This window comes from Aethalodelphis obliquidens, unplaced genomic scaffold (genome assembly GCF_003676395.1).
Source record: "Aethalodelphis obliquidens isolate GAN/ISIS:26980383/991018 unplaced genomic scaffold, ASM367639v1 scaffold39, whole genome shotgun sequence".
NCBI lineage: Eukaryota > Metazoa > Chordata > Mammalia > Artiodactyla > Delphinidae > Aethalodelphis > Aethalodelphis obliquidens.
The window spans coordinates 5,629,304-5,684,538 of record NW_020837983.1 but is presented as its reverse complement, the minus strand read 5'-3'; the positions used below and the strand labels follow the sequence as shown (position 1 = coordinate 5,684,538).

General features: G+C 40.7%; 1 protein-coding gene and 1 non-coding gene across 3 annotated transcripts; one reads left to right on the top strand and one right to left on the bottom strand.

The window, feature by feature from the left end:
* Positions 1 to 28,067: 28,067 nt before the first annotated feature.
* Positions 28,068 to 49,131, bottom strand: PLEKHF2 (pleckstrin homology and FYVE domain containing 2). 2 transcript variants are annotated; one of them, XM_027131442.1, is made up of 2 exons: positions 48,910 to 49,131; positions 28,068 to 30,686 (listed from the first exon to the last, which is right to left on the bottom strand). In XM_027131442.1, the coding sequence occupies exon 2, from the start codon at positions 30,670 to 30,672 to the stop codon at positions 29,923 to 29,925; it is 750 nt and encodes a 249-aa protein (XP_026987243.1). In that variant the 5' UTR covers positions 30,673 to 30,686; positions 48,910 to 49,131; the 3' UTR covers positions 28,068 to 29,922. The 2 variants fall into 2 exon arrangements, with proteins under 2 accessions (XP_026987243.1, XP_026987244.1); XM_027131443.1 differs by lacking the exon at positions 48,910 to 49,131 and adding an exon at positions 39,987 to 40,117.
* A 5,351-nt stretch (positions 49,132 to 54,482) lies between these two features.
* Positions 54,483 to 54,589, top strand: LOC113633447 (U6 spliceosomal RNA). The gene has a single exon (XR_003438205.1). It is a non-coding gene; the product is annotated as a U6 spliceosomal RNA (small nuclear RNA).
* Positions 54,590 to 55,235: the final 646 nt, after the last annotated feature.

Here is a 55,235-nt window from a genome sequence, read left to right as displayed (position 1 = left end):
CCGGACCGGGGCACGAACCCGTGTCCGGGAAGATCCCACATGCCGCGGAGCGGCTGGGCCCGTGAGCCATGGCCGCTGAGCCTGCGCGTCCGGAGCCTGTGCTCCGCGACGGGAGAGGCCACAACAGTGAGAGGCCCGCGTACCGCAAAAAAAAAAAAAAAAAAAAATTGCACTGTGAAAAAGACACTGTCAAGAGAATGAAAAGACAAGCCACAGGGTGGAAGAAAATATTTGCAAAAGACATATCTGATGAAGGATTGGTATCCAAAATATACAAAGAACTCTTAAAACTCAACAATAAGAAAATGAGCAACTTGATTTAAATATGGGCTAAAGATGTGAACAGACACTTCATCACAGAAGATAGAAGATATACAGATGGCGAGTAAGCATATTAAAAGATGCTCAACATCATATGTCATTAGGGAAATGAAAATTAAAACAGTAATGAGATATCACTATACACCTATCAGAACAGCCAAAATCCAGAACACTGATAGCACCAAATGCTCGCAAGGATGTAGAGCAATGAGAATTCTCTTCACTTTTGGTGGGACTGCAAATTAATACAGTCATTTCGGAAGACGGTGCTTTCTTACAAAACTAGACATACTCTTACCTTAAGATCCAGCAATTGCGCTCCTTGGTACTTAACCAATGAAATGAAAACTTATGTCGATACAAAAACCTGCACATGAATATTTATAGCAGCCTTATTTGTAATTGCCAAAACTTGGAAGCAACCAAGATTTCCTGCAGTAGGTGAATAGATAGATAAACTGGTATGTCAATACAATGAAATATTATTCAACACTAGAAAGAAATAAGCTATCAAGCCATGAAAAAAATATGGAGAAAAGTTAAATGCATATTACTAACTGAAAGAAGCCAATATGAAAAGACTACAAACTGTATGATTCCAGCTATAGTATAGGATTCCAACTGTATGATGACATCTTGGAAAAGGCAAAACTAAGGAGATCAGTGATTGCCAGGGGTTGGGGATGGGGAGGGATGAGTAGGTGGAGCACAGAGGATTTCAGGGCAGTGAAACTATTCTGTAGGATACTATAATGGCAGACACATGTCATTAGGATACTATAATGGTGGACACATGTCATTAGGATACTATAATGGTGGACATATGTCATTATACATTTGTCAAACCCATAGAATGTACAACACCAAAAATGAACCCTCAGATAAACTATGGACTTTGGGTGATAATGTTGTATCAATGTAGGTTCATCGATTGTAACAAATGTACCACTCTGGGGGTAGCAGGGTGGGGGGACAGGGGGAAATATGGGAACTCTCTGTACTTTCTGCTCAATTTTGCTGTGAACCCAAAACTGCTCTAAAAAATAAAGTCAATTAAAATTTTTTTTTAAGTTAAGGTTATGAGGAAATGAAAACTTGGAAAAATATTTAGCACACCATGTCGTTCACACTCCAAAAACTTTTAAGTCAAAATGTACAAAAAAAATTAAGACACAAAGTATTAAAAAATATAGATATTTTATCTTATATCTGGGTAGGGAAAGGCTACATAAGCATAACAGCAACAAAAGAAATTACAAAGGAAATGATCAATTAATTTAACCACTAAACAACTTAAAACTCATGGCAGAAATCTTAACATTAACTCAAATTTTTAAAATATTACTATTAATATGACAAAATGTTAAAGGATAAGCAGCAAGACCTCAATAGAAAAATGCATATGACATGACTAAAGAATTATAAAAGTAGTATCTTCTTTAGTAACTAATAAACCTGTTATAAATGAAATTCAAATAAAAACAGCAATGGAATATCATTTCCTCCCATTAATTTAGCCAGTATTGTCCAGAGTGATAACACTCAATATTGATAAGGATGTGATGATCAAAGCCATGTAAATTGATATGGTCTTTCTCAGAAATGATATGACACTATGTATCTAGAGCCTTAAAAATGTTCATATCTTTGATCTAGTAATTCCACTCCAAGAAAAGAAATAATCTGAAATATGAACAAATATTTGCACACAAATATGTTCATCACAGCGCTATTTGTAATACTGAAACTTTAGAAAAATGTAAATGCCTAACAATAGGGGACACATTATTATTTTACAATCATTAAAAATATCTATGAATAGTTTTCCCCAAAGGAAAACAGCTTTATTCATCTGTTCTGATGATAAAAATAGTCTGTGTTCATTGTAATTCCAAACACATTAAGAAGTATAAAGAAAAATATGACAGTTACCCCAAATTCCATCATCAACAGGCAATCGCTATCAATAATCCAACAAATTATCTTCCAGACATCTTTCTGGGCATATAATTTTACAAAACGGAATCATGATATCCATTTTTTTCAAATTGCTTATTCCACTGAGTGCCTAATAGACATTTTTACAGAATAATAATACAGACATTTTGGGGCCATTATTTTTAATGGCCATATTGTATTTCAGAATATGGCTTGCCCGTTATTTGGATAACTGATTTCCTGCTAATGAACATTTCCTACATTTTTGCTGTTACAAGTAGCACACTCATGCAATCACCTTTGTACACGTGTCCAATTATCTCCTTAGGATACAATCAGAAACCGGGTCAAAAAGTATGCCTGGGGCTTCCCTGGTGGCGCAGTGGTTGAGAGTCCGCCTGCCGATGCAGGGGACGTGGGTTCGTGCCCCGGTCCGGGAGGATCCCACATGCCGCTGAGCGGCTGGGCCCGTGAGACATGGACGCTGAGCCTGCGTGTCCGGAGCCTGTGCTCCACACGGGAGAGGCCACAACAGTGAGAGGCCCGCATACCACAAAAAAAAAAAAAAAAAAAAAAAGTATGCCTGTTCTAATGGTAACACATAATGTCAAGTTGACTTCAGAAAGTCTGAACCAGTACACCCCGAGCAAGAGTTTCTGAAAGCCCATTGCCCCGCCACCTGATACTGTCCATCTTTATAATCACTACCGCTGCCACCAAACATGGGCTATCTTTATTGTTTTAACTGGTATTCTTTTAATTATGAGTGAGAATGAACACATTTTCATATATTTATTTCTCATTTGCTTTTCATCTTTTGTGAACTGCTGTTTATGCCATTTGCTCATTTTTAAAAGACCTTGCCTTATTAAAATTAATTTGTAAATGTCCTTTGTATATTAGAGATGTTAACTCAGTGTCATATATGTTGCAAACATATTTCGTTAGTTTGTCATTTGTATTTCAACTTTATTACTCTTAATCTTCAAAGTGTTTTATTTTAATTGTACGTACCTGAATCTATAAAATATTCCTTTATCGTTTCCCTTTGGTATCTTACGTTCTGCACTTCAGGACTATAAAAATAGTTACCCATATTTTGGTATTATATGGTTCATTTCTAATCTTTGAATTTTTTATTATTTACAATTTATTTTGGTGTAAAAAATGAAGTAAGGGGCTTCCCTGGTAGCACAGTGGTTGAGGGTCCGCCTGCCAATGCAGGGGACACGGGTTCGTGCCCCGGTCCGGGAAGATCCCACATGCCACGGAGCAGCTGGGCCCGTGAGCCATGGCCGCTGAGCCTGCGCATCCGGAGCCTGTGCTCCGCAATGGGAGAGGCCACTACAGTGAGAGGCCCACGTATCGGGAAAAAAAAAAAAAAAATGAAGTAAGGCTCAAGCTTTATGGTTTTCCTGCTAGATAGCTGTCAGAGATTTAAAATGCCAGCTTCATCATATACATATAAACACTGCATTAGTTTGCTAGGGCTGCTGTAACAAAATGGCAGATGGAATGGCTTAAACAACAGAAATTTATTTTCTCACAGTTCTGAAGCTATAAGTCTGAGATCAAGGGGTCAGCAGCACTGCTTTCTTCTGAGGCCTCTCTCCTTGGCTTTAGATGGCTGTCTCCCTGTACCTTCACATGGTGTTCCCTCTGTGCATAATGTCTGTGTCCTAATCTGCTCTTCTTACATTGACACCAGTCATATTGGAGTAAAGCCAACCTGATGGCCGCATATTAACTTAATCACCTCTTTAAAGACCCTCTGATATCTCAAATACAGTCACATTCTGAGGTACTGGGGGTTAATACTTCAACATATGAATGTTGGAGAGACATAATTCAGCCCATATCACACACACACACACACACACACACACAGACTCACTCAGTTGGGTCTGTACTGTCTTGTTTCATTGATCTGTCTGTTGCTGCATTGGTATCATACACAGTTGATATAGCTTTGTAATACCTCTTAATACTTAGTGGGCAAGTACTTCCTTGCGACTTGCCTTTTTCAGAATTGTCCTGGCTATTTTCATATTGCTCCCCTCCCCCCTGTGAGTTTCAGAATTCATTTGGAATCACTTTGGGGTTTTTATTGAGATTTTGTAGGATTTCTGATTGGTTTGAGAATGTGAATCTTTTTCACATTGTGTCTTCTCATGTGTTATGGGTTGAATTGTGTCCCCTTAAAAAGATATGCTGAAGTCCTAACCCCTGGAAACCGTGAATATGACACTATTTGGAAACAGGGTCTTTTCAGATACAGTCAAGTTAAAGTCATTAGAATGGGCCCTAATTCAATGTGACGAGTGTCCTTAAAAGGAGAGAAGCAGAGACACAGAGACAGAAACACATGGAGAATGCTATTAATGCCACAGGCAGAGATTGGATGTGTCTACAAGCCAAGGAATGCCAAGAATTCCAGCAACATCTGATCCTAAGAGACAAGCATTAAGTAGATTCTCTTCTAGAGCCTTCAGAGAGTCTGCTGACACTTTGAATTCAGAATTCTAATCTCCAGAGCTGTGACAGTAAAGTTCTTGGTCACTCAGTTTGTGGTAATTTGTTATGGTGGCCCTAGAAAACTAATACACCATCCAATAACATGATTTGTCTTTTCGCGTATTCAAATGCTATTTCTCTCAGGAGAGTTTCATAAAGATTCTATTCTATTTTGGTTTGGTTTGGTTTTTGGTTACATGTACTCCTAGGTATTTAATTTTCTTTATACTCTTGTAAGTGGAATATCTTTTCCATTATATTTTCTAACTGGTTGTTGCTGAGATCTAAGAAACCATTAATTTTATATATATTTACTTTGTACTTGTACACTACAGGGAACTCTATTACTTCCAAAAGCTTTTTTTTTTTTTTGCGGTACGCGGGTCTCTCACTGTTGTGGCCTCTCCCATTGTGGAACACAGGCTCCGGATGCGCAGGCTCAGCGGCCATGGCTCACGGGCCCAGCCGCTCTGCGGTATGTGGGATCTTCCCGGACCGGGGCATGAACCCGCGTCCCCTGCATTGGCAGGCAGACTCTCAACGACTGCGCCACCAGGGAAGCCCCCAAAAGCTTTTTAATGATTCTCTTGGTGAACAATCATATCATCTTCAAATGAAGACAATTTTTCCTTCTTCTCTCCAATATTTAGACATCTTGCTTCACAATCCTGCTCACTGTACTGACAAGCACTTTTAAACAAGGAGAAAAGGGTGACACTTGTTTTTCTCTGACTCTAACAGGACTGTGTCTAATCAAGCGTATTATTATTAGTTTGAGATTTTTCAAAATCACATGATGGATATGGCTTTTCAGTATCAAAATAATCACATGAAGTTTTCACATAAGATTGATTATACTAACAGATTTCCTAATATTTTGTTATCTCTGCATTCCTGAAATGAAATTCACTTGGTCACGGTACATTCCTTAAAGTAGATTGATGGATCTCATGCCAAATATTTTATTTGATATTTTCATCAGTGTTTATAAAGAAGGTTGAAATGCAAGATATGTGTGTGTCCTGTGTGCTATCATTTTCGTCTTGTGCATTTAAAGTTTGTGCTGTTTTTTTTGTTTAGGAAAATGCTTATGCTGTAATGCATATTCAGTGTTTAACTGTATATGCAGGGCAGAAAACAAAGGACATCATAATGGTAACACTGGTTCTCTAAATGGGGGCATTATAAGGTTTTTCCCTTTAATATTCTATAATAATTGAGCATCATTTTTATAACAAAATGGTTTAAATATATGCCACTAAAAGAGAGTGGGTGGAACTATATTAGCAGTTATCTCTGTGAGAGGGAATGAGACATAATTTTTATCTTCTCTATCCTGCTCTGAATCTGTCTATCCCTCTCCGTCCATGCCCCCGACCCTGCTGACCAAAATATACAAATATACATATTTACATAATTACTTTAACTGCTACGAACTCAGGACTTCTCCAATTATTATAAACCAGTGCAAACAGATCTAAACTCTTCTCAGGATAAAATGAATAGGAAATTCTGTGGTTATTAACTAGGGTCTAATGAGAGAAGTCTGTCAGCTGTGCACATCCAGTTTTGGTCACTGGAGTCAGGTATGAGTTATGCCTCTACTTCTATGAAAGCAAACGATCTGTCCAGGGATCTCAGCAAAACGAGGAAGCCTTTCTCCTTTAGGAAGTTAGCGTCTTAGTTTCAGTGGGACAAGAAGGATTTTAAACAGCCTGCAGCCTCAGAAACTGCACTTGTAGTCTCACACGAGGCACCAGTGCGTGCATATTGGTATCTTTCTTCCAAAGATTCCTAAGCACTGCACCCACTTTGACTAACTTTCTTGAGCTGTTTTAAAAAAAAAAATGCGGGAATTTCTGAGGGAAGATGCCTCACCTCACCCACCGTGAAGCCACCTCTGGCCGTTGCATCTTCCCAGATGAGGCCCTGCAGAACAGACAAGGCTACACAAGCAAGCAGAACACAGTCAGCTCTCTGAGTCACGGAGTGGGGGACAGTTGATTACATGGCAATAGATAACTGGATGCTTACTCTAGGTTTATTGCAAAACAGGCTATCTTGCAACTGCTCAGGAAAAACGATTCCACAAAGCACTGCAGAACTTCCACAGGAAACATGCGAGCAGATACGCCACGTTGTCATGCTAAACAGCCTCGCCCTGGGAAGCGGAGGTTCGGCTCTTACTTCTTACATAAAAGCCGAACGTTGGAGACCCATTAATCATCAGGCTGCTCAAAGATTAGTGGTGAAGGGACAAATGGTGAGGGTTTTCAAAAAAGAAAAGAAAATATTTACATCATCTTGCAAAAAAAAAAAAAACAGTTGCCGGAGTTGTGAATCTTAAAAAGTGAAAGTTGCGTAGTGCCTTCACGCGGTTGATCAGGTTAGCCCACGACTGAAGGCAAAAAAGCAAGGCCTGGACCAGCAGATCCTCTGGCTCCTGAGGACGTTTCTTTTCATAATCTTTTTAAAATTTATTTATTTCATTTTTTCATTTTTTGGCTGTATTGGGTCTTCGTTGCTGCATGCGGGCTTCCTCCAGTTGTGGCGAGCGGGGGCTACTCTTCGTTGCAGTGCACGGGTTTCTCGTTGCGGTGGCTTCTCTTGTTGCAGATCACAGGTTCTAGGCGTGCAGGCTTCAGTAGTTGTGGTGCACAGGCTCAGTAGTTGTGGCTCACGGGCTCTAGAGCGTAGGCTTCAGTAGTTGTGGCACACGGGCTTAGTTTTTCCGCAGCACGTGGGATCTTCCCAGACCAGGGTTCAAACCCATGTCCCCTGCATTGGCAGGTGGATTCTTAACCACTGTGCCACCAGGGAAGCCCCTGAGGACGTTTCATCAGCCACAAATCAGTCAGCTACACTGACAGTTAAAGGAGAAAAATGAATCATTCAGTCAGCAGAGGAAGTCAGTTTCCAAACAATTATCTTGTATTTGTGTCCATCTCCAGTTTCCCAACTGCTTTTGAAAACCTTGCTTCATTTGATCCAAAGAACTGCTTACAATGGAATCAAGGCAGGTACTATCATTCCTAATAAAAACAGCTTCGGGCTTCCCTGGTGGCGCAGTGGTTGAGAGTCCGCCTGCCAATGCAGGGGACACGGGTTCATGCCCCGGTCCAGGAAGATCCCACATGCCGCGGAGCGGCTGGGCCCGTGGGCGGTGGCCGCTGGGCCTGCGCGTCCAGAGCCTGTGCTCCGCAACGGTAGAGGCCACAACAGTGAGAGGTCCACGTACCGCAAAAAAACAAACAAACAAAAAAAAACAGCTTCAATTTTGTGAGTGACTACTGTATGCCCACGACTGGCCTTTAAGAGCTTCAAAAACCTTATATAATTTATCCTCACAACAACCCTCTGAGTTTAGGAAAAATTGTTATCCCCAGTTTACAGCTAAGGGAACCAGGGACTTGAGGAAGTTAAGTAAATGCAAATTCATGCAAATTATTATGTCCCCAATTTATGAATGAAGGAACCGAGGCTTTAACAAGGTCAAGTTACTCTGCAAGTTCATAGACTGTTCGAACCAAGTCTTAATACCAGATCAGTCTGACTTCAAAGCCCATGCTCTTAACCATCAGGCTGCCTGCCCTCCCTGGGTCACAGGTAAGTTAACACAGGGACAGAGAGCCCCAGATCAGCAGTCAGTGTGGGACCAGGAGCCTCACTACTCCAGTTTATGACACCACGTCACTTCCCAGTGAAAACCTCCATGCCAATTCTGAGATTTTTAGGGAGGGTTTTCAAACTTTTTCCTGTGAAAAGTTTCCCTTGGGAAAGTCAGATGATATCGCCTTTCTCCACCAAAACTGTGTCATTCTAAGGGAATCATTGCTACTTCCTCTGTTGATGCAGCCCGACTTCGTGAATGGATTTAAGAACGTCCCCAAGAGGCCAAACCAGCAGAGGGAAGTGCCAGGGGTGCTGGCATGTACCTGAGCGAATCCGTGGGAGCAGCCCAGGCTATGCTGTGGCCAGTAAGTCCCGAATAAGGCTGCAGCACGGGGAGCCGTGCCCTGGCTTCACCCTCAAAGGATGATGCTTTGCTTGCTGTCCCTCCAGCTGGCTGGTGGGGGCAGACAGCCTGAGTCATACGGAGGGGTCTCCGCAGCCTGGGGTTACCATGTCCTCCTCCCCACAACAGATGTGCCGGAAATCCTCCACCTCCAACTTACAAGGATCCTGGGCCGCACGTTCTGGAATGACTCCCAAAGCCAGAGTGGGCATTTCTTCCTCAGGCTCCAGCAGATGATGGAGGGCGGTGGCACCAACATGGAACACACTAAGTCAGGATGAAAGAGAGGAAGCAGTTTGACAGTGACAGATCTCGTGATAACTGCAACGCAAAGATAAAACAAGCCTCACTCCCAAGTGTCTGCCGCTCCCGTTCCGGTCCCGCTCCTGCTGTGACCGCTGTGCAAAGGGAGCTTGGCCGGAGCTCCTGAAAGAGCACGTGCAACCTCGGTTGGCAAGGCTTTGCGACTGGGTACCAGAGATGCGACTTCACCACTTGGGGGCGCGAGGATCTGTATCTGAAGGACTTCTATCATCCTTTTTTCTCTCCAGGCAGGGACTGAGGGGAGAGGGACCTTAGCGGGGTCACCAGGGCAGCCACAGCAGAAGAAGAAGCAACACAAGTATGAACAAGGTCCAGCCCCAAACCTTTCTGGTGTTTCACTTCCTCCTTTGAGTGCCGAGTAGGTCAATATATTTGTTCCAGCAACCAGCCTAAAACTGCATTTGGGTAAATAAAGTAGGACTAAGCTACTGCAGGAAAATAAACAAACAAAAAACATATCTCAAGCTTTTAGAGAAAAAACAAGCAGCCTGAACTTGTTTCTGGCACTAAACCTACAGGAGAGAAACACTCCACATGTAGCCTTCCTACCCTTAATGACCAAGTGTGATGGTGGGGCTTGGCCAGGTTAAGGTCCCAAAGCAGATCCACTGAACCTTGGCCAGCTTAACCAGGGTAGCTGCTAATAAATTCTGATATCCAACTTCACCAGACAAATCACAGTCTCAGGGGTAAGACCTGAGCCTTGGTTATTTTTACAGAAGCTTCCCTTTCCCATCCCCACCCCTTCATCTACAGCCAGGTTAAGAACCGTTGTCTTAAAGGCTAAGAAGGGAGAGGCCTCAGCAGACCGGAGGGCTCACAGCAGCCACTATAACGTTCAACACAAAATAGGTATCAGCAACCCTGAACTACAGACCCCAACTTATGACTTCCTGCCCCAGGGGTATGGTTAGTTTCACATTGCTTTCTCTCCATCCGCCGCTCTAGGCTACTCCAAGAGTGGCCGTGCAGTGCGTGGCGGACATCTGCTGCTTTTGGAAACAAACATCTCCGTGTTTCTTTGTGGGCAGTGCTACTGGGACTGTCCATCGAAGTCCCCAGTTCCTGGCTAAGGGAGGGGCAGATGACCAAAATTAAGACAACCCAGCCCTCTCTCCCAGAAATCTGACTCTTAGGTGGAGTAACACAAGAGCAGAAAATGGTTGGAGCTGAGTTATGCTGGTATGGGCCCAGGAATAACTAAGAGTCCTGGAGTTGTCCTGCCACCTAAGACCCGGACATTTCTTCGAGTCTGTGAGCTGCTCCAGGATCCAACAAGTGCCTCTTTGCTTAAATTAGCCAGAATTGGCATCTACTGGTTGCAATCAAAGAACCCTGATTGATGACTTCATTGATCAGAGTTGGTGAGGTTCTGCTCTGGTAACGCTCCATGCCACCCCGGTCCAATGGGGCTCTGCTCTGTGTCACACCCTCCCTGGTACCCAGGCTGATGGAGCAGCCATCCCTGGAATACTGCCAGTCACTATGGCAGAGTTTGTCTCGGCGGGTCTCACACTGTCTACCAGATGCTCTTGCCCTGAGTGGCACATGCCAGTGCTCACAGCTCATTGGCCAGAACCAGTCAGAATTCCCACGGCCCCGCTCAGCTGTTCCGTGCAACCCCACAGTGCAAACAGCACTAATGGTCTTCAGCGACGCTAATGCAATGCTTCAAATATAATGAAGATAATCTGCCGAAGTATTGTTTCAATATGTTTTTGAGGGCTAGCTTGGAAAACTGACCACCGTTCCAAACAACGTTCCTGTGAGAAATGACGTGCCAAGTTCCAAGTAGTTGACTTGCAAAAGGAGGGGTGGAACTCAATCTGCTGAGACGTTGGGCTTCCTACACTTACATAATTATTTGAGAAACATGGCCCCAGAATCCGACAGGCTGAACTGGATTATTCAACCACAGCCATGACAAACAGGGCCGTTTACATAATTTGTAGGGCCCAATTGTGGGATCCCTTGTTCAAAAAGCGAGAAAAAAAAATATAATTAAAGTTACTAAAATATAAAGCTTTTTCCTTTCTTCCATCATGGGTGTTTCTTATTTGCTATTAAATGTTCTCGGGAGAGAAAAAGTAAAACTTTAAAGTATTAGCATGAATTTTACTGTTTAACTTTATATCGTGCAAATGATCTTATGTTTATTTAAATGCAAACATAAGAGCATTTCACAAAACTCCTATTCCAGAGTTGGTACATGTGTATGTATTTTGTGCTGGACAGAACAGTGGAAATGCTGCACGAAACTAACTCAACTACTTTCACTTCGATTCTTCACTGCAAAGCAAAGTACCAGCCGTCCACCGTCATCTTACTGACAAGTAAGGAGGGGCAGGAGGGGAGATCTCTCTCTCTCCCTTTGCTTCCACAGCATCGTTTTCAGAGCAAGTGGTCGGCTCATCCAGGAGAGGAACAGGACTGAGGAAGGATACCAGCATGTTTCTTGCCTTCTTTCTGTTTTCAAAGCAAGTTCTGATTCAAACAAAAAGCCCGTCTTCTCAAGCTGTGGGAGCCCCTGCTGACCCAGGCGGAGACGCAACGCGCTCACCTCGCACCTGCTCTGAGCTCACCGAAAGCGAACGTGTGGCCGTCACTGGAGCCGTGTGCTCTGGGGGGCACCAGGAGCCATGCAGAAATGGATGCCAGGCACTCGCAGTGCACGTCCCTCTCTCCCACGTGCGTGATCCGTGGTCCCACTGGACTTCCCTTACAAGGCACAAGTTCAAAGAAAAAATTATTAAGAATTTTGAGACAGTGACGGCAGAGCCTTAAAGCACAGGCTCCTTCTGAGCACAGGTCCCTGTGATGGCGCAGAGCACAGCCACGGAGACTGCCCTGATGAGACCTTTCCCTTCACCTTTAACTCTGCCACAAAACCAAGGAAGCCTGTAGTTGGCAATTCTGAGGAAGTGTACTAAGAGGTATGAAGTGGGCTTGGCTTGAGCTGTAGGGCCTGCTGTTATTCTTTCATGCCACAGATGTTTGTTGAACAGCTACTATGTGCCAGGCACTGTTTTAGGTGATGGAGATAAAACAGTAAAAATAAACAAAACGCCCTGACCTCAAGAAGCTGACTTCCAGCAGGAGAGACAATAAACAAAGTGTGTAAACAAAGGAGAGTGTTTGTTGGTAGTTAAGTGCTAAGGAAGGAAAACTAAACCAGGGAAGGGGCAGGAAGGATTGGATTGAGGGTGCCACTCTAGGTGTTAATGTTTAACATTTTACAGCCATTTACTGCAATAGTGAAGAACAGAGAAAATATCACAGGAGAAAGCTGAGAGAGCTGATGGGGAGATGGCAGGCGCTGGCAGTGGGAGGGTGGAAAGCTTTTCTGAGGAGGGACTGGTTCTGCTCATGCGGGACCCCTCTCCCCCAACCTGAGGCAGGACACCTGCACAGCGAGCTTCCTGTCTCTTCCAGCCAAGCTGGTCTAGTCTGTGCAACTGTGAAATGAGGTTCATTAAAAGAGAGTTTCCCTGAATGTAAGGGCTGGACAAATGATGAGTTCCCGTAACCTCAGGAAAGTTCAGTAGTCCACATTTAAACTGGGTTTTCAGTCAAAGCTTTCACATTTATGGTTAAATAAGCCAGTTGATTAGGCGCCGTAACTTAAGCCAAAAGTGGTGGGGATCCCCCAACCCACCAGACTGCAAATCAGACGTCCAATTTGCCTAAGTGAAAGCCAGAGGGGGAAGTGTATTCCCCCAGGGTTTTACTATGCCGGCTGAACACAGACCAACACCAAACCTTCCAGAACACTGTACTTCCCAGTCTAGCTTTTTAAACATCTCCAGAAACCATTCAGTTTACTCTCCAAGAGAACTGCTTACTAACTTCTGATCACTTTTTAAAAATGATTTATAATGCATTTCTTGACAACTATGGTTCCGACAATAGACATTAAGATGGAAAGGTTTAGAAAAAAGTGAAGATTTTCTCTTTATCCCTTGCTTGTATGATGTTTGTACATCAATAGATAAAGATTATCAGGAGGCTCTAGGGACCTTTTTCTTGAGTCATTGTCACATCCCAGGTTCAAATTCCACTTCTATTAATTTTTAAAACGTCTGCTGGTTTGGGAAGAAGAAATTATATCATCACTTCTGTAACTAAGCCGTGGTGACCTTGCAAAGAAGAAGTCAGCATCAAATATGCTAACCATCCAGACACAGGGCCACGTGTCCCCTCTTTAATTTGGATCGAGCTTAATCTGAAAGTTAACGTTTAGCCAGGTCTTCCTGCTTGGTTCTCCAAGTGTGTGTCCGCGGGTTGGCAAGAGTAGTGGGACGGGGTAGCCTGGATGAGGAAACAGTAACTGGAGGCTGGGATGCTCGCCACCCCAGCCCGGCTTCTTCTGTGCTCTCATGCAGAGCGAAGAGGGCTGGTGGGGACGCCTGTTCCCCATTCACCTCTCCCACTCGGAACTCGGTATGAATGGACTCTGGTGTTGTTATTTATTGGCGGATTCTGTCCACGTCTCTTCAGCGTTAAACACTGGCATCTCTGAAGCTGGCTTTGTCTCCCACCCATTGTTGGGTTGGGGCATTTTGAGGCCCTTAAAGAACTTCACAAAGTAGAAGAGAAAAGAAAAGGGGCAGCCAGACAGGATACACTAGTTGTACTATTCTTACCAGTCCATCCAATTCCAAGGAGCTCCTGCATCTTGAATAGTCAATAAAAGGTTAATGTGCAGCTGGGCCCCATGGACCCGCTACCTTTCCCTTAAATGCCTGGTAAAGGGAGTCTTTAGGATGGCTCACAGAACCAGAAATGACTGCCTTAAGAAACAATTTACATAGTTAAAAAAATAAAAGGCAAATGTGGGTTCATCAACTGTAACAAACGTACCTCTCTGGAGCCAGACGTTGATGGTGAGAGAGGGTGTGTATGGTGGGGAGAATGGGGCACATAGGAACTCACCGTACTTTCCCTCAGTTTTTCTGTGAACCCAAAACATTCCAAAAAATAAAGTCCATTAAAAACTAAAAAAATAAAAAGCTATGAGGAGATCTCCCTATTCAAAATAGTTTTCATAGCCCAAACTTATTCACATATGCTGGGGGGATGAAACAAAGTGAAATTAAAATGAACAATAAAAATATTCTTTATCCTTAGGCAGCAGGTATTTGCATGTTATTTAAAATACAAGTATTAAAAAACTGATAATCTTAGTGGTTACTATTAATTAAACATTTGCTGTACCCTGAACTAAGCACTTTATCTCATGAACTTAAAAACAACTCTGTCTGGAAAGTGCTATTATTATCCTTACTTCACAGAAGAGGAGACAGGCTTAAGCAGGTGAAGAAAATTGTGTCCAGTCACACAGCCAATAAATGACCAGCTAGGAAATTAGCATTAACTGAAGAGTAAAAAGTAAAGGAGAGGGAAGTCACGCAATATTTTTTTTGCCTAAAAAGGAACAAATTAAACACATAAAAAATTTTTAATTAAAAAAACCTTACATCTAAAAGATAAACAAGCTGTAATTAACAAGTTTGGAGGAGAGAAGAGATAAGAGGAAAAAGAGAGATGTAAAAAGTGGGTACCGTTTTGGGGGTAGAGAGGAGTAAAAGAATTCTGCCTGGGGGTTAAGTTTGGAGAAAAAAAGTGAAGGGGGGAAAGGGAGAACATAAGAAAAGAGAGGAAGAAATATATTAAAGACTGGGACAATTTAATTTATGTGACTTTCATTTTGGAATGAATTGATTTCAACAAAATGATAGTCTATCGTGGCATCAAATGTGCAAACATACTTTTAAATTACTTAAATTCAATTGTATGGTTACGTAAAAAACCTTTAGTTCTTCGTCTTTGTTTAGTGTAGATGCTGCTGTGTGTCCTCCCTCCCCAGGACCTAAAGCTGCTGTACTTTATCCCTCAGGCTCGGACCCCCGGGCCTCTTGTGTGGGAGCATCTCACTGCTCAACGTCTAAAGATATGTGTTTGGGGTACACCATGGCCCCAAGTGCAAGCCAGTGGCTTCATCTGGTGCTTAAATGAAGAAACAGCCAATGCTGGAGGAAGCTCTAGCTGTGTTTGTCTTACTGAGCGCGTGTGTACCAGTCTCTTCCTAAAGGATTTTCAGAAGCCTTAACTTTGCTGGATGTTTACTTCCTGTGCTAGTGTAGAAAGTAACCCCCATGTACGGACAAACTTGATAGGCCACTGTACTTCTGCTCACCACCCAACCGCATCCAAACCCTAGAACCATCCAGAACTGTGAGATGAGCCATTAAGAGAGGCCACTGGGCCTCCCTGGTGGCGCAGTGGTTGAGAGTCCGCCTGCCGATGCAGGGGACACGGGTTCGTGCCCCGGTCCGGGAAGAGCCCACATGCCGTGGAGTGGCTGGGCCCGTGAGCCGTGGCTGCTGAGCCTGCGCGTCCGGAGCCTGTGCTCCACAACGGGAGAGGCCACAACAGTGAGAGGCCCGCGTACGGCAAAAAAAAAAAAGAGAGGCCACCACAATGTCAACAATGAGCTCTCCTGCTCTCTGTTCACTTCATTAAAACATCATTTTAAATGAATGACACATCTCCATTTCAGCATTTTTGAAATCAAAATTACACGGGTGCCTCAATCATCCCAACTAGCAAATGGCCACCACGGAATTAGGAAATTGGGTTCTCCACAGGCCTCTGTCTCACTGCTCTACATGACCTCGGGCAAGTCACCACCCTAGGGCCCAGCTTCTTCAGCTGGACAGATAGAGTCAGATGACCTGAACTCCTCCAGCTACAAACTTCCATTGTCCTGCTTACCTACCGTTTCACAGCAGGTAGAAACTGGAGTTAAAAAGAATAAATCTCAAATTCTGACCAACGTATGAACCCACCCAAGACTGACCAGTTCACTCTCACGCATAGGAACACACACACTTGCACACACATGTACACAGCCTCTATCCCATACACCATATGCAGGCTAAGGAAGTCAGATCTCACAAAAGAGAGCAAGAGAAACACTCTCTATCACTGCATGGGACTCCCAGGGAACATCTTAGGACAAGCTGATGATAAGTTCAGACAACCATCTGTCCTTTACCTAAACTATGACTGAACTTCCCAATCTCTGCAGACTCTCTGTTGTTATTCAAAAGAGCAGAAAGAATAAAGTAGTGAGGAGTTAATGTTTAATTGTTGAGCAGTCATAAAGAAACCCAGAGGAAATTCAGAAAGTTTAAACATCCAAATGGCGAACAACTCTGAGACCCACATCTAATAATCAGCGCATAATGCATCTATCTCTGTAGCACTTCAGAGCCCCAGATCTTACCTTGGGTCCCTACTTAGATTTTTGTTTCAGTTACCTTTTATCTCTCTAGTCTGTCCTTGTGTTTCTGAATTCCTTATCACCAGGATTTTTTTTTATATTTATAAGTTTATTTGTATTTATTTATATATTTTTGGCTGTGTTGGGTCTTCGTTGCTGCGCGCGGGCTTTCTTTAGCTGCGGTAAGCAGGGGCTACTCCTCATCGCGGTGAACAGGCTTCTCATTGCGGGGGCTTCTCTTGTTGCAGAGCACGGGCTCTAGGCGTGCGGGCTTCAGTAGTTGTGGCTCGCGGGCTCCAGAGCACAGGCTCAGTAGTTGTGGTGCACGGGCTTAGTTGCTCCGCGGCATGTGGGATCTTCCTGGACCAGGGCCCGAACCCGTATCCCCTGCACTGGCAGGCAGATTCTAAACCTCTGTGCCACCAGGGAAGCCCATCACCAGGATGATTTTTTTTTTTTTTTTTTTTTTTTTTTTTTTCGGTATGCGGGCCTCTCACTGCTGTGGCCTCTCCCGTTGCGGAGCACAGGCTCCGGACGTGCAGGCTCAGCGGCCATGGCTCACGGGCCCAGCCGCTCCGCGGCACGTGGGATCCTCCCGAACCGGGGCACGAACCCGTGTACCCTGTATCGGCAGGAGGACTCTCAACCACTGCGCCACCAGGAAAGCCCTGAAGTTTTCTTTTAAGGAATCCTATTAAAAAGTCAGTTCTCAACTTTCTTAAACGAGAGTGATACCAAGTTTTAAAGCTCTTATTTTTCAAACTCTGATCCCTCAGCGTTTTGTGAAAAATGTCTAAGATCTTGAGTTTTTCTTCAGCCATAGAGTATACAATGAAACACTGACTAAAATTTTAGTTATCCCTGGAAGAAGATGGCATTTCTCACCATACATCCCTATAACGTGCATATTTTTTGAAGTTACCAGTTGATCACAGTCTTGGCCTCTGCTGACCTAGATCCAGCCATAGGCTTCAATAAAGAGGGAGCTTTTGGCCTCTCATGTCACAGGAAAATACAGCAGTGAATCCTCTAAATTTAAATAAACAGATTCAAATTGTTCCCAAAGAAAAGTTACTAGAAAGGCTTTTCCTCCTGAGAGGCAGTGGAAGTCCATTGGAAGTCTGCCTGAAGCTTAGTATTTATTCTTAGACTGGTCTGAGAAAGGATTTGAGTAACCTAAATAAGAGATTAGGAAAGAGGTGATGATGAGTAGAAGAAACATCCTTCACCTTTGCCACAGCAGATTCCATTTCCGAAGCTCACTTGCAAAAGGAAAAACCTATGGAACCTTCTTTTGCAGAAATGTGAAAATCAGGAAAAGGCCCTTGCTCAGCAAAGGCGGAGCACAGACTGTGAAGTGGCACAGACGCCTTTCCAAGGGCAGTACCACGTGTGCTTGTCCTTCTGACATTGGGAACACAAGCTGGGCCAGCCGCCTCTGCTGTCATGCCCATAGAGCCAGCCTGTTGGGCAGGAACAGCCTGGTGTTCCCTGGCACACTCAGGAGACATTTACCTTTCTCCTAAGAGAGGATGCTCCAGTGGACACTGGATGAATTACATGGTCAACAGGCAGCAGTGCTTCCAACACTTGCCTAAAGAAAACGATGTCTGTGTGCAGCCTCAGGAGACATTTACTTTCTCTTTAGAGAGGATGCTCCAGGGGAGACTTGTAACACATTGAATTCAACAAGCAGTTATTGCGCGCTTACTGTATATCAGGCATGGTGTGAGACACTGGGGACAAAAGGATGAACAAGGTGCCCTCCTGCCCTGAACGGTCCCCAAACAAGGCCAAGAAACAGGCACAAATAAAGCAACTCTAAGACAACAGGAGCAGAATAGACCAGCGGATGAAAACGGTTCTGATGGGAGGTGTGGAGAAGGTGAAGGGTGAAGCGGACAGTGCTGGGAGAGTGCCTCAGAAGTGGTCACACTTGAGCTGGGTTTCCTCCAAACTTCCAGCACCAGGAAGCAAATCCCAATCTTTTCTTCCAAAGCTCGCTGTTCTAAGAACTGGCAAAGGCTTGGAAAGAGCTGCATTCTTTAGATACATAATGTCCTAATTAGTGGCTATCCTCCAAAGCCAAACAAAGAGGACAGCAGACTTCAAAGCCACTCATCTGATGACAGACTAGGACACAGAATGGCTTGAAATGAGAATAAGCCCTGACTGAGCTACATTTTGCTAGCATTCCAATTATCACCGCTGCTGGCATGCCTAATTTATTCACTCAGAAGAGCCTTTTTCTCTTTGTCATCCCACAGCAAGATAAATCTTTCTTCAGTAGTCCCCAAAGGGGAATATTAACAAATTCAATAATTAAAAGATGCTTGTAAACTTGGCCCTGAAAACTGTCATTCTGTTTAAATTCAGTTAAGAGGGCAAGTGCTTGCAACCAGGTCAAATATTTCCTAGCAGGGCCTAGCTTCCTCTAGGTCTAGAGGCCAGCTTTATTTTTTAGCATGAGTTACTTAAACAAATGTTCATCCTTCAGAATGGAGTTATAACCTAATAGTTGATTCTAGTCTAGGACAGTAAACTAAATTTCTATCCTGAGCTTTAATTTTCATTCATTCCAGCACTTAGGAAGCAACCATTACGTACACAGTAGAGATTCAAAAAGCTCCTTCCACCACTTTCAAGGCCGCTCATTTATCCCCATTTTCAGCACAGTACTTACCCTACCTGCCATTGTATTACACACTAGAACATAAGCTTCATGAGGACAGGAGCTTCAGACTGCTTTGATCACTGCTATAAATCCAGAGCCTAAAACTGCCTGGTGGAAAGTGTATTTGCTCAGTGAGACACGTGGTAGTTGACTCAGGTGAATGAATGAGCCAGGCATTGTGCAGTGCAGGGTAGTCAACTAAAGTTACAGAATGTAGTGGTAGCTCCGTCATTTCTATATGGAAGGAGTTGATAGGGCTCAGTCTAGGGCTGGAAGGAATGGTTGTGCCTTAAAGCTGGTCTACACAGCAAGCACACTGTTTCTACTTAGATCATGTTGACTTGGAGTGATTTGGTGTGGAAAATAATGGAGATTTTGGAGGAGTAGCTAAATTCCTGCCACTAAATGAATAAAAGAATAAATGTGGTTGTTTTTTTTGCAGTACGTGGGCCTCTCACTGTTGTGGCCTCTCCCATTGCAGAGCATAGGCTCAGCGAGCCTGCTCCGCGGCATGTGGGATCTTCCCTAACCGGGGCACGAACCCATGTCCCCTGCATCGGCAGGCAGACTCTCAACCACTGCGCCACCAGGGAAGCCCAAGAATAAACGTGCTTGACTGAATGAATATCACAGTTTCTAAAATAACAATATGAGACCCTTTCCCTCAGAAAGTCACATTTAGTAGGGTAAACATGGTGTATGCAAAAGTGTTAGAGAAGCCCCAGAAAATCAACAATGAAATGAGGAAGACAGATGAGGACGACTGAACTGAGGCTTATATAAGAGTGGGAATTTTTGCAGTGTTGCCCATGTGCAAAATTCATCAGTAGTTCCCTCAAGTGCACACAGAGACCTCCTCAACTTTGGGTAGCCTCTTTAGGTGAGACACAGGAACGTTAACTCGGAGGCAGGCCACCTGGGTTCACATCCTGGGCCTGCCACTTATTAAATGTGTGACCGACCTCGCTACTACCCCTCTAGATTAAGGCTAATAATACTCTTCCTACTTCAGAGGATTGATGTGAGAATTAACTGACTTAATAGATGTACTTAGAACAGGGCCTGTCATAGAGTAAATCAAATGATAGTTGTTTATTATTATTAATGGGATAACTATTATTATTGTTGGTGTTATGAATAGAATAGTACGCCTAAGGATGAAATAAATTACCAGTTATGATTTAAAGGCAGTTCTAGTTTCCACCCTAGGCAATGACGTCAACTGGGCCTCCAAATGAGGGCCCACAACCAGAGAGGGCCAATTTTAACAGTCCAGGTAAACCTTGCCTAAAACACACGTAGCACAGCTTTTTATTTTTATTTTTTAATTTTATTCTATTTTTTTCATTGAGATACAGTTGATTTAACATAGCTTTTAATGTAAAGGGAAATCAAATTGAATTATTCATACATATACCTCATGAGCTTAGAAAAAAAGAGACATTACATAGAAGGGAGGCTCCCAATGAAAATAAGGAATTATATTAATTTATACCTTTCAGCCTAGACTCTACAACATGCTTTGGTTGGAATTAAGGTAATTTGGCACCTAAGCAACTGGCCAAGCAAAAGCTACTTTTAACATTTTGTCATTCTTTCTGCATTTAAGACCTTAAACGCTACTGTGAAATATTTGAAAATCACAGAAACTATTTTCTAAACCACTAGATGTAAAACGTCAAATTATCACCGTAAGCTTAACAGTGTTACCATGAACAATTTCCCTTTATGGAAAATAAATTTTAGGAAATCAGTAAAACTTTATAAGGCATTTATTTGTGTTTATACATCAAACATGCTTTTCACTCTTTTATTCACACAAAGCAACAAGTAAAAACTTGACCTTATCAGTGCAGGTTTCAGTTTCTATGCTCAGAGATTTAGTTAAAATATCCCCAAGAAACGCTTTTAAAAGATAGAAGCCTATGAAATTGGGAGTCATTACACACCAAAATATGCTTTACTATACCAAGTTAAAAGTAAATTGGTTTCAGCCTTCCCTGGTGGCGCAGTGGTTGAGAGTCCGCCTGCCGATGCAGGGGACACGGGTTCGTGCCCCGGTCCGGGAGGATCCCACAAGCCGCGGAGCGGCTGGGCCCGTGAGCCATGGCCGCTGAGCCTGCGCATCTGGAGCCTGTGCTCCGCAACGGGAGAGGCCACAACACTGAGAGGCCTCTGTACCACAAAAAAAAAAAAAAAAGTATCAAAAAATACAATCTCTTTTAAACTCATTAACCTTGCTCTGGCAGTTTGCTCTGCTTTTTCTATTTCTCGATGATATATTACTCTGTAGAATTATTTTCATTTAATTAGTAACATTACGTTTGTTCATGTGAATCTTACACTTTTCTGAAATATATCATGGTTTACCATGCTGGCTCACATATAAATGTAGAATTGTATATAATAGTGGCCACTTTTTATATCACAGAAATACATTTTCAAATAATTTCTGGAGAATTGTGCACTTCAAATCCATCCCTCTGGTTCCTTTCACTAAAACTCTCTTAAAATTCAATAAATTCAGGACTTCCCCGGTGGTGCCAATGAAAGGGACATGGATTCGAGCCCTGGTCCGGGAAGATCTCACATGCTGCAGGGCAGCTAAGCCCATGCGCCACAACTACTGAGCCTGCGCTCTAGAGCCCGCGAGCCACAACTACTGAGCCCGTGAGCCGCAACTACTGAAGCCCATGCGCCTAAAGTACGTGCTCTGCAACGAGAAGCCACCACAATGAGAAGCCCGTGCACCGCAACGAAGAGTAGCCCCCTCTCGCCACAACTAGAGAGCCCGTGCACAGCAACGAAGACCCAACGCAGCCAAAAATAAATAAATTTATATTAAAAAAAAATTCAATAAATTCCATTCATGGATTTCTCATTGAAATTGAGTTCCTAGGCCTCCTCCCTCAAGCATACTCTATGCTAGGGTCACACCACTGTTAAAACAGGTTGATTTGTGATTTATTTATAAGTTAAACTAAAGCCCTAAAAATAACTTTACACCTTTACTTTTCAATCATCATTACATAAAAACAACTGGAAACCACTTGGGTTATCTTGGGCAACCTGCAAATGTCAGCTGACTTGGTTTAAAGCTGTGGTTTTCAAATCCCCTGAGGTCTTAGGAAGGTGGAGGGAGGACAAGCCAGGGTCTGTCCTGGTTCTTGGCTCTCCAAACCTCCCTTCAGCCAGAGCAGCTCAGAGCTCCAGTTTTCTCTCTTATTTGTACATGCCATCAGGTGAGTTTGTTTTAAAGATATTCCCCTGCTCGCTTGCTTGCTTTCTCTTTCTCTGTTTCTCCACCACCCCACCTTTCTTCTTTTTCTAGTTTTCTCATGCGAATAAGCCCGTGTCTTCTCCTGAGCAACTCAGTCCTGAGTCATCAGGTGCACCAGAGCAAGGGAGGGGTCCGTTCAGAGGGGAAGCCTGGTGGGGGGTGGAGCCGGAGAAGAGAGGGGTCAGAGCCGGAGAAGAGAGTGTGTTGGGGAGGGTGGTGATGGGGTGAGGAGGGTAGGCAGCCTGGTGCAGTGAGTCAGAGCCCAAAGACAGCAAGGTGTCCACATGAGGGGAGCAGCTTGGCATGGGTGGTCCGTCAGAGCCCAAGCAGAGAAGAAAGGTGCATAGTTCATGTCCCAAACACAGTGAGGAGGGAGGACATTCACACAGGGGTAAGGCTTGGGGCCTGGTGTCAAAGCAGGAGAAGAGCGCTCAGGTCAGAAATGGGAGTGACCCAGTGAGGAGAGTCAAGAGACCACACAGGGTAAAGTGTCCTTGTCTGTGGGTGGTTCAGAGTGGGATGTCAGCAGTAGGCAGGGTGAGGAGGCACCCCCGCAGAGAAGTGGTCCACTGTTGAATGCTGGAGCCCAGGTGTAGAGGGTATCCATATGTGAGGGCAGCCCAGAACGAGTTGTGAGAGACCAAACAGGGTGGGAAGGATGTCCACACATGGGGTAAGGCTCAGCACTGGCTGTTGGAGTGGGATAAGGGGGTCATCGATGATAAAAGCAGCCTGATATGAAGTATCAGAGCCTGAGTGGGGTTACAGGGTACCCAGGTGGGAGAGAGGCAGCTGTGATGATGAGATAGGTGACATACTGGGAGACTGATCAAACAATCTAAATATACTAATGAGATCCAGTCTTTCACTGTCCGAGAAGAGAGGAAACTCATAGTGTTAGAATTGGAGGTATCAATTCAGTATGAAGTCGGGGATTTCCACATAGAGACAGATGTGGAAGTTTAGATATGAGTGTGTGTGTACCAGTCAGAACGGCCATCATCAAAAAATCTACAAACAATAAATGCTGGAGAGGGTGTGGAGAAAAGGGAACACTCCTGCACTGCTGGTGGGAATGTGAATTGGTACAGCCACTATGGAGAACAGTATGGAGGTTCCTTAAAAAACTACAAATAGAACTACCATATGACCCAGCAATCCCACTACTGGGCATATACTCTGAGAAAACCATAATTCAAAGAGTCATGTACCAAAATGTTCATTGCAGCTCTATTTACAATAGCCTGGAGATGGAAACAACCTAAGTGCCCATCATCGGATGAATGGATAAAGAAGATGTGGCACATATATACAATGGAATATTACTCAGCCATAAAAAGAAACGAAATTGAGCTATTTGTAATGAGGTGGATAGACCTAGAGTCTGTCATACAGACTGAAGTCAGAAAGAGAAAGACAAATACTGTATCTAACACACATATATGGAATTTAAGAAAAAAAAATGTCATGAAGAACCTAGGGGTAAGACAGGAATAAAGACACAGACCTACTGGAGAACGGACTTGAGGATATGGGGAGGGGGAAGGGTGAGCTGTGACAAAGCGAGAGAGAGGCATGGACATATATACACTACCAAACGTAAGGTAGATAACTAGGGGGAAGCAGCCGCATAGCACAGGGAGATCAGCTCGGTGCTTTGTGACCAGCTAGAGGGGTGGGATAGGGAGGGTGGGAGGGAGGGAGATGCAAGAGGGAAGAGATATGGGAACATATGTATATGTATAACTGATTCACTTTGTTATAAAGCAGAAACTAACACACCATTGTAAAGCAATTATACCCCAATAAAGATGTTAAAAAAAATTTAAAACAAAAAATTAAAAAAAGTGTGTGTGTGTATACACACACTAGATTTGTCCACTGAAAGGGCCTGGGACTGATACATTCCCCAAAGCAACAAGTACAACTCATGCCCAAATCTTGGCTTCTAAGTATCACTCTCCACTAAAAGGGCTCTTTGGAGAAATGGCCAATTCCTGGGTTGGGGAAGGGAAAGTTCAAGATGAGTCTAGAACATCCTGTAGCAAAAAAGTAAAAAGGGCTCAAATAGTGAAGATTTGTCAATAGGCCACAGAAGCCAGCTTGCCACTGGCCAAATTAGGGACTATTTGAGCATCAGAATAAATTATGATAATAATGGGTAATAAAGTATGGTCCCTGGGCCGGTAACAGCAGCATCGCCTGGAAACTTGTTAGAAATGCAAATTCTTGAGTCCCACTCCAGACCTACAGAATCAGGAACTCTGGAGACAGGGCCCAGCAGTCGATGTTTTAATAAGCCCTCCATAGGATTCTCATGCACACTCAAGTTTGAGAACCGCTTAAGTAGGAAACCATGAGTCCATAAAAGAAATAAATGAAAGTTTGACGAGGAATACAGTATCTATATGATAGATCTTCAAGTACCCTAATGTGACATATTGAAATTGAGCACCACCTGATAAGATGTGATGATGTTCATGGAGTAAAAAGTTTGCCAAAGTAACTCTGGAATTTTCGTTTCTTCAAGTCATTAGGATATTCCTATAAGAAAGCATGATCTAGGGACTTCCCTGTTGGTCCAATGGGGTAGGATGCTGCACTCCCAATGCAGGGGGCCCGGGTTCGATCCCTGGTCAGGGAACTAGATCCCACATGCATGCCGCAACTAAAAAGGATCCCACATGCTGCAATGAAGATCCCGCGTGCCACAACTAAGACCCGGCGCAGCCTAAATAAATAAATAAAGCATGATCTATATACAAAAATCTAGACTTTACAATTTTACCCTATTACTTTTGTAACAGTTTGTCTTAAGTCAGAATAGTTTGAGTCATTCTTTCTGACAGTAACTTGGACTTCAAAGCAAAATTATATGAAGTCAGCTGCCAGCAACAATAAACCATGTCTTCAGCATATGAAAGAATGTTTTCTGAGCCTGCCTGCAGTATATCCAATAGTTTTACCCTACTGACTTGAAAGAAAAGGCTAATGCAAACATATTGCCGTTTTACTTGACTGGAAATTCGCTAAAGAATTCTAATGAATTATCTAATTCATTAGGAAATAGCTCCCAACTCTAATTCTGGAGGAAATATTAAGGATATGTTCTGTGTATCAATAACCAAGAGTCCTCATCACACTCAAGAGTTAGAAGGAAACATAGGAGTAAATCTTCATGATCTTGAGTTAGGCATTATCTACTGTCTTAGATATGACACTACAAGCACAATCAACAAAAGAAAAAACTGATAAACTGGACTTCATCAAAATTAAACTTTTGTGCTTCAAACAATACCATCAAGAAAGTGAAAAGACGATTCACAGAACGAGGAAAAATATTTGCAAATCAATTACCTGATAAAGTCTTATATCCAGATTATATAAAGAACTCTTACAACTCAACGACAAAAAAGAAAAACCACCTAATTTAAAAGTCAGCAAAGGATCATTAACAGACACATCGCCAAAAAAGACATGCAAATGATCAATAAGCACATGAAAAGGCCGTCAACATCATTAGCCATTAGGAAAATACAAATCAAAACCATGGGATACTTCACAAGCTATAATCAAAGGCAATAAGTGTTGGGGAAGATGTGGAGAAATTGGCTACATTGATGATGGAAAGTAAAATGGTACAGCCACTTTGGAAAACAGTTTGGCAGCTCCTCAAAAGGTTAAACATTGAGGTAACATATAAGCCACTGCTCCACTTCTAGGTACGTACTCAAAAGAAATAAAAACATGTCTACACAAAAACCTGTACACAAATGTCTGTCACAAGATTATTCACAATAGCCCAAAAGTGGAAACAACCCAAATGTCAACTGATAAATCAATAAAAGGTAGGTCATCCATACAATATTAATTGGCAACAAAAAGGAGTAAGTACTCATGCACGATAACATGAATCTTAAAAACATACTAAGTGAAAAAAAGTAGGTCACCAAAGACCACATAATGTATGACTTCATTTGTCAAATGTCCAGATAAGGCAAATCTATAGACAGAAAGTAGATTAGTGGTTGCCTAGGGCTAGGGGATTGGGGAGTGATTGCTAATGAGTGCAGGGCTACTTTTGAAGTGATGAAAATGTTTTGGAAACAGTGGTGATGGTTTCAAGAATATACCAAAGCCACTGTATAACTTTATCCTATTTTCTTAATTGTATACCTTAAATGGGTGAACTGTATGGTAAGTGAATTATATCTCAATAAAGCTAAAAATAAAGAAGAGTAAAGCATGTTATTTCTTCTAAACATTAAGCTGACAGGAGCAAAATCTGTTTAAAGTGATACTGACTACTCCTTTTTTCTTGATAAACTGTTAGATAATACCATCAAGGCTTTACAGCAATAACGTAATTAAATATAACAATGGTTCGGATGGTGAAGATAATGTTAGCAATATTATCAACCAACTTCCTCAACCTTTTAGTACTGATCAATTAAAAAGATAGGATTATCAAGCCAAGCAATTCTACCTTTGCCGATTTCTGTTTTTGCCAAATACTACATTTAGAGTGGATGCAAAGAGTGATACAGCGATACTGTTAGTTAAATGGCTTAAAATTCTACTTTCTAGAGTTGAAATTTGGTATACTAAGTGTACTGTTGCAAAAAAAATTTTCAATTACTTCAGATGCCAAATACAAAGTAATTTTTAAGAAATTTACTTTAAGAGAATGCCACTGATAATAACCTTTATAGAAATGACGCTTAAAAAGTTTAAAACAACCAACACCAATATTATGAAGCCTAACATAACAGATACTTAATAAATGTTGAATGAACTGAAAATAATTTAGCTTTTAAATTAAAACTTTAAAGTTACTATCAATAAAATAAAGTTTCATGTATTTTCATCCTAGACTTTACTATTCAATTTTATCTTCTAAAATGTATAGCAATCATGTGGATTTGTAGATAATTGCTACTACACTGTATAAAGCTACAACATGTATTTGAGAACAAGTTAGCACATCCAAGAGAAAGATTACAGCTCAAGTACATTTTTGAATGTTTCAAAAATCAGAGGTATACAATTCAATACTACCCATTCATAAGAATTTCAGGGACTTCCCAGTACAGTGGTTAAGACTCTGTGCTTCCACTGCAGGGGGCACAGGTTCGATCCCTGGTTGGGGAACTAAGATCTCACATGCTACATGCAGTGCGGCCAAAAAAAGAAAAAAATTTCAGCATAAAAGTGACAAAGATATATAAACAAATGACTTTATATAAAACGGCCATTGTATGCACTTGACCCAAAGGCATGAATTCCTGTGTTAAGGTGTATGCATTCAATTTAATATTTTTCCTTGGCATCTACAAATTTTTGCTTCCTTTATGCCAATAGTTATCAATTTGGTTAATGTACTGGGGATCCAGTACAGTCCAAGTAAATTTCATTCAAGAGAACAGCATGAGAAACTGGCACCAAAATCATTTCAGGTTTATATATAAGTAAGATTTATAAAAGCTCTAAAAATTACAGAAAAAAATTCTGGAAGAAAACACAGCTTGGACTCTATTTGCAGGTAAACTCCATGAAAAGGAGGCAATTTCTGTTCACTGCTCTACTCTAGTGCCTAGAACAATGCCTGGCACGTAGAAGGCACTCCCAGCTGCTGAAATGAGGTAGAATACGCATAACATCTCCATTAACCTTAGCAAGGGGTAAAAAATCGTCAAGTCACAATATGCACAGAAGGTAAGTTGTAAAATATTTTTTATTGTAAAAACAGAGTCAATAGAGGTTGACAACATAAATGTTATCTCAGAACATTTCCCCCTGGTTCCTGAATTTGCTAGGTTCCTATGTATGAGCAAGTCTCCATTAGCACTTCTCAGATTTCACGGTCCTTTTTGGATATGTTTATTGATTATATGTAAATATTGCTTAGAAACAAAAGTCCACATGATATTAAAACAAAACAAAACAAAACCTGTTGTGCCTTTCTTTCACATTTCCTACAGGGAGATCTATATATCTCAGGTGCTTTCACAACTTAAAAGTAAAGTTAGTGCCTTAACCAAACCAAAGAATCCTCCATCACAAGTTATTAAATCAAACCTCTCATGACATTTGAAATATATCCAGATTTAAAGATTTTAAAACAAAAGAATTTAGAATTTAAAACAAACTTCAGACTGATTTTTCATATTTGAAAGACTACAGTTATTTGCAGCATACAAATGGAGAGAGTAGTGCAAAATGCATCAAGTTTTATATGATAAATATACTTTCAACCTAATGGCTGCCTCAAAAGCAAAGAGTGAAAAGTTACCTCTTCTTAAAAGCAATCTAGACTGACTCAATAAAGTTCACAATTTAGAAAGATCAATTGCTACTCTATTTCCATAGATTGCAAAATGATTTCAGAAACAGATTAAACATACAACTGTTTTACAAAAATAGAAATATTGTTTGGGACTTTACAAAACTTTATAAAATATAACACTATATTTGTAAATTCAAGATAGTTTCACACTGAAAGAGAAAATACTTCCACAGATATGAAGTCTAGTCAAACTTAACTGGTCTCTCTTGACCATTCTCATACATTATTTCTTCCAAATCTTCAACCTAAGGAGATCTGTGCTCTAGCATGAGGTTTTTTTAAGAGATTGTTTCATTTCAAGAAGTTGTATAAGATGTTTCATTCTAGAAACAATGTTAAAGCAGATGAATTTATACCTAAAAATATGTCTTACTAAAAGTAGCAATAATGCAATGACAATTTGTATTTGATAAATTTCAAACCAAATTCCCCAGAATGACAATTATAATTTGATACCTACAAAAAGTAAAAATATAGAATAATCACAACTATTTTATGGAAAAATATTCATATAGAATAAAGAACCTCTAAATTTAGTTATTTGTAGCTGTCAAATGAGAAGTATTTTCTAATTACACCCATTTATAACATTCATTTTACACCTCAAAGAGCACCAGTGTATTTTTAAAACAAACTAAAAAGTGAGAAGGTAGGGGCTTATTACATGCAACAGTGCTATTATGATAAGGCACCACCTGGTATATGAAAAAGCCAAACAAAGTATTTCCAAAGCATGTATTTCTGTTACTGGTGTCTTAACCTTTAGATAGGATGGTTAGAAAAAAGCTAATAACATTATTAACTGACCACATCACACTCCTTTTTCCATCATTCTTTGCTTTTAGTTTTTCCATATAACAGAACATATAATAAACAACAGTGTAGTACATGTTAAATAAACATCTTTTCCCAACCATTCAAGAAAATAGTCTAGAATTAAAACAAGAATAAGAAACCAAAACTTTATCTGATATATTCGCAACAGTCTATCCCTGTAGAAGAATAGGGAGCTGGGGGAGGTGAGGAGAGAGTGGCAGCAGCAGTTGGGGCTGGGGGATGGTAACAGGACCTATTTTCTATAGAATATATTGAGGCACATAGGTTATAAGTTTCTCAGGCAAATTCATGGCTAGAGCAAAACTGACAGAAAGCTCAGGATTTTACATTCCCCCCAGAGCTGATTTCTCAGATAGTCACATCTGATTAAATATTTCAAAATACGCCTTTAGTCACTGCTATCATCATCGTCATCATCGTCAGATACATCATTTAAAGTAGACTTCAATGACTGACTATAAGAGTCCGATCTAGTAGGCTGGCACGTGGCCATGTCCCCAGTAGAAAGCAAGTCATAGCAGAAGTCACAAATCCTCACAGGCTTAGAGGACTGGCTGGGAAGAAGAAATCTCTTTTCAGAGCAGGGCCCACAGACAACAAAACCACATTTGCGGCAGTGGTGACGACGATTAACAGGTGTGAATTTTGCTTTCTGACAACGCATACATACAGTTGCCTCAGAGTCAGGAACCCAGACAGCAGCATGTTCATTACTGGGTGTCTTCCCACTTTTGGAGAGTAAATCAGTAACACATTTATTTATGTGATTCATCCATTCTGATTTCTCAGTGGCAGTGGCAGCATAAACTGCAAACGATTTAGTTGGTGTCTTGATCAGCCATCCATTCCTCAAGTCTCCCTCATCTTTGATAGAATCAATTGTGACATTTTCCAGGGGAATAATATGTTGTTTGTTATATTTTTTCTTCTGGATGACAATATTGCCATATACAAGAATATCATTAAATAAGAAAAACTGCCTTGCTTTAGGCTTTTTTCTGCACAACTTAGTCAATACTCCTTCTCCAATAAGAACCCGTCCAGGTATAGTTAATGGTTGACCAGCTGTTCCAAAACAGTTTTCTACTATATTTATACGTCTAGTATTTGCTTCACTGTTTGCCAAGCGATCCACCATCTTTTGCTAATAGCCTTAAAAAAGAGAGAGAGAGAAATCAGCACACAGAAATTATAAATTCATATAAGTTAAAAAAATTATACAATCTAAATTTAATCTAACGAATCATTACTTCTACCCAAAGGCAAAATTCCCCAATTGTTTCCCTCTAAGATAATCACTAAGTATACCAAAAGAGCTAACATCTCCCAATTTTTATAATCATCAAAAACATTTATTAACCATCTCCATATAGTATCATTAGCAGGTATTTATAAAAGTATAAACTTCTTACAGACATAAAACAACAAATAATTAGAAAATGAATATAAGCCATCAGCTACATGAAATTTAATCTCAGAGGGATTCTGAACAAGAAGGCCAAATATTATATAAGAGAAACAACTATGATTTTTCCAGTAGGCTCTATTACCATTGAGCTAAAGCCTCAATCCTCTCACCTGGATTACCAGAATCGTTTCCCAACACACCTTACTGCCTTAGCTCTTGCCCCTTAATCAATCTTCAGGCAGTGATCTCTCAAATGCAAATCTGACCACACCATTACTCAAGATTATTCCCCTTAACCTAAAAAATGCAGAATCTTTAACATGGCATTTAAGGCCCTTCATTATCTGGTTCTTGCTTATCTTCCCAGACTCATCATAAGTCACTCTTTACCTCCAATGTTATGTTCTAAGAAAACCCTACCACTTGTAGTCCATTTCAATCATACATATCTTCTCTCATACTCTTGTATCCTTTACTATTTACTACCCTCAGCTAACTCTTATCATCCTTCAAGACTCAGTTTATCACACCTACTCCAAGAAGTCTTCCTTAAACTCTGTTAGACTAAACACCTTCCTCTGTGCTCTTCATATTCCCTGTACCTTCTGGACTCACTCTCACCAAAGGATTGAAATCTGTCTTCTCCATAGGCTGCAATGGAACCTAAAAGGCAGAGACCATCTGATATCTATCTTTGAAACACACATTGTCTGGCATAGTAAAAGTGCTCAAAAAGGTTGACAAGAACATCTTGGCAATGTGCAAAAACCCCACATTAATCTAGTCTTAAATGATCAAAGATTTAATCTCTAGATCCAATATTGACTTCACTCAAGTCCCAGAGTTGTGCCTATTTCAGACCACTAACCCAACAATACCATACTATAACCAAATCATATCAGAAAGGAGAGGAGCATTTAAAGAGTAAGAGCATCGTTTAAGTTCCAGTATTCAGCTCACGAACTGATGAGACTGTAACCCTTCTTGGCCTCCATTATAAAGGATACAACAATTCTGATTATTCCTGAATTCTGTCTCTCCCCTAATCCTGGGTCCTTATAAAGCCCTCTTGCCTTCCACAAGGGTGGACTCTGCCCTGAAAGTTGTTCCCAAAAATTAATATGACAACACATGGCTCCGAAGTGTGATGGCCTCTCTTTCTAATTAGGGCAAATCTGCCAGCCAATTAAAAGTCTACTGCCCTATGCACAAGTGCATCACAGAAGAGAAAATTTAAAAAGTAAACATGAAAAGAGGCTCAACCTCATTCATAAATAAATGAATAAGACATTAGGATATGTTTTCATTCATCAGATTAACAAAAATTTTAATAATTTCTTAAGATGCAGTAATACTGAGGATATAGGGAAACAGGTACCCTCATACACTACAGAAAATATGTGTACCCACTGATCCAGGCACTCAAAAGATATGTACAAGTATATTCAACACAACACTGTCTGTAACAGAAAAAAACACTGGAAAAGCTCCAACTGTTCATCAAGAGGAACTGGTTGAACAATTTATGATACACCCTTAACAATATGCTAGATATCTGTTAAGAATGTGACAGATCTAAATACAATGATATAGGAAAATGCTCAAAATATTGATATCTAGGTGGGGGAGTTGAACCTAATGATCTCATTTTTGTTTCAAATACATACCAAATTTCATCAAATCTAAGATGCTATTAAGACACAGCCTCATTTTATGTGCTATTGAGAAAGAAAAATGCTGCCAATTAAATCATGGCAAACTCTTGATTATACGACATCCCAATTTTGGAGACATAAAATACAGTAAAACATGTTCATCTTTAGACTCAACGAAATATGGTATAAGAGCATAATATTAGACACTAGTAAGTATGTAAAATTAGAAAACTATATACCATAATATCAAGAATGGTTATTTATCTCTGGGAAGTACAATTATGGATAACTTTTCATACTTTACATGATAGTCAAACATTCAACAAGTGTTTGTTAGGCACTGATCTGGGTACAGGACAAAATAATAAACAACACAGGCAAGGTCCCTGCTCTTCAAGGCTTACATCCTAGTTGGGGAGGAGGCAAACAGAAAACAATCGAGACCCAAGTAATAATTAACATTGTAAGTTTTTAAAGTGATTTTTAAAAAAATCCACTGGGACTACTCAGTCTACTCAGACTGGATGGTCAGGGTATCTAAAGTGGTATCTTTTCAGCTGATAGGGCAGAACTAGATATGCATACATGAGGGACGAGGATGAGGGAGAATATTCCAGACAAAAGGAAAAACTACAAAGGTCCTAAGGCAAGAAATACGTTGGCACCTGTAGAAAACTGAAAGTATCTATTTATTCCCACCTGAATCAACTACTGATTCTACTCATTATACAGTTATTAATCAGCTCATTTGCAATGCAAACAGGTTTCCTATTATTGCTACTACTGGAATTAATACCACCACAAATTTGTGCAGTGCTTTTCACATTTATTATCTTCTGATTTTAACTGTCTCAAACTGCTGTGAAGTTTTTATCTCCCAAAGAATCATCTAGTAATATTAGCTGAAATGCGAGCTGAAGGAGAAACTAAGGCACAAATAAAGATTCAGGCAGAACAGTCTGGAATTTACTCACTGGGAGCCCAAGCAAGAGCTGAGCACTTCACATGTATTACTGTATTTCCTACCCAGAGCAACCTTATGATAGATATGCACTATTAGCTCCAGTTTATAGATGAGCAAACTGACATAAAGGAGTTAAGTACCATGCCCAAGGCTGTCACAGAACTGAGGCTCAAAGCTGATTCCTCCGTGCTGTTACCAGTGTATTATGGCACACTGATTATTCCTTAAGGCTCCACTGGCTCTATATATAAGAACTAAGAAAGCTATTGCTAACCTCTGGACCTTCACCGCAAACCTTAAAAATACTGAAGATAAAAGAATACTAATTTGAGCAAATAACCTGAAAGGGTAAGTCATCATGATTTATTTAGCCAGTCTTCTGATAATGTTTCACTGTTCAAATTCTGCAATACATTAAGCCTGAATCCCTGTTCATAAATCTTTCCCCCTGTTTAAATATGATGCAACAAAAGTGAAGTTTGGGGCATTTTTTGTGTGTGCGTGTGCGGTATGCGGGCCTCTCACTGTTGTGGCCTCTCCCGTTGCGGAGCACAGGCTCCGGATGCGCAGGCTCAGTGACCATGGCTCATGGGCCCAGCCCGCACCAGGGCACGAACCCGTGTCCCCTGCATCGGCAGGCGGACTCTCAACCACTGCGCCACCAGGGAAGCCCAAGTTTGGGGCATTAACTGGTATTTGGCTGGAGCAAATAGCTTTCAAAGTTTGACAGTGACGCTGATAAGAAATATATTTCATAGTGCAATGTTACAAACAATATACAATTCTATGAATGATGTATTCTAGCATCTTCATTTATTTTAATGATAGTTGCAGCCCACTTGACTTCAGCAATGGATTGTGACCTGTATTTGAACATCAGTGAGCACAAAGAACTTAAGGCCTTTGGCCTTAAGCAATCCTTTCCATTATCCCTGCTGGTCCTAAAATGTTTTCAGTATGTGTCTGACAAGAAAAAGAAAGGAAGCACTGATTTTGAAACCCCAGGAATACACAAATGCCCCCCCCCACACACACACACATGAGAAAGAGGTGGTGGGGGCACAAAAGGGAGGGGCTGAGAGAAGGGAGATAAATCAAAAATGAAATCAAAGTACCACCATTAGCTGGATTACTTCCAGACACCCCAAAGCAAGGCTCTTAATAAACTGGATTTAAGGCATTACCCTTTAGCCCAGGGCCTAAACAGGACCCTTTACTTTCCTCCAAAGTCCAAATCCAAATCTACTACCTGTACAGTGAGGTGCCCCAAGCAGTAAGAACTCTCAAAAGACTTCTGTGAGAGTATTAGAATATAAGAATACTGGGGCTAGCCAAGGAGTGAGTCCCTGGCATATCTGCATGAAAAGAAACAGAAGACAACTATAAAATGTGGCCCAACTGGACTTCTGTCTACTTTTCTTAGGAAGGAATATGAGTGAATACAGTAAGAGCTAGGAAGAATGCTTCCCCATCTTCTGGCAGAGATGACTTCTTCAGGATAGATTCCAAGAAGCAAAATTACTGGGTCAAAAGGCACTAATGTTTAAAGCTCTTGCTATCTTTTACAAAATTTCCATTCTGAAAGGTAACACCAATTTACCAAGTAGCACAATGACTATATCCATCCCACCTTGTTTCACACAGAGTATTTTCCTTTAAAAATTTCAGCAAATAGAGTAGATTTTTTTAAGTGGTATCTCATTTTTATTCATTTTTTACTTCTCTTTTATTCATTATGTTTATTTATTCAATAACTTTATTGAACACTTTCTAAACGCCAGACATTATCCTTTTCCTCTCAGAGCTCAGAGTATAGTGGAGGAGAAAGACAGTAAGTAAGTAAACCAACAGGTGATTCCAAAAGGTGAAGTGCAATGAAGGAAATCAGCAGTGTGCCAAGATATAGGGAAAAACTCATTTACTGAGTAGTTCAAAAAGACTTCACTGAGGTGGTGCTACACACTGGGTCTTAAAGGATGAGGAGTCAGCCTTGCAAAGGAACTAATACTATGGACAAAGGTCCTAAAACAGGAAAGAACAGTACTTTCAATTTGACTGAATATTTTATTTCATAGTTACCTCGTGAGACCAGCTACTTTCTAATGTGTTTAGTAACTTGTATTTCTACACTCATATATTTAGGTTATTAATCTATATGAGTATATTACACATAAAGTCTATTAACCCAGTTATTTCATTGCTTTTCCTAGTATATTAAGCTGTAATTTTGTTTATGGTGTTTGACACAAAAGGAGTTTTACTTCTTAAGTAGTTACACTTACAGATACTTTCCTTTGTAATTTTTTTCCCAATGACTGACTCCTAAGTTTCCCTTATCCAGATATCGGATGCACCTATTTATTATTCTCTATGGTTTAGGTTTTACATTTAATTCTTTTATCCACCTGAAATTTATTCTGTCATAGGTAAAAACCCTTTTTCCTTTTCAAATATTTGCATTCTAAAGGAGCTAACTGCTCCAGAATCACCAAATACTGTGTGACCTCAGATTTCCTCACTTATAAATGGAAATAATAATAGCAGCTATATTGGGGGAGGATTAAATGAGATAATGCATACAAAATGTTCAGCAAGTAGTCAACATGTGGTAGCTATTATTTACTGGTATTAATAATCTAATCTACTGCTTTATGACACTCTATTATATTAAATTTTTATATAGTATTATAACACTGCTTCTGGGCTGTCTGGTCTAATCCATTAACCTGTTTTATAATTCTTTTGTCAGTACTATGCACCTGGTAAAACTAGACTATTTCCCATTACTTAACCTTTTAAATGTTTTACCTAATCTCTTCTGCTTATTTGTCCAGATGACATCTACTTAGAACAGTGTTTCCCAACCTTAGTTGCCTGGAACCACAGGGAAACTCTTAACCTTTAGTATACCATAAAAAATAGCCATCCCAATTTACTCTCTGAGTCCAAAATACCCTTTTTATTTACTTTTAATATTTTAAGCCATTTTATAACTAATTTACAGAAACAAGAATAAACGAATAGTAAAAAAACAATAACTTTAAGAACAATCTTTATAAAAACTGAAACACAGCAAATTTCTTATTCTACATTCCTGTTACTGAAGGTATGTAGATACAAAAGTATAGTATCCTTTAAATGCAACTAACTGCTCATAAGTTGTCATGCATGAATCTATAATATTTCCATTTCTCTTTTTAGGAATATTGTTTACTAATTAATTCTGAGTTTGAGAAAACTCATCTAGAAAATCATCAACTGAAGGCTCATTGTCTGAGATTTCACTTATAATGTTTCACCATCATTATTAGTTTAAGTGTTGCTGTTTCTTTGCACTCACCCTGTGACTTGTCTAATAGTTCTGAAATGTCTAGCTTTGCTCATTTTTTTCTTTGTCATTAGATGAAAAATGAAAAAAATCTAAATTCTCAAATATGCTAAATGAAAGCTTAAAATAAAAAGACTAAGGATATCTCCAAACTGCTTTCGTATCTTTTTGAAAGATGATGCAATACTTTGGTTAATGTAATAATAAAACTGAAAAATGGTGCAATAGTGGTGATTTATTTTATCACTGCATCATCCTTCCAGGCAATTACATCACTTCTATTTTCTTCTTTTTGGTTAAATAATTCCTAAGAAAATAAAATAGTAAAATGCTTCAAGATATAGGAAAAACAAGATCACTCACTAAAATCCTATAATATATCTTAGATTTACACATGTCCAATGAACCCATATGGTAATAACAAGCTATGTTTTTTAATACATAAATTTCCTTTTTGTTTTGAAAATCTCTAAGAAATAATAAAATAACAAAATATCAATCACTACAAATAATTAGAACTGCTTAAAATATCAATAGAAACTCAAAATACAAAACTGAGACCAATAGGTTGTGATGATAGATATTAAAGGTTAAGAAATACTGATATCTAGATCCCTCCCTCTAGGATGTTCTGATTTTACTGGTCTGGCCTGGGTACTGGGACACTTTAAAGTTCCTCAGGTAATTCCACTGTGCAGCTAAGGTTTAGAACCACTTCCAATTACAATAAATAAGTGAAAAAAATAGAGACCAAATCCACTGAAATTTTGGTGAATTCATATTACACTTGTAGTGTTCCTAGCAGGTTGATACTATCTCTTCCCAAGGTTTCAAATCTTGTTTAATGGCCCAGTAATTTTGTACATTTCTTCTCACAAGATTGTTACATTACTTAAATTCAAGTATCTCCTATCTTTTGTTGATATTTGAATCTAGTCTCTTTTCCACATTATATTTTCTAATTCATTACTACTACTGATAAGAAAACTACTACTATATCTGTTAGTTTCATCCCACATCCAGCCACTTCAGAGAACTCTACACATGCAACAGTTTTCCAACTGATTTCCTTCAGAGAACTCTACACATGCAACAGTTTTCCAACTGATTTCCTGTCTTCTTTTCCAACAAATGGTGTCTGGCAGCCTTAATTCATAGTTGAAAATGTAAGAACCACAGGAAAAGCATACCAAAAACAAAACAAAGAAACACTCTTAACTTTTATAAAGACAGCTTTATATACCAATTTTTAAAAATTAAACCATCCAAGTTTCAAGTTATCTCCTTCACAACTGTAGACAAGAACTACATTTGCATCGTCCAAGTTCCACACTAGTCTTTTGGTAACATCTTGTTTCTAAAGTTAATATGTTCTTCAATGGAGTGTCTACCACCTGTTAAAAATGTAATACTAGAAGAGGCAAAAACTCTTTTTTAAAAAGAGTCAGAATGCTATTTACAATTGAGAAGAGAGCCCAACTGTCACAGAATACTATGGCCCAGTTCTTCTTACTGAAAACCAATACTTCTATCTCATCCCTGCAGGTGAGTTTAAAACAAAAAAATCACCTAATTAATTTCTTACAGGTACCCAAGACATCTGATATCAGTGAGCTTCAGTATTCAACTCTGCATTATAATGGAAAAAACAATAAACTATGAACCAAAAGACCTGGATTCTAATCTCAGCTCTGGCAGTAAATAAGAGATTTCATACAAGCTACCTAACTGCTCTACACACACACACACACACACACACACACACACACACACACACACACATACACACCAGCTACCACCTTGAATAAAATAATCTGCAAAGCCCTTTCTTGTCTTTAAAATAATGAACTCTGATAGTAGATGGGCCATAGTTCTGGTTTACTAAGACTAAAAATTAATTTTTAATCAAACTTTTGACTATGTCTTAATATCAATTGATTTTTTACAATCTGTGTTACTGCTGAATTAAGACTAGAAACTGTAAAAGGAAAACGAGAGACAAACAGGAAAGTGGGGAAAGAAGAGATTTTTTTTTTTAAAGCAGCAAGAAACTATCAGAGGTGCATCCTCCCTGGGCAAATGTGTAGGTATTAGAACAAACTACCCCTCTCTCCTAATGCACCTAAGTCAAATGAACAATTGTTCTAAGCACCTACCATATGCAAAGGACAGAGCAGTTTTTACTTTCAAAAGTTCTATAATTTAGTAAGCATAATAATAATCAGGGAATTCTAGGAAATTCTAAAGACTCTCAATAAAATACTAGAAGAATAACACAAAGAAGAAATACTTGAACATTTAGCAAATTAAATTTGGAATTTTAGAAAATTTAAATATTCTATCAATAAGAATAGACAGTTTTTCCCTCCCCTTTCCACTAGCATTTCTGCCACTGTGGCAAACCAATTATACAATATGTACTGCAGAAATCAGTAGTGATCAAGGAAACATTCATTTCTTAGATAAGAAAAAAGAAAGGAACAATCTTTTATATTAATTTTAAACTCATAAAGGTGGATTGATAAGAACTGAAACTTCTAAACTTTGAATCACATTTACAGAGAGCCATAGTAATTTGTTTTATATCTCTTGTAGGCACTAAATTTGCCTATTACTGAAAAGTAGACCCAAATGCACTATACTACAGGCTTAACCAAGAAAGGAAAAAGAAAAAGCATTTACTCAACACCTACACGTGCTAGGCACGTCCACATTTTTCTATTTCATTTAATAATCTCAATTTTGTTAAAATGGATAATCATATCCATTTTACAAAAGAGTAAATTGAGTCATGGACTAGTTAAGGAATTTTCCCAGTCGCACAGCCAGTTTTGTAAAAAAATGCATGTTCTTTCCATTATACTTTGCTACCTTCAGAAATAAATATTCCAGAAATATTTCACTCATGTGGACCTTATTAGGTATTTGGAGAAAGCCACTGATGACACAAAAATCTTAAAACACATGGTAATAAGTAGAACGTATGCTGAAAATAATTCTTCAAACACTAAAAGGAAGTGAAAAGTAAAGTAATGACTAATTTTAGGGTGTTAATAAACGCAGTTTCACATAGGTTAGGCTTGATAGAGAAACTCACCATGGTATACAAAGAATGACTAAGCCACAGTTGAAGTTTTTTTTTTTTCCCTGTACGCGGGCCTTTCACTGTTGTGGCCTCTCCCGTTGCCGAGCACAGGCTCCGGACGCACAGGCTCAGCGGCCATGGCTCACGGGCCCAGCCGCTCCGCGGCATGTGGGATCTTCCCCAGACCGGGGCACGAATCCGTGTCCCCTGCATCGGCACGTGGACTCTCAACCACTGAGCCACCGGGGAAGCCCAAGATTTTTAAAAATTAATTTAGAAAACCAGAACAGTCACATTGGGAGTTTAAAAAAAAGGTCTTTACAAAGAGAAAGAATACGAACCTCAAGCTTGAAACAAGTCCTCTAGTCTTCAGCATTTAAACCATGCCACACAAGGCAAGATTAATATTCTTTAACTACAGCTATGCTCAGGGAACTCTCTATTAACAACCAAAGGTTCCCTGGCCAGCGGAATTAATTCCAAAATCCTTGACCTGGTATTCAAAGCCCTTCAGTCAAGCCCCAGCCTGCCCAGTCTATCTTTTCAGTTTTACCTCTTTCTGTATGTTCTCTTTGTTATAGTCAAACCAGACTACTAGCTATTCCCAGGTTATGCTCTGAGCTTCCTCTCCTCTACCTGAGCTCAGTATGTCCTTCCCCACTTGCTGTTCTGAAATCTTACCAGTCAGTTCAGTAACCTCAGAGGCACATATTGTTTACCTTTAAATTATCATACCATTTTACCTGTACCATTTATGGCACTTATATTCTATTACGTTGTTTTTTGTTTGGTTTTGGGTTTTTTTTGGCTGCGTTGGGTCTTCGTTGCTGCACATGGGCTTTTTCTAGTTGGAGGCTACCCTTCGTTGTGGTGCACAGCCTTCTCATTGTGGTGGCTTCTCCTGCTGTGGAGCACAGGCTCTAGGCACGTGGGCTTCAGTAGTTGTGGCACGCAGGCTTCAGTAGTTGTGGCTCGTGGGCTCTAGAGTGCAGGCTCAGTAGCTGTGGCACACGGGCTTCGTTGCTCTGCGGCATGTGGGATTTTCCCGGACCACGGCTCGAACCTGTGTCCCCTGCATTGGCAGGCGGATTCTTAGCCACTGTGCCACCAGGGAAGCCCTCTATTATGTTCTATAAAAACTTGTATACCTGCTTATTCCCAACAGATTTGGAGGTTCCTGAAGAAAAGAAGATCATTTCCTACAACTTCGTATTCCCAACAGCACCTACAAAATTGCTTGCATATACATGCCATCACTGTGCACTGAGCAGTTAAAAGCAGCAGCAGCTTCTTGACCTTGAGTTTTATGAAAATCAAAGACTTCATTTTTGACATCCATAGTACTAATTTTCACACAAAACAGGAACCACACCCTGCACTAGGCCCACAGACTTTAAACTTACAAGGCAAATGTTCTCGTCTATTTAACTATAGAATCTAACTGTGAATTCTCAGTATTGAGCATAGCAGATCCTGTTTTTAAAATCTCAATCTCAAGATAATATATAAAAATGATTTCTTCTCTTACTGAAAAGCACAGCTGTTTAGTTAGCAAATAAAAAATGATGGTGTATGCGTATTTTCAACATCAACAATATTCAGATAAAAAACTTCATCATTTCAAAAAGTATTTGTACAGGGGCAGCTGTACAGTGCTGACAGCTGTTAAATCATTGTATAATATTTGACAAATAAAGCTGGTACCCATCACATCCCTAACAAATTTTCTTTAGTATTTTTCAAAGCAGTTACAATCTACTCACTATGTTCAAGACTTTATGCTTTGTGTTAAAGGGAAAACAAAAATGAACCAGACACTGGGAATTAAGACATGTTCCCACAAGGTTTTAATAAAAAGCACAATGAAATAAATACTATAATAAAAACGTTAAAGCGGTAAGGAAGAACGCAGCAGCTGAACACTTGAAACAGGTTCTGAAAAATACACTGAAAACAGGTTGTGAACTTCAAGAGGCAAAAACATGATACGTAAAGGCATAAAGCTCTGCAAGTAAAAATGTGTTTTTAAAAAGTTACACGTACAGCTGCAGAAGAGGCTGGAGAAGAGATATTTAGTAGAAAACCGGGAGAAAAAAATAAGACAAGAGATCTTCTTGGTTCCTGAGAGCTCTTTTTGAAGCTCTGGGAAGGAGTGGCCTGATTTGATCTGGATTCTTCTAAGATAACTGTGGAAACAGTGAAAGATTTCAGGAGGGAGAGACTGAAAGGACCCAGCTGAAAAATTATTGCAAAAGTAAAAGGGAAAGTTGATGAGAGTCTGAAGTTTGCAACAGGAAAAGAAAGAATCAGTAATGTTCAGGATTGCCATAACTAAACTAGATGTGGAAGAGTGAAATTGAAATTAAATCCCTGGGTTTTCAGTCTAAGCAATATGGAAGCTAGTAAAATCAATAATTTTCAATGAATTTCACGTAGCAAACATTTACTGATTACTTACTCCGTACAAAGATAGAAGTACTCAAAACTAACAATCTTTGTGAAGGAGGACAGACATATACCCAAGTTTATACACACAAGTATATATAATTCATGTATTATACATTAGGGTGTGTTTCTACAGGAAAGAGGATAATGGAAGTAAGTGATAAGGAAGGAAACACCAAACAAAACAAGAAAGTGTTTGGTACTCATATAGTATGCTATGAACTGAGGAATATGATTACCTCAATCTGTGCACTCAAAATCTAAAGGAGCAAAGGAGAAACAAACCAAAAACATAAAATGTTTTTTAACTAAAAAAAAAATAAAAAGAGTGATGAAACCTTAGACCAAAGAGTGTAGTTGGGAGGTTAATTTTGACCAGGGGGAATATTTAGGAACAACTCTTAAATGTCTAGAAATGCAAGCTGGGCCTTAGAGCAAAAGTAGTAGGTCAAACTATTTAGGGGAGAGGGAGAGAGATAGGAGATGATGGTGTACAAATAGAATATATTCCCCAGAGAGGAAATAATTGAGTCCAGGCTGAAGGAGGTAGGACGTGGAGAATGTATAGTGGTAAACTAGAAACCTGGCAAGATAGGGAAGAGCCAAAATGCAGAGGAAAGTAAGCATCACACTCAACAGTTTAGACTTCATTGTAGAGGCAATGGGAAGACCAAGGAAAATAGGAAATAGGAAAATATTAATAAGTCCACAGAAGCAGAACACAGGATGAACTGGAGAGACTACCAAAGAAGCAAAACTGGAGGCAAAAAAAGCAGGAGCATATTACAGTAGTCTCTAAGTGAGAGGTAACAAAAGCCTAAGCCACAAATTTGACAGCAGAAATAAAAAGGGGAAGATGGAAGTAAGAGAGATTACTGAGGTAAGGCAGAAAGGATTGAGGAACCAACTGAATGGGTTTGAAAGTGAGTATAAGACGACTTCAAAGGTTTAAGCATAATCCATTGGGTAGATCAGATGCTAGTTTTGTTTCAGGAGGGGAAGAAATCAGTCTGGGGCATACTTATCTTGAAGTGCCTTCAAGGTATACACAAGACAAACATCTGTCAGACAAACAGAAACCCCAAGATGAGCAGGGAGCTCCAGGACAGAAAGAGATTTCAGAGTTATCTGTGAAGAGATGATCATTGATGCTGTGGAAGAGAGGAGAGGGCAGAGGACTAAACTTTGGGGAATGCCTAGTTTAGAAAGCAGGAGGAGAGAAAAGGGGAGACAAGAAAGCATAAAGCACCTTTTCAACATGCTTTCACATGTCTCCCAAGTCTCAGAGACTAAATGACCTCATTGTGCCAAAAGGTCACAATAAGCAGTGAAACGTGGGGAAAAAAAATCAAGGACTGAAGGTAATGTACAGAAATATTGTACAGGTAATATTTACCTGTACAGGTAATATACAGGTAATATTTCAGAAAGCACTGCCCTTTGACCCTGGAATTTTTAATCACAGAAATTTATCCTGAGAAACTCTTGGGGTTGCGGGGAAGGTAGGCTGTACTGTAGTTTTCCCTCTGGCATCAAGTCTAATAGTGACAGACAGAACTTAAATTTCTAGCTCTAGAGAGAAATGGCTAAATATAACATTAAAAAAAGCCAAATACCATAAAAGAAAACATTTTACCACGTAAAAATTTTAAACTTCAACACTAAGAGGAAAAAAGCCTTAAAGTTAAAGAAAAAGTTGCACAATATGACAAAGGGTCAACATTTTTAATATATAAAGGGCTCCTGTAAATCAATGAGATAAAAGGAAAATATCCCAAAAGAAAAATGGGTAAGATACAAATGGCAATTTCCAAAGGAACAAATGAAAATGACCAGTAAATGGAAAAATGTTGGCTCTCAGTGCTAATCAAAGAAATAAAATTTAAATGATGTATTATTCACCTCTCTAAGATGTGGAAAAAATAAGCACTCATATTCTTGAAAGTATACACTGGAATAACCTTTCTAAATGCCATTTTTGGCAATATAATCACTTTAAAAAGTTTACACAACAATTCTACTTCCAAGAATATATGCAAAAAATAATTAGATCAGTGTACAAAGTTGTTCACATGAAGACGTTCACTGTAGCTTTGTCTATAATGTTGAAAAGTCAGAATCAATCTAAATGTTCAACAACAGGACATTAGTGAAACAAATTAGGGCATATCCATATAATGGATTTTTAGATAGCTTTTTGGAGAACAGATTAATATTTAATGTGGAAAACTGTTAAATATGGCAATTTATTAAATAAAAGCTTTTAAACAGCACATGCAATATAAAAAAAATTTTTTTTAAAGTCTGGAAAGACACCCACCAAAAATTTAGTACTGGTTATCTCTAAGTACTAGGGTGAAATATTTTGATATTGCCTAATTATTTTATATTGAACACATATTCTCTCATAGACAAAGAAAAAAGTTTTTAAATTAACAAAATGCAAAGAATGTTAAGAAAAATATAATAAACACAAAGTTACAGGTATAATTAATAAAAATATAACCAAAGAATACAAAAATCTTTTTTATTTTTTTCCCCAACCACTGTTTAAATGAAACAAGTATAAAGAATTAAGGATAGTTCCACTTATGGAAATGGAAAGGAGAAAGGGATTTAAAAAGTTGATGGAAAAAAGAAAACAGAAAATTCACATCATAAAATCCATAGAAGGAAGCAAAGTCATCTGTTAAGAGTCAAGCATTTCAAGATTGGGGTTAGCAACCTAAGAGTGAAAAGGCAACAGAGAAAATGAGTCAACTTTGGGATAAGAAAGGATTAGAAAGGAACTAGTACACAGGCAGCTAGAAAACAAATATTTAACAGTCACCATAGATGTGACTTTTTTCAGGAGTGCTACACAGGGACAAAAGTAGAAAAAGTAAAAGGTGATATTTACAAGTTGAGAACTGACCAGTTATATACAGCAAAGGTCAGGAGAGGAGGCCTATGTGGTACTAGTGGGTTCACAGTATATGAACTACAGAGTTCAGGACTGGAAAAAAACGAGAAAACTAACAGCATAGGAGGGACTGCAGGTGACGATGAGAACAAAAAGCTGGTTCATAGTTATGATGGAAAACAGGCCCTTGAATCACCTCTGGTCACAGATTAAGACCTGAGGTCTAAATGATGATAAGGTTAAATAACACAGGCATCCATGTAGGTTGTTAATGCAGAGTGGAGACAGTTGCCACCGGGCTTAGTGAACTGTAGTTCCAAATGTGGCCTTTCTGTTCTGAAATGAAGGTAACTGTTATTTTAACTTCTGTGCACGTCACTTTCCTCTAATGCAAATTTATTCTTTCTAACCTGACGGGGAATTTGGCTGGCACTTAACCTCTCTCTGCACTCAACAACAAAATGAAGAGAATAAGGAGATGGGAGGTTGAATTAATGGTTCTCAACCCTGACTGCACATTAAAACAAACAAACAAAAAACTGGCAAAGCTACCTATGCTTTGACTCCAAACGCAGTAACTGTGATTGATTTGCTCAAGGGTGGGGTTCAGAAGCTCCTCAAGTAATTCTAATGTGCACCAAAGTTGAGAACTGAAGTATGTATTTCTAAAGGTTGCTTCCCTTTTAAAATTCTATAATTAACTGCCACTCTGCTCATTTGCTAATTAACTTACTGAATATCCTGCACCACGCACTTCCACAAACATCGTAGTAAATCTTCACAACACTGTTAGGCAAATGCTTCTGTGTCCATTTCACAAGTGAGTCCAGTGAAGCTTAAAGAAGTGAAGTGACTTGTTCAAGAGTCACAAGCTAGAATGGAGGAGACCTAGAATTCAGGTTTGGTTTGCTTTGGTTCCAATCCACCCAACATACAACTTGCTTTCTCTAGCACTCACAGCAACTACTTGAATGCCTTCTATATTCTCTCCCAGGACCTCCCAAACTGAGCACACAGTTTGTGGTTTATAGAATTGGAGAGAAAGTTATGGGGGCAGGGAATTAACCCCAAATTCTACAGTAATTTCATTACAGAACGCCACCTAGTTTAAGTTTTGCAACTTAAAACAGCACTGTGAGAGTATATCTACAAAGACTATTTTATTAAGCCAGCATACACCTTGCTATTAAGCATGCAGCTGGTGGTACAAAGCTGGTTCTCAAAGATAAACTTACCAATAGAAAAGCAATTGTTGTATGTTTTCCAATAAGCAAGGCATTCTAAAACAAAATTCTAAGACAATTCTAGCAAAACAATAATTGGTAGAGAAATGAGAGTTGCTCTATCAAAGAGCTTAAATGTATAAATATGACCTTCAAAATTTTCAGGCATTACCTCTACTTCCATTCAGTGCAAATACTAAATACAGTTGCACTTTAAAAGTACGATTATTATCCTTTTGTTGACCCACAGCTGCTGCTTTTTTGTTGATTATACTTCAGTCCATTATCTACTTGGAAATTTCATAACATTCAAGTTCTCTATCCCCAGTCCAAAATTAATTGAGTTACCAAGGTAAATCCCCCCCTCCCAAAAACAATTAGAGAAGATTTAACTACTTATGCCCATGGAAAGTACAATTTAACAAGAAATTCATGAAGTTTATTTACAAGAAACATAAGTGTATTCATCCATTCAAACCCTTCCTGAACATCTGCTATATTCTTGGGACGCTGGGGATGAAGAGGCAAGTTAGACCTCATGTAATGCCTGCTGTCAAGGAGGTGCCATGAGATAAATGTTATATTTACTGAGATGCAATAGGATAGATAAGTGAATTATTCTCGGGGAGAAAGGGGGGGTGGGATAAGGAGAACAGGGCAAAAAAGCGTCAAAGAGTATATGCTCAAGTGAGTATTTTTAAGAGGAAAAATTTCCTTGTAAATTAGGAAATTTCCTAGGAAATACTCTAGGAAATATATATGCTGAGGAACTAAATTAAAATCAGAAAGAGCAGCTAAGACAGAGGAACCAAGGTGGACACAGACTGCACCACAGGAATGAGTTATGTATGTACCCTGCAAAGTTATGCTATTAAAAAAAATGAGAAGGCTTCAGTCATGAGACCTCAGTTAAATACCAGCTTGGCTGCTAGATTTGTGAAGTTAAATCACCTCAGTCTCGGTAACTCTTACATCCAGAAAAATAAATATGTATAATGGCAGTTACCTGACAATGAGGCAAAACAAAAAGAAAACCCTAAGAAAATTAGCAATCAAATCTGAGAAGCTATATTTTTACCTACAGTTCAAGAAGAGAAATTCTCCAAGACATGTTGAAGGGTTTATCTTATTTGTGGTTAAGAGTGCTTTCAGTACAATTAACAGAATTTGGAAACTCAGATGCCTTTATTAAAACTAGTAATTTACATTCATTTACTAGGGTGATTCAAGCTGAATCTTTTTTGATGCCTTCCTTGGTCAGTACACCAGGTTTTATTTTTTGAGGCGATTACATGTGCTTTCCAAATAAGTAACTTAATACCATTCACCTCCAACGCTGTGAGGACCCGAAACGATTTAAAATAGAAGCCTTCGTTAATACTGAATTAACCTCAGGACCCCATGAGCTACCAGAGTACAGAAAAATGTAAATGCTCGAAACAAGGTAGACATGCACCTTTAAGGAACTAAAGTGAAGGAAAAAACTTCGCAATGTCAAGATCACTTCACCTTATTCCTAAGTGAACAACACATGCCTTTAAGTCTCTCAGTGAACGTTCGTGTCGGTCTTTACTGAATTTTTTTCAGTAACGTACTAAAACACAACAAAGAAGGTATTTATCAGCTTACACACTTTGTGAGTCTATGAACTACACAGAAGGGCTTGGTTATCTGTAACCTTAATACCACCCATTATTCCCAGCGCACACTCACAAGTTACTGCTACTGTACTAAGAGCGCGCAGGGGTATTCAAGACACATGAACAGCAAGCTCTCGGCCTTCAATAAAAATTTTAAAGGAAAACTAAATTCGTCAAAAGACCATACGACTTTAAAAGACTCCAAATAAGTAAAGCGTTAGAGCCAGCGCTTCTATCAGAGCAAATTCTGCGGTGCCATTTTTTGCCCGAAATCACATAAAAATGTTGTTCAAGTTACAACATCCCTGATGCCCAGACCCTGCAAACTTTTTGGATAGAAAGATGTTGGCACCCTAAGACGCCGGTGGCCACGACTGGACACCAGTCCTCACGCCTCACTTCTCGCCCGACCTCGGGGCCCCCTTCGCGCGTCTGCCCGGCCCCCTCCCCGCGGCCCCGTGGACTGGACGAGCACCGGCGCGGCCCTGCGGGCTGCCCTCAAGCCCGGCGGGCGGGCGCGGCTCCCCCAGCGCGAGGGGAGCGGCCCGGGAGCGCCCCGTTTCTCACAGACCCCAACATGGCGTCGGTCGCCGCCGCCCGAGACGACGACACCTCCCCGCGCCGCCGACGGCCCGGGGACCGCGGTGGGAAGCGCCCAGAAAGTTTCGCTTCTCCTCTCCCGGCCCGTCAGGAGCCGCCGGACAACCAACCCCGGCTTCACCTACCCGGCCGGGCGCAGAAAGCGGCTGCAGAGAAGGTCCGACTCCTCCTCGTCCCGGGCGCCGGGCGCAGACTCTGCTTGCTCCCCCGCCCGAGCCTCCCAGGGTGTGCAGCCAGCGGCCCCGCGCAGCCGGCGCAATCCGGACTCAGGTGACCCTCCGCCCCTCCAGACGAAACCCACAACGGCCGCCGGAGCTGGCCTCTCCCCTGCGCGCGCACGGGCGCGCCGCCACCCACACGCCAGGCGCGAGCGCGCGCACGAGCACACCCACACCGCTCGCTCTCCGCCCTTTCTTGCCTGTTCCCTCGCCCCGCCCGGGCGGCCCCGCGCGACGTGCTCGAGGGGGCGGGGCCACCGCGGAGGCCACACCCACCTGGGCAGCCGGGGCGTGGGGTTGGTTCCTCCGCGCCGAGTGGGGTAGTGGGTCCTGGAGCTGATTGAGTGCACGTGGGACGTCTTACCTGGGTTGCCTCGCGCGGGCAATCCCTTAGAAAGGATTGTTCATCTCACCAAGAAGGTCTTAGCGAAGCTGGAAGAATGGAAGGAAAGCTGGGCCCCCTCTCCCCCCACCACCGAACGGGCCTCCGCGGGGAATTCAAGAACTTCCCGCAGCCGGGAAATAAAAGCTTTGGATTTAAAGCGTCGGGGCAGACATTTGTTTGCTACACCCACTTAGCACAGCGTTCCTTCCCCGTCACATCTTCCACTTGCTTTCCCTAAAACCCCTACCACTTGAAACAGGGAGCTGCGGCTGCAACACATACCCCACGTACTCTGCACAGCCTTTTAAGTGATGCCTTTATTCCCGGACCTAGAACCCCGGTCTTTCCAAAACTTCTCTGACGCCGCAAGCCTCATCTACCTACTTCACACACCTGGAAACAGTAATGATAGTATATAAGGTTAAACCTGCCCTTCTTCATTTATACCACAGCTAAGCGCGCTGGTGGGTACGTGGAGAGATATTAAAGATGCCTAAAGTAGACAAGGAATGGTGGGGGGAGGGGACAGCATATTCACTTCAAGCAAAAAGTGTATAGGTGGAAATTAGATTTGGGTAAATTTTCTTTCCTATTGATCTATTATTTCAATAATACCTGTTTTTTTTTTTTGTTTGTTTGTTTGTTTTTTTTGCCTTTGATTGTTCCTGAATTAGAGCCGCCAGCACCCACCTACGGAACATAAGCAGGTCTTGGTTCCAACCAACCTTCTTTTGGTCTGGGATTCTATCCCCACCAGGTCTGCAGCCTCCCATATTCCCCTGGTCAATATCTCAGAAACAAACAAATGTTTTTTAAAAATTAGTAACTAGAACAAAACTGGCAAGGATGATTTTTTTTAAATAGGAAAACAAAATCACCGTCACAGAAATCTTTACATGTGTTAGCTATAGTTGTCTCTGTAGACAAATACAAACGTCCCCAGGACTCTCATCTCAATCGTCTCCCAACTTCATTTAGCCTCATCCACCTCTCCGTACAGAACAGCAACTGTCAGTGGAAGAAAGGATGGACTTGATCATCTCCAAAATCCCTTTAAAGTGTGAGATTAGGAATTGCTATGCCTGACTGGTTGTCAAAGGTCTAGTCTGGAGCAATAGTCACCAAACATTTTTCATCACCCACCTATCAGTAAAAATGTTTGGCCTCTCCCACCTCCCAGTATACGTATTTAGCTTATCCTAAAAGGCATGGACTTAGAAGCCAAAATGACTACTCAAATTTTTGCTTTGCTGCCAGCTACCTGTGCCCTTGGCCACATCCAAATTTTGCCTTAGTTTCATTTGTAAAATGAGGATAATTAAAGTATCTACCCCACAGTGTCATTATGAAGATTAAATGAGTTAATATTTGTAAAGCATAGTGCCTGGTAGATGGTAAGGGCTATATACGTGTTAAATAAATACATATATAATTAATTATGTATAAAATAATATATGTAACATATGCGTGCATATATGTATATACACACATGTCTATTATAATGTTGATGTAAAACAAATAGATTGCCAGTTATTTCTCTGGTAAAAATAATTGCAGTTCAGGGTATGCTACCATGGCAAGGCACCTGCAAGTCTCCCCCCACACACACACCCCCAGTAAGGAGAGAACTCTTTTAATGAAGGGAAAAGGAACTTCGGAGGGCTAGAGTAAACAAAGAGTCCATTGGAGGAATTGAGAGTTCCAAGTACAGGGGCTTTTCATTGGTAGAGTTGTGACAACCTCTCATTGGCTGAGCTCTTGCCAGGCAAGAAGAGGAAATCTTTCTTCCTTTTGGTCTCTGCTACTGTCATAGGGCTTAAGAGCTCCCTCTTCTGGTCTCCTGACTCTATATTAATTGAGGTTTCTGTTTATTAATTTTTATGATATGCCTAATATGTTAGGTACATTAAAAACATATTCACAAAATATCAGAAATAATGATTTAAAACATACATGTGTACGTGTGTGTCTGTATGTTTTCTTTCTGTACTCTGCATATTCTGTACCCTCCTTGGTCTGTGTGCACCCCAACTTACAGCCTATTGGCAAACACAGTATTGACAAATACAGTAGCCATTAGCCACATGTAGTTACATAAATTAAAATTTTACTTCCTCAGTCATACCAACCACATTTCAAGTTCTTAAAGGTCACATGACTAATGAACAGTTCAGATATAAAATATTTCCATCACTGCAGAAAGTTCTACTGCGTAACACTGACAAAGCTGAAAAAAACAAGGGACTCAGGCAGTAGGATCAACTCCTGACTCAAACCTGTAACTGTGGTACCATGTTCAAATCAAGTGATGATAAGATCTCTCTCTGAGCCTCACCTCTCTACAAAGTGAAAATAAAAATAGGAACTACCTCATGGATTGCTGAAGAGGAAATGAGATAAGGTGTGTAAAGTCTTTGGCAGACTGCCTAAAACATAGAGGAACTTGAAAATGTTAGTAAAATTTGAGTTTAACCCAATTCTATCCATATAAGCCTGAAAGGCAAAGGTCTTGTTATTGTCCTTGACTCTAGTGAGTAAGTTTTTCAAGGATATGTATTTTGGAAAAGACAAGAGTTTGGTTAACTTTTAGTTGAAAACAGAGCATTCAGAGAAAGATGGCAAATACCTGGATTTCAGTTACTGCTTGATTTCTTTGTCCTCCTCACCCACAACCCACGGACAGACCCTGGTCTTCTCCCAGTCGCGCCCATCTCAGCGAAATGGCCCTGCCATCCACAAACCCGATGAGTCATCACTACCTCATCCTCTTTCCCATCTTCTTTATCCAATCCCTTTGCCTCCAAAATATTGTAGGATCTACCTCCAGAACACTTCATCTGATCTCTTCACTTCTTGTGTCCGCTCCACACAGGGGCAATAAAGGCTTGTGTCACTCCCCACTGAGGCTGCTATATACAGTGGTACAGGTTGTAGTAGAACAACCTTACGGAAGAGTGCCTCTCACAGTGAAGCATTGTAAACTTTACATTTATCACAGATATTCTTTGGCAGGTGTCAATGAAGTGCCTTGTTGTAATAAAAGTATTTTACAACAATTTTCCAACAAGATGGAAATGCCTTGAGGAGTGGATACCTTTTTCTAATTTGCCCAAAGGTGCCATATGGGGTAGTAACATTTCTACTTCACTTAGAACAAAATGGCAGCTCATCACCAGGTGCTTTAAGGCCTAGCAGAACCCAGCTTCTGTCATCCTCTCCACCTTAAGATGACGCCACACTCCACCAAATTCCAGTGATGTTGACCTGTCATTTTGAAAATATATCATGTTCTTTTCCACTGTTGGAGGCCCACTGCCCAGGCTACTTGTCTATCTAGACAGCCCCAAGGCCAGCCCGCCCTGCCCTTCGCATAGCTGTGGCTCCTCGATATCTGTCAGGCCTCTGTGCCCTGAGAGAGTGCCCGTTATTCTCCGTCACAGCCCTGTGTGTTTCCCTCTCAGGACTCAGAGGTCTGTCTGGACACTGTAAACTCCATGAAGGCAGGGAGCTCATTGTCTTGTTCTCCTTTCTATCCCCAGATCCTAACAGGACAGGAGGTTGTCCCAGCTTGTCAGTGGTCAGTCAGCTCAGCATTATTGCCACCCCTTTCTATATTCGCCTCTGCAGATGGGGAGGAAGCCTAGAACTCTATTTTCCAGAGAACTTTTCCCTGAATGGTCCCAGGTTAAATTCTGCCAATGGAAACACATATGTGAGATCTGAAAGGCAGAAAAGGAGAAATCATTTCTCTCCAGTACACCTTCAGGCAGCTCAGACGACAGGGAGCTGTTTTCCTAGACTTCTGAGAAAATATCAGACAAACCTGAAAAAAATGACATTCTATTTTTAAAAGGGTGTGGGGGGGGGGGCTGAATTCTGAAAAAGGGCAGTGGAAACGTTCCAGATTAAAAGAGGCAAACGAGACATAACAACTAAATGCAATACAGCCCGCCCTCTAGATCCGCAGATGCAGAATCTGAGGATAGAGGGGGTCTGACAGTACTATGCCATTTTATACAAGGGACTTGAGCACCTGCGGATTTTGGTATCCGTGGGCAGAAAGGTGGGGGAGGAGGACATGGGGGAGGGAAGGCTTTCTGAAACCAATCCCCCCTGCGGATACGGAGGGATGACTGTAACTGACCCTATACTGGGTCCTGTACTAAAAGGGAAAAGTGCTGCAAAGGATATTACTGGGTCAATTGACAGAATTGGAATGTGAACAGAAAATTAGATGAAAGTGTTGTATCAAAGTTAAATTTATTGTTCTGGTTATATAAGAGAATATCCCTATTTCTAGAATATACACACTGAAGTACTTAGGGGTAAAGGACCATGATGTATATAATTTATCCTCAAATGATTCAGAAACATTTTTAATATCTAACCTATAATGTAAATATTAAATATGAAAGAGAGAAACCACCTATATAAATGATAAAGCAAACGGGGTGAAACGTTAGTAGGCGAATTTGTATAAAGAGTATATGAATATATAGGTACTATTTCTATTCTTGCAAAATGTAAGTTTGAAGTTATTTCTCCCCTCAAAAAAAGTTAAAAAATATATATATAATGAAGCATTAAATAAACTATAGTGAATAATGCAAGACAAACTAGGATAGTTGTCTTAAATATCCAGCCTCAAAATAGGCCCAGCCTGATAGCTACAATTAAAAAACAATACATTTGCTGTTTTTTTCTAATTCTTCTGTGAACAAAAAGTGAATTTACTCTTCTTGCAAAAGACAAATGCTCCCTGGCTATGGGAAAATAACCTATCATACACAGGGTGTCATTCTAAACATTTAAATATGGGACATTTGTGGCTTTGCTGGCCACTGTGTCCTACGAACTAGATTGGGACAATATATTTCCTGCAGATACTGGATGAAATGGGAACAGATATTATATTCCTTATAAAAATTCATCATGTAAAGAGAATAATCCAAATTATAACCACATCCCCAAATTGCAGCATTGCACACTTTTCACTTTGAAGAAGGAAGTCCCCAGTACCCATGGAAATACAATTCTATGTTGTTTTAACAGAGAACCTTATAGTCAGCTTCTAGATCATTTAGAAAAGTTGCCAGTGCTTGCTTGGGCAACACATATACTAAAATTAGAAAGATACAGAGAGGATTAGTATGGCCCCTGCACAAGGATGACATGCAAATTCATGAAGTGTTCCATATTTTAAAAAAAAGAAAGAGAAGATGGTGTACTAGGAGGATGCAGAATTCATGTCTCCTCACAACTAGGGCACCTACCAGGCACCGGTGGGGGACCACAGACACCTAAGGAGACGGGAGGAACCCCCAGCAACTGGGACGTGGGGCTTGGGGGGGAGTGAAGGGGGAGGAGAAGTGGAGGCGGGACTGGACTGGTGCCCCTGAGGCGCGGCTGGGGGAGGGGAAGGGATCCCACGCCAGAAGGGGGAAATTGGGGAACCATTGGGAGGGCAGATGATCAAAAGGGAGTGTGGCCAGGTTTCCCCCGCCTACTTGGACCACCAGGAACCTGCTGAGATCCTCTGCCCACTGAGGAGGTCCAGCTGTTTGGGTCCTGAGGGAGTGGGAGGGAGGGAAGGGGGAGCAAAAGTAAAGGTCGGACCTCCTGGACTGGCACCCCTGAGGGGTGGCTGGGGGAGGGGAGGACTTACTATAGCCAGCGGGACCCACCCATGGTTAGGGGTCCAGCAGCGACCAGGGAGACCCTAGGGGAGTCAGTGGAGGGGGGGGTGTGTGGCGTGAAGGAACCGAAGGGAACGGGCCAGATGCCTTCCCTGTCCACTTAGACACCCGGGAGCCTGTTGGGCTCCCAGGACTAATCCTCTGCCCTCAAA

Coding starts and splice junctions, on each gene's coding strand:
- PLEKHF2 (XM_027131442.1), bottom strand. CDS start 30,672: ATGGTGGATCGCTTGGCAAACAGTGAAGCAAATACTAGACGTATAAAT.